Genomic DNA, 72,089 nt, shown 5'->3' with positions numbered 1-72,089 from the left:
CTCTTATGGAACTCACACCACTTTCTCATGTCTTTCTTCGTCTTACTTTTTTTATTATTCACTTGTGGCTTTGATGGGTTGTCTTCAGTTGTTGCACCTTGTATCTGTCCTTTGTTTTGCAATTTGGGGGTGCCCTTCCCCTACTTCAGATTCACAGATCCAATGTCTTGCTTCTTCAATTTATTTTGCACAATTCCGATAGCATATCAGTATGTGTTTCCAAGTGAGGACATGTTCAAGAAGCCCATATTTTTCTTGATGTATTTGTGAAATTAGCCACGATAATTAAGCACAAGATGTCGCTCATAGACCTTGATACCCAACTTCTTGCGCAAGGTATAGAAGATATTTGTGAACTCTGACACTTCTCGGTCCAACAAGGTAATATTATTCCTTAACAAAATCCTTAAAAGAGTTCCAAGAGGGTGCGACTGAAAAAAGTACAGACTCCTTTGTGGCCCTTTTCTCACAGTAAGTTCCCAATCAATCCTTGATGTGGGGGGTGGCTTTAAGCAGTGAAAAAGTAATATTTTCTCTATCGGGAAAATTATCGATCAAAAAATATCCTTCTAGTAGATTTAACCATTTATCTAGGGCATATGCGTCTATCTAACCTTCGAATATAGGAATATCAAAATTAACTTGTACCTTAAAGGTGACAATGCCTATTGGATGAAGATGCATCGCCTATTGGTATCCGCCAAAGGATCTTGGAAAAGTTTTCCATCATTTTGTTCCTCTATCACTCGGGGGCTTCTTCAAGAAAAAATTTGATAGGATCTCCTACTCTCTCATCTTTCTTTTCTTCCATCATGGGAGGCCATCAAGGTTGGTGAGGACAGTCTTGCAAGGGCTGAAGCAATTTGAGTCCCAACTCATTATACCTCGACCTTATTGCGGATGTGCACAAAAAAGCAGAGAAAGAGTAGTTTGCTCTAACACCATCAATCGAGAAATATGAATGAACATAATAGAATACAGATTTAAAACAGAAACACATAGATACAGTGAAACTGAACTTCAATTAATAAATAACAATTATTGAAACTATTTACATGAAAAATGAAATCAAACTAGCTCAAGCAGTGGTAACTTATCTTTGAGAAGATATGTGACTACTACTCACCTTCCTGAACTATGTTACACTGAGGTTCAAAGGCATTTTTATCATCAAGAAACAATGAGAAAGCCTAAACATCCAAAACCAGAACCCTAGGAGATGAAGCACCAAAGGCTTATGGGCCTCGATGGGGTAAGTTGAAATGTCAACTTTCGACTTCGTAACTTTGGCATACGATATTTTTTTATCAAGTACAATATCTTGTTAGAAAGGTATATCCGAGCATAACAACGTTTGACTCCAAATGTAGTAAAAAACTTATGCTTGCTCATTTTCCTAAAAAAACATTGTTTAGGGTCTTAAAACACCTCCAAAAATTCATAGCCTGAAAATTGCCAAAATTGGAAAATCATGTTGTGAGTCAGTGGAATAGGTGGGTGGCCACCAATATCCACCTGGAAAAAAATTTCATCATATTCTCCCACAATGTAGTCCTAAATGCAATAATAAATTGTGTATCCTTGTCTAGAACAATGCTCCTTAGTATTGCAAAGGAAACCCAAACTTGTCCAAATAATAAGTTTATTAATTCTTGCTTGCTAATGGTGTTTTTATAGGGCATTAGGACACACATCTTATTGAATCTATCAAATACCATGATAGGTAGTCATGTCCCTTCCTGGTTTTTGGTAATCCTCCTGTAAAGTCCATGGGAATGCTTTCCCAAGGTCAAGTGAATACAAGCAAGGGATGATATAGACCCTATTTCATGTTACTAGTATTGTGGTACAACAAAGCATGCATCCTCTTATGAACCTAGCTACTTGTTCCTATATCTTAGTTCAATACACATAGCTATGTAAGTTGGCCATTGTCTTCCATACACCAAAGTTCCCTACAACCTTGGAGGTGAAAACCTCTCTAATGGGTCTCTCTATCTCACCTTTAGAAACAGGAAAATATCCAACCTTTAAGCTAATCCATCCTAAAGATGGTATTCAACTATGTTATCACCATGATGCACATGGATCTATCTCTGCAATTTCTAAAGCACCTCATTGAAGTCCCCATCTACTGAATATGCCTCTTTGTATGCATCATAGGTGAATTTATCCATGTGCATAGGAGTTCCCAAAGTTATTATCTTTGATGTGGGTGGCCTTGAAATCATGTCAGCCAAATTGTTTGTGCCACCCTTCCTGTACTTGATCACGAAATGAACCTGTTGTAGAAACCTCGTCCACTTCTAATGCCTAGTCTGTTGTAGCATACTATAGGCTTGCAGGTATTGTAGTCACTAGTGTATGCATGGATTACAATTTCCTTTCCCATCAGATAGTGTTTCCAATTCTTCACAACTTGCACTAATGCATAAAGCTCATTTTCATAGGTAGGGTAGTTGATAACTACCCCATGAAATAATTCAGAATGGTAGCATGCTTTTCTTCCTCCCTGCATTAAGACCACTCCCACAACATACCCACTTGCATCTATCCCCACTTCAAAGGGATGATGCAAGTGTGGTAATGCCAAACTTGATGCTTGACTGGTCTTTTTCTTTAGCTCCTAAATTTCCCTATGTTGGCCCTTTCCCCACTCAAAACTCTTGCCAATTGTTGTTATGGTGTGAAGTGGTGTGCTATTGCTAAAAACTAGGATGTGAATTTTATTAGGTACTGTGTTGCCCCAATGAAACTCCTAACCTTAAAAAAATTAGTAGGAATCTACCACTTCATGATGGCATCCATCTTGGAAATATATATCTTCAACTCTCCTCCACCTATCACATACCCCAAATATACCAAAGAATATTTTGCAAACTCACACTTCTTGAGATTTTCCAGTAGTTAGTATTTCTTTAATGTCTCTAGCACCTCCATCAAATGGGAGATGTGCTCCTCTAAAGTAGCATTATGGACCAATATATCATCCAAATAGATAACAACAAATGAACCTATAAAAAGGTGTATTATATCATTCATTAACCTCATGAACATAGTTGGTGCATTGCATAGGCCAAACGACTTCATTAACTACTCATACAAACTTTTCCTACTTTTGAAGGCAATCTTCCAAGTATCTTATTATTTGAACCGAAGCTAGTGATATCTAGACTTTAAGTCCAGCTTGGTGAAGTATTTAGCTTGTTGCAATTGATCCATCAGATCATCTATCCTGGGGAGGGGGTACCTTTTCTTGAGTGAAATTTTATTTAACACCTCATAATCGATACACATTTTCCAAGCCTCATCCTTTTTTCGCATAATGATGATCGGTGACCCACATGGAGAGGTACTTGGTCGAATGACACCTTGTCCAATATTTGTTACAACTACTTATTCACCTCACAAGCTTCCTATGTAGGCCACTGTTTGGCAATGGGGAGTCCAGTAACAATGGAATCTCATGCTCCACTTCGCTCTTAGGTGTTATCCATTTAGGCTCCTGGAACACACCCTTGTAAACCTATAACAACTCTTTTAATGAGGTGGACTAGTTGGATCTATACATGAATATTACATCATCCATGTACATAGGGGATTCCAAACACCACTTCACATGGATCAAGGGAAACAAAATCTAGTTCTAGTTCATCAATAAAATCAACACTAATAAAAAAACTAATTTTTCAATGTTTGGTTAACTTTATTTCTACGTACATATTTACGCATCCTAATGGATATGGGTTTGGACAATCATGAACTTCCAATCTCAATTTATTGACCAACTCTACTACAATGAAATTTTCCTCTGAACCTGAGCCAAACATAGCATCAATCTTTGTCTTCTTGACCTATATCCTTATATGGAAGACTCTAGTCTTTTTCTTTTATTCATGTTGTTGAAAGCTACTCATATTCACCTATTTATGCACTAAAGTACATATAATATTCTCATCCACATCCAAGTTGCTTTCTACCTAGTTGCTCAAATCAATGGACATGAGATTATTCTTCTTAATTGTAACACTCTCCTCCCACATCTACCCAAGTAACTAGCCAACTCGGGTAAACATGTGACGAAGAGTTACTATGATATGATTCAAATCCCTATGTAACAGTTAAGGAAGTAGAACCAACATAACACAAACAACCTGACCTTCTACACATGCAACAAAACCCCCAGGAGCTATCCAACCCATCTAGGTGACCAGCCCCTGAGACACATTGAAATTTTGTTGCCTTAAAGCCTCAAATGATCCCTTGACATGGGCATGCATGCAACTGGGACCCTCCAGTCTCTGCCACAGCAAGGCATGCTTGCAATTGGGGACTTTTCCAGGTATTTTTGTTCGAGCGACTTTGGTTTTTGTGTCACTTTTTCAAGGCCAGGACTCAGGCCACTACCCAGAACTCCATGAAACTTCCAGAAATGAAAATTAACATCAAAACAATGGTACAAATGTAAATACTTGAAGGAATTGACTAGACCCCTACTAGCCATGACAAGAATTTTGTCAAACATGTCACAAATATGCATTATACAGGTTTAAACAACATATAACAATGTAAACTTTGAAACGGGAACTCATATTGTTATCTGTTTTGTAGAGATAGCAAAAAAGTGACCCGATTTTGAAAATGGGTGATGCAGAACTTACGTTTTTTTTAGAGCATAGTTTTTGGCACTATAATTTTTTTTTATGTACATTGCATTTTAGAATTGTAGTGTTTTTTATGCTAATTTAAAAAAGTGGTAATTCTACACCAGGCCCTTTTTTTAGAAGGCTTTTATTTTTATTTTTTATTTTTTATTTTATATTTTATTTTCTAACGTATGAAATGTAAATAATTATTTTGTAAATTTAAGAATTTTTGAAGTGGTCTTTTTCTTCATATTTTCTTGTTTTTATTTTAATTTTAATTTTTTTGTAGTGAGGTTTTTATTGTTTTGCATATTTAAAGAACAAGGTCGATATTTTGAATTGTCGATATTCTACATATTTATACATCGTTAATTAATTTTTCAATCCACATGAAATAATTATTTCTAAAAAACAATATTTTTTAACAATTGACATAAAAATAACCATTTTTAACATACATATAACTAAAAAACTACACGTTTTAATAATTTTTTTGATAGAAATGACATGTCAAAATCACAATTTTTATACGAAAATTTTAACTGAAAATGGTTAAATAATAGTTTTTTTTTATGCGAAAATCACATATTACAAATATTTAACGCATAACAACCTTAATTGAGTGTATATTCTTCTCATAAAATGTCAAAGTCAAAACATTACAAGTATAACTAAAGTCCCCTTTCTTCAACCCAATTTCTTGCATTGCATCTGGAAGAAATTGAAGAGCATTAATTCTTTGCTGAATGAAATTGCACTGTATTGGATATTTTTCAATTGCAATGCAATTTCTTCCCTTTTGAAGACAACATGCTAGTGTTGTACCTAATTATCAAGCGCAAAAGAAATAATGAAGTAAATTAGTACAATGACATATTAATTAAAAAATAACATATTAAAATTCAATTTCATATAATAAAACTTACCTGAGCCAGAAAATAAATCCAGAACCCAATCTCCTTCATTTGAACATATGTCTATAAAATAGTTAATCAATAATTGTGGTGTTTGATAAATGTTAACTATCTCTCCTTTTGCTTCTTTGCCTTCATATGTTAGTTTTCTCACAATAGCATCATAAGTCAGTATTTGGCTATGACTCTTTCCGTCTATCCGATTAAAAATCATAGACATATAGCTATCATCTTTTGCCCAAATATCAATATGAATGAACTCACAATCATTTATAAATAGTTGATCTTCATGGTTAAGAAGATTTGACTTTTTCCTGTAACATGAAATAGTAAAAGTTCAATTAACTTGTACATAAATGAATTTTTCAACATGAATCAAATATACATTTTAAATGTCTTACCATGTAAGCTGCATCCTTGAATTTTTTCCCCTTGAAGCTTGACAATACCATTTCCAATTGTGTGTATAAATGAAATGTCACAAATCTCCATAATGGTGATGATGTGACTTCTAGAAATCACGCAACCATTTTACTAAGAGCTTGATAAGTATAATGGTCACTATCATAGTCAATGTTTGGAATATTGAAACCATGGGGAATATCTGCAATAACTAGGGCATAATCCCTTTTAGGTATGAGTTTAGCAATGTCTTCACAGTGGCCTTGTATTACTTGATATCGAATAGTGTCTAGCCCATTTCAAATGAAATGAGTAAGAGTTGGATCAAGTTCAACATTCTTAATACGTTTCTTCCTCAGTCTTTCGATTTTTATTTTTTCAATAAAGGTTCTGAAACTATCTGGTGCTCCATTATCATCCTTCTTCATATTTTATAAAATAAACAAATATATGTGTAATTTATAAATTAAAAATAATACATAGATGAATAAAAATGAATGTATAAATCAAGATACCTTTTTAAATGCAAGATAAAAAACTTTTAATGTTGATGTAGAACTTGAATCTGGATAGTTGCGTACAACATCATCCCAACTATCTTCATTCAACAATTTAACCATTTGTTCTTGAATCTTCATGTAAACTTTGTGACTGCATAGATAAAGTAACAAAAAGTTAATATAATGATATGTATAACAAATACTACCAAGAACAATATGTTTTATTTAAAAGAAAATTATAATTTAGAAATAAATAAAAATAATTCAACAAACTTACTTTTGAAATTCCTCAGACATTTCCTCCAATGATAATTCCCCTGACCTCACACGAGATAATATTGTTTTGACAATTTTTTCATCTTTCACTCCTTGCATTGCTCTACAAGGTATGATAGTCATATCTTCTGGAAGCTGCTTCATTTCAGGACCTGATTTACTGCTGCTACATATCAATGGCTTAGACTTTTTGACCTTCTAGTTTTTAATGCCAATGTTTTCCCACATGCTAAAAATCTCATTAATCAACTCCCATACATCTCCAGTTCTAAATGCCAACTGGAAAATGTTATCAACACCTCTGAATAAATCACTAATTTTGCCGCCTTTTCCACCTTTTGAATTAATTTTCTCTTCAATTTGATAGCCTATTTCCATACAACATTCCTTTTGGAAATCTACAGTAACATTTATCCTATCCCCACCACATTTTTATTGAAATTCACTATGAATAAATCTAACCCTTTGGATGAAAGTCATAGACATCCTATATTCATTATCTGAATTATGATCCCATGCCACTAACATTGCTTCTGTATATGATAAACCAGCATAAATGATACATTTCATTGTTTCAAAATGTAGGTTATTAGGATATTCTTCTAGCAGTTGTCTTTGAGCTTCTACAGAATGGTTCCCCCAAGCACATAATAATTGTATTCAAAACATTTTGACTTATCAAATGCTTCTTTGTTGGGAACTTGAACTGGATCAACAAGAAGCACATAACTAACCACATGAGCATATGGATTTTACCTCATCAATGTCTTCAAGTTGTGAACAAGCAGATGATGTGGCATTCTGACTTGATATTGACATTGTCCTTCACTTGCCTTATAGGTTTGTCTGACATTAAGCTGAAATGTACGACCACCATCGATTAAGTTTCTCTTTGTCAAATTCTGTGGAATGGCAATTTTGTTTTGTTTTGATAATGCCATCCTCTAAATCAGCTCCTGGTGTAATGATTTCTCTGCTTTCTTTTGAAATTTCACTAGGTTCTTGACTGTTGGTAATGATTACTTCAAAATCTTCAACTTTACTTTTCTTCTTCATAACATTCTCATCATTAACTGTAACAGATTTATTCTTGGGCATTGTTACTTTTGGTCTTTTACAGCTCTTCTCAGTTCCAATGTCATCTTCAGTAACGGCAACATATGCTTCACTGTCAGTTTCAACTTCATCATCTTCAAAAGTAACTTGTCTACCCTTGCTAGATTTATCCACTAGAGGCCTTTTTTTTCTGATCCCTTAGATGTAGTTTTGTAGCATCATCAATTACTACATTTTGCTTGTTTTCCATATCTTCTTCTGACACTGAGTAGAAACTGCTGACAACTTTCATAATATCATGCTCTATGAAATGAATGCCTCCCAACCTAATTGAAAAACTTTCAACAAAATTCTGTCAAACAAAATATCATATGTCAATAAAAACAAAGTTAAAAAAAATATAGTGAGACAGTTACAAGAACACAAAATACAAATATAAATAACAATACTTACGATATTTTGTTTCATCTCATTTACGATTTGTTTACACAACTTTTAGATACCTCTCTCGTGTCATACAATGAATATGATAGCCAGTATCTAATCCTTTCATGTGACTTGGGAGGTTTTGTAAGTATGTAAACAACTTCACTGTCTGGTACCGAACACATATCTATGAATCTTCCCATCACGTCATAAATTTCATTATCATTCGGTATATCAATATATAGATATATATTCACATTTTGGCTTTCTCTATCTTTCACATACTAGATTCTTGATGGAAATTTCACTTCTTTTGAATTCTTCCAGTATGAAATCATCTTCTTATCATTTGAGGCACTTGAAAGATTTGTAGCCATGAGCTCAGGTGGAGTTCGTTCACCAATGTTTTTTGAAGATCCACCTTTAAGAGTCTTTGGTCCAGAAAGATACACAGAAATCTTCTTTGATGTCATTTTCCTAAAAAAATGAAACACATAAATCAGTAAATAACGAAAACATATTAACTTAAATTAACAATGAAAATATATCATAAGTTTTTAATTTGTATAAGAAAATCATTGAAATTAAAAATATATTAATACTAAGAGAATCGCCCACCACCCTGCGGCGGGCAAGCCACCAGGGTGGCGCGGGGGGAGGTTGTGGCAACAACTTCTACCATTTCTCGCCACATTGATCTCCTTCTCCGTCTTCAATCCCTGAGGGGTAGATTGAAGACAAAAAAGGAGATCAATGTGGCGAGAAATGGTAGAAGTTGTTGCCACAGCCTCCCCCCGCGCCATCCCTGCGGCCCGCCCGTCTGCCCGCGGGGTGGCCGCCAGGGTGGCATAGGGGGCTTCCCCCTGAGCCACCTGCGGTGCGGTCCCGGGCGAGGTGGCACGAGGGGGCTGCGGCAACAACTTCTACCATTTCTCCCCACATTGATCTCCATCTCCGTCTTCAATCTACCCCTCAGCCTCCCCCTTGAGGGGTAGATTGAAGACGGAGAACGAAATCAATATGGAGAGAAATGGTAGAAGCCCCCCGGCGCCACCCCATTGGCCCGCCTGCCACCCCGCGGGCGGGCGAACTGCCAAGGTGGCGCGGGGGGACTGCCACAGCCCACCCTGCGCCACCCCGGTGGCCCGCCCGCCTGCCCATGGGGTGGCGGGCGATTCCGAGCAACCTACCCCGCGCCACCCCAACGGCCCACCCTCCCGCCCGGGGGCTATTGGGCGATTCCTAGAATCACCCAAGACCCCGCGAGCGGGCGGGCCAGCCATGCTCATTGCCCCTAACCTATGGACCCGTTTGGCTGTCGTGAGCTTTACCGGGCCCACCATGCTCACGACGGACGTATCGGTTAATTTGGCTCGCAAAAAGTATTAATTAAAAATAATAATAATAATAATAATAATAAAATCTACTTCATTAAATTTATTTAATATTAAAATTTTCAAGAAAAAAATTTAACTAACATTTCAATTGCGAGAATTCTTCGTTGAATATGTTGTTGATAGCAATGTAGCTGCTCCACAAATTTGTTGTTGTTGATAGCAATGTAGTTGCTCCACAAATTTGCTCCAAGTCTTTCAACGAACCTCAGAAAACCTTGATGTGATGTGAGTAATAGTGATAATGGAATTTATTATATAAGTGAAATTACAGAGATGTTTTACCGTACGGTTAATGTGGGATTAATTTGTTTTAAAAAAAAATAACATGTTAATTTTTTTATGGCGACGAAGGAAAATATGATAAAGCGAATATTATGAAATTGTTTTATAGCGGGGTGAATGTGGGATTAATTTGTTTTAGAATGTATTATAAAAATTAAAAAAAACATTCAATTGTTTAGTAAATATAATATACTTTAACTATTAAAATAATTTAGGTAGAAGTTGTAGTTTACAATTTTAACTTTAATGATTTGTTTCATAAAAAAAATTATTTTACATTTTTCAATCAATTTTAGAATAAAATAATGAAGGGAAATAAATCTAACAAACTTTTTGGAGGGAAATATTTTCGTGAAACTTTTTGGAGGAAAAATTTCATTCTCTAAGCTATATAATATCTTTAGGAGACTCTCCATTTGTATCATTCAACATCTTCTATTTGAAAGGGATGGATTGTCCTGATAGTGAAGTTTCAATTTATACAACATCAACATCTTCATCACGTAACAACTCTATTCATATTGATGAATATAGCAGGAATTCTTCCACTTATTCCTGATCCTAAGGACTATCAGAGAAACACTGATGAAAGAGGGGATGGAGAATTTCAAATAAATAAAGAGTCACAAATTCCACTTAGTCCTAATTCTAAGGACTATGAAAGCAGTAGTGATGATGAGCATGATGACAAATTTCAAAAGAATGGAGTGTCACGGTGTCCACATAGTCCTAATTCTAAGGACTATGAGAGCAATAGTGATGAAGAGCATGATGGTGAAGTTCAAAAGAATGGAGTGTCATGGTATCCACTTACTCCTAAGTCTAAGGACTATGACAACAGCAGTGTTGAAGAGCATGATGACGAATTTCAAAAGAATGGAGTGTCACGGTGTCCACTTAGTCCTAATTCTAAGGACTATGAGAGCAGCAGTGATGAAGAGCGTGATAACAAATTTCAAAGGAATGGAGTGTCAAAGTTTCCACTTAGTCCTAATTCTAAGGACTACGAGAGCAGCAGTGATGAAGAGCATGATGATGAATTTCAAAAGTATGGAGTGTCACGGTGTCCACTTAGTCCTAATTCTAAGGACTATGAGAGTAACGGTGATGAAGAGCGGGATGATGAATTTCAAAAGAATGGAGTGTCACAGTGTCCACTTAGTCCTAATTCTAAGGACTATGAGAGCAGCAGTGATGAAGAGCGTGACGATGAATTTTAAAAGAATGGAGTGTCACAGTGTCCTCTTAGTCCTAATTCTATGTACTATGAGAGCAGCAGTGATGAAGAGCGCGATGATGAATTTCAAAAAAATGGAGTGTCACGGTGTTCTCTTAGTCCTAATTCTAATGACTATGAGAGCAGCAGTGATGAAGGACGGGATGATGCACTTAGTCCTAATTCTAATGGGTATAAAGGTAGCAGTGACAAAGGACAAGATGTAGCATTTTTAGTAAGTAAACAGTCACATTTTCGACATAGTCCTAATTCTATGGACTATGAGAGCAGCACTAACAATGCATATTAAGAAGAATATCCAATAAACATCGAGTCAAATTTTCCATTCAGTCCGAATTCTAAGGACTATGACAGTAGCACTGAAGAAGGAGAAGATGAAGAATATCGTCCAAGTCAGTATTTGAAAAGCACAGCTGATCATAGTGTGGATAACATTCCTCTTAATGATGATGAAAATCCTTATACAAATGATGATCCAATGATGGAGATGTTGCCAAGAAATATTGTATCGAGGAGTAGGAGCAGACCTTTTCGTATCAATGCAAGATGTTCTAGTTATACAAGGGGTAGAGAAGAATATCTAACGAAAAGAAGTTCTATCAGCGCTCTCATTTCAAGTGAATGTTGCCAAAAAGATTGCTTGAAACATATGGATTTAAAATTTGCATTAGAGAGCAAGAAGAGATATTTGTCAATGAATAAAAGCATGCAAAATTCATATTTAGTTGGGTGCATGCAATCTACATTGTCAGGTTATGATTATCATATTAGGACTTTATTTATCTGTAGAAAAGCTTTCAAAATGTTTCATTTGATTGGGAATTTTTGTCTCTCGAGAATTCAAGAAAATTTGGAAAAGTATCCCACATTTTATTCAGAAGTACATCATAAAAGACAGTTTGGGCCATTATCAAATACTGCAATGTCATGGATGAAAGATTTCTTTTCAAAGCATGGAGAGTGTATGGCAAATAGAAAGACAATTCATATTCCACATAATTTTTCAAGACGATAAATCTACAACTTATACAAAGAATATGCAGAAGGTGTTGAGGGACATGGCCGGTTTATTACATATCAATATTTTGTGAAGGTATGGAAGAAAGAATTCAACAATGTCCGTATTCCTAAGAAGACAAGGACGGGGATTTGCAGTACATGTGCTTCTCTTAAATCAAAAAGGGACAAATTTGAAGGGTCAGAAAGAGGTAAGCATTCATAACTTTAACTTTTAAAATTGTATAGTCATCAACTATGAAAACATATTTCTTAATGGCTTTATTTTATGTTGTGTAGATTCAATTGTCAAAGAACTTTTGGAGCATCGTGAACAACAAAAAAATGAAAGGAAAAAGTTGTACAAGCATCGAAAGAAGTGTTATGATAATTGGAATAAATATTTGGGTTTGGTAATTGATGGTATGGACCAGAAGAAAACACTTTTACCACATTTTGTTCGCACACCCAAAAATTTACAGGAGGAAAATTTTATTCAGTATCACTTGGTCGGTTGTATGGTCTTCAATGGGAAAATGTTGCCAAGGGTGTACTTCACAGCTCCAAATATTCATAATGATGCAAATTTTACAATAACCATAATTCATGATGTGCTTTCTCATTGGTCTGGTAATCTTCCTGAAGTTTTGTATCTACAATTGCACAACACTTGTTGTGAAAACAAAAATCAGATTGTTTTTGCAAATCTAAACATGCTTGTTGAATTGAGAATTTTTCAGAAGGTAAAGGTTCGTTTCCTTCTTATTGGGCACACTCATGACCATATTGATCATATGTTCAGTCGTTTTTCAGTCACATTGAGGAGGAAGGAAATTGGGAGCTTGCCATCATTAATTGAATGTATTAAGAAATAATACATGCCAGAGCCTACTTTTGATGTGTTGGAAGAAACTGTTGACATGCGAAGGTTTACTCTGGGATCATATGGTGAGGGGAAATGCATTGAACAACTTAATGACATTAGCTTCCAACATCAATTTCGTATCAAAAAAATTGATGGGAAAACACTAATATGGGGTAAGAAGTATTCAACTACTGCAGAATGGGCACCGTCATCAGGTTTGCAATTTTTGAAGTTCATTCCAGATCATCCAATATTTGCATCAAAAATATTGTTATTACAATCATTTGGTGAAGTTCATAATGCACGCAGACAAAATAGAGATATAAATTATTCTGATTGCCTAGAAGAAATTAAAAAATGTATTAGATATACATATGAGTATTTTGACATTGCTAATTCAATTTGCTGGGAGTCATTTTTCAATAATCAAAGTGATATCATTTCAACAACAACAAATGAAGATATACCTTTGAAAAATCCATTTATTTGACCACAAAATGTGTCGAATGAGCATGAGGAAATAAACATTATTGAACAACAACGATCTCAAGGTATTATTAATTATTCACAAGCAAAGGAAAGAGAGATGTGTATTGGTTCCAGAAGATCTTGTACACAACGTGAAGCCATGGAAGACCTTTACAGGGGTTCAGTACAGGATATTAAGGAGGGTTGCATGATCGTAGTGCTGGCAGATGGAGATCCCAATGGCTATCCATTATGGGTTGCTAAAGTTATAAAGGTCTTATAGAAAATGAGGATGTTATAAGTGTTGAAGTACATTAGTATGCTACAAATACACACCCATTCAATGGTGTGTATAAGCCAGAGATGGTAGTTGACAAAAAAAATGGCGGAAAGAGAAAAAGAAAGGGTACAAATATAAATCACCACCGCACAGACATATTAAAATTGGAGGATGTTGACATACTTGTTTATGACTTCAATTTAACAAAGAGAGGAACTCTTCGCTTCAAGACAATAGAGATTCTGAAAAGGTTGTTACCATAAGGAACAATGTTGAGATGGGAGTCTGCTGAAACCAGTCGTAGATCTAGAAGAATTTTGAAAGCTGAAATGGTGGGCATGTATGTGGACTCGGATGGGGCACTAGTTGATGAAAGAGAAGAATATGGAACATCTTCGTCAGCATCCAGTCGCTCATCTGAAGATGCGAATTCTGATGGTGTGCAAGAAAATATGAGTGATTTTGAATAATTGTTAAGACAGTTTATATAACTGATGTATGCATCGTATCTTGAAATAAAATTTTTGATTTCCATATGGTGTTAAATGAGAAGTTATAAGCCATTTTTATGTTGTTGGATTATATTTTTTAATTATGATCATTTTTATTGTTTAGAATATCTACAATGCAACATTAAATTAGAAATATAATGTATGTTTCATTCAATATACAAATATTGACTTTTGAATTCATTTAGTGATGTAATTTGTTCATAATGTCATGGTTTTTTAATTTTATGGTTGAAAATTTTCAATTTCTTTTGTATCTAGCATGTTATGGTTGAGAACATGTTGAATTTATACTTAGAAAAGAAAAATGTTATTCTACCAAAAACATTACTGTGTTTTTTCCTCATAAACAACTTTGTTTGGCACATAAAAATTCGGTTTTACTAGCATTTTTTTAAAATGTTGAAGATTGACCCTAAAAAAAATTCATCATTCCAGTATCATCACTTTTTCGTTTTCAAGTTGTATTTTGCACGAAAATTTTGTTTTCACTGCCATTTTTAAAACATGTTCAAAATTGACCCTAAAAAAAAAAACCCTCGTTCCAGTGTACACACTTTTCGTTTTTAACAGTGTTTTTGATGTGTTTTCAGGGTTTTTTTGCCAGAGTTCCCGTTTTGAGTTTATAGTTCCCGTTTCAAAGTTTACATTGTTATATCTAAGCATATGGGTATTGTACTTATCTAAGAATCACTAAGAAGCATTGATGCCTCATCACAATAACTACATTACCATATATTAAGCCATATATTCATTGTACATTCAATGATTAACCAAAAGATGATGAGAACCATATGTTATTACTATCATAAAACACATTCATAACCAACATGTAACCAAAAGAAATATCAAGGATTTAACAGTCATATAAGCCACATATAAATAAGTATATTTACCCATAAAATATCAAGGAGAAAGAGATATCTTATTGATGAATGCAAAGGCAAACCAGGTTTGGGAATTCCACGTTCCACCCGACCATAGATTGGATGAACCAAGTCTCTCTTCAACCAATCACCCCCATGTCATATTCCAAGCATGAATGTGGGTTCTCATCCAACAAATACATCAATATAAAAACCACAGATTCTAGAGGCCACACCACCTCAACCCTCAACTAGTGATTCCACCTCATAGTTGGACATTACTATCCATCACCAAATTGGTCTCTACCCAAGTTGTCTAGGGCTCTAGAGAATTTGTTTCAACCAAGGTTCCAGGACTAGTAACTCAACCCACAGCTGCTGCTGGGCTCCAGAGCGTTTGTCCAACCAAGACTCTAGGACTAGTAACTCAACCCACTAAGGGCTTTAAAGCGTTTTTCCAACCAAGGCTCCAGGATTAATAACTCAACCCAATTTTTTACAGGGCTCCAAAGTGTTTGTCCAACCAAGGCTCCAGGAACTAATAACTTAACCCACAGCCAAAGCAACATGAGAACCAACCAGAAAACAAGGGGAAAGACTCCCACAACACCATGGCTATCTAAGAAATGGCAAGGTTAGACAAAATCATTGTCAATCCAGGCAATCCTCCATGCTAATGAAATATCATGACTAAGAAACAACATGCATATGCATGCATGCCAGAACTAATAAGGAAATCATACATGCAACTCGGTACCTGCAAGCAAAACACATTGTAGTTGTTGATCTTGTTGTCCTCTTGCACTTTCCTACTCTTTCTTTGTCTTGTTTCTCCAAATCCCAAGTATGCCACACTCCTCCCTGAGTGCTCCAAGAAAACTCTAAGTGTCCAAGAGTATGAGAGAGAGAGAGAGAGAGAATAGAATGAGAGCTCCAAACTAAACTGATCAAAAGCCATGAACTAATCTGCATAAACCTTTTTATTAATGAGGCCACTATTTTCTTCATTTTCCATTATTTTCCTTCATTTTCCTCCTCACATGCAACATGTGACCTTTCACCTTCGTTTTCTCCTTATTTCCATTATTTTCATAAATAAATGCCACTTTTCCTTTCCAAATCCTCAGCCATAACCTTTTCCATTTTCCATATCCACAATAAACTAAATGAACATCCACACTAGGATTTTTTGCCCAACATTCTACTTGGAATATGTGTCTCGTGACCATGGTTATTATTTTGCCTTTATTAAGTTTTATTACATGGATTTTTTACCAGGGTTATTACAAACCCCTCCCCCTTGGGGGAACACCCTCCTTAGTGTTCAATGGAAACTACAACGAACGAGACCTCTGAAAGAAAAACATACTTCCCATGGAGCTTTATAACTTAGCTCATTGTAGTATTTAAAATGATCAACCCACTAAGAAGAAAACCAAGATAACAACATAACAACATGATAACCATAATGATATGACACCCATACCTCTTATTGGAGCTTTATAACACAACTTGTGGCGGTATTTACATCCATATGTACATAAACCAAAACATCGCATCAACACATTTACCAAAACATTTGCTCAGCTAGCGAATGAGAGAAGGATACATAGTCCGCATCTGATCCACCATCTCCCATGTAGCCTCATAAGGCCCAAAGTTTGTCCAATGCACTTTAAATTGCTCGATTGCTTAGTTTCAGAGCATGAGCATCTTTCTCTACAATATACATTGAGGTTGCAGCTAGAATTCTCCTTCTGGCTCCACCTAAAATACAGACTAGTTAATCACATGATCAACATCTTTAACCTACTTTTTAAGCAATGATACATGGAAAACTTCATGGAATTTCATTGTCGAAGGCAGTGCAAGTCGATAGGCTACTAGTCCAATCCTTTCAAGAATCTTGAAAGGTTGACAAAATCGAGGTGCCAACTTGGCTTATGATCCAATCCACAAGGATCTCTTCTTGGGCTTGATGCGCAAGTACACATGTTCCCCAACCTGAAACTTTTTAAACAACTTGTTCCAATCTGCATAGCTTTTTTTCCTATCCTATGTTGCCTTTAAATTATTCTTGATTACCTACATTTCCTATTCCATTTTTGTTAACATGTCCGGTCCAATCAATATCCTATTCACTAGGTCACACCAACTGATGGGAGTATTACAACTTCGCCCATTCAATTCCTCAAACAGGCTCATCCTCAATGATTCCTGGTAACCATTATTATAAGCAAAGTCAACCAACAGAAGGTATTCTTCCCACTTTTGTTGTTGATGCATTACATACATCCTCAACATATCCTGCAATATCATGTTGACCCTCTCTACATGTCCATCTATTTGTGGATGATAAGTTGTGTTGAAGGCAAACTCTGTACCTAAACCTGTAAATAAATCATTCCAAAACTTGGAAGTGAACTTTTCATCCCTCTCTGACACAATATTCTTCGGAACACCATGAAATATGTCCACATCTATGATGAATACCTGCACCAGATCACTAGCTAAATATGTAGATTTCACTGGAATGAAGTGTGCTACCTTAGTCAACCTCTCCACCACAACCATGATGGAATCATGTTGTCTAGATGTTCTCGGCAAACCTGTGATGAATTCCATGGAAATGACCTCCCATTTCCACTCTAGAATTGAGATTGGATGTATTAACCCACCCGGATGCTTACACTTTTCCTTTACCTATTGACAATCCAAGCATCTCGCCATGATCTCTACCACTTCTTTATTTAAGTTCATCCAATAGTATAATGTATTCACTATTTTCAATGTCTTCTGATATCCCAAGTGACATGAATATGATTTCACTTGAAACTCTCTCAAGACGAGCTTCTTGAGCTCATATCTAAAACATATATATTGTCCCTAAATTTGATCAAGCCATCTATTGTGAGATGATAGTCCACATCCTTTCCACCTATACATGTACTTGTACTTGTACTTGTACTCTACTATAACCTATGCCTAAGCTCCATGTACCTGTTATCCTGCTAACCCGCTTGTAAGATCCAAGCCTATAAATCTGTTCCATAAGAACTCATAGCTTCTATGTGGTTCACTTGTATCCACCTGCTAAGAGCTCTACAACCCTGTTCTCTTTGCCTTTAATATACCTTATCTCAAATTCGAACTCACTGATTATGGCCAACCATCTAGCTTTCCTGGAATTCAGATTCAGATGGTAAAATAGGTACCTCAATCCACTATGATCGATCATCAGTACGAACCACCTACCAAGAAGATAGTTCCTCCACATTTTTAATGCATGGATGATCGATGATAACTCAAGATCATGTGACGGATAATTTTGCTCATTCTCATTCAATTTCCATGACTCATAGCATACTACATGTCCCTCCTACATAAGAACTCCACTAAGTCCTATTTTGCAAACATTTGTGCATACCACAAATTGTCTATCCAGATCTGCAATCTTTATCACTAGAGAACTTGTCAACAATTGTTTCAACTGCTCAAAACTTGTTGCACATTCTTTTTTCCATTCAAACTTCTTACCTTTCCTTTGCAATTATGTGATGGGATATGCAATCTGTGAGAAGTTCCTGATGGACCTCCTGTAATAACCTGCTAACCCCATAAATGATCTTACCTCATCCACATTCCTAGGAGTTTCCCACTCCATGATAGCTCTCATCTTCTCTGGATCTACTGTTATGCCTTCCTTGGAAACCACACATCCTAGGTAATGTACCTCTGTTTGAAAGAAAATTCATTTTCTAGGCTTAGCATACAACTGCTACTAAGTGTTCGACATGCTCTTGATTTTTAGAATATGTCAAGATGTCATTAATGAATATAGTAGCAAACTTGTCCAAATAAGGATGCAACACACTATTCATCAAGCACATAAAAGTAGTTGGAGAATTAGTCAAACCAAAAGGAACTACAACGAACTCATAATGTCCATACCTGGTCTGGGAAGTTGCCTTGTAAATATCATCTTCCTTGATGCGTACCTGATGATATCCATATATCAGATCAATATTTGAGAACATTATTGTTCCCTTCAACTGATCGAACAAATTATCAATCCTTGGCAATGGATAAATGTTCTTGATGGTCACCTTGTTCAACTGCTTATAATCAATGCACAACCTGAGAGTATTATCCTTCTTCTTCACAAACAATACTGATGCACCCCATGGTGATACACTTGGCCTAATGTATACCTTGTCAAGAATTTCCTTCAACTGTAATTGCAACTTCAACTAGACTACCAACTCTGGAGTGCTCATCTTGTATGGTGCTTTTGATGATGGTGTTGCCCCTAGTACGAACTCAATAGAAAAATCCACTTCCCTGTGAGGTGGAAATTTTGAAATCTTTGTGGAAATACATCGTGAAACTATTGTAAAACCATGCACCTACTCAAAATGTCATATGCATCCTCAACTTCCTTACCTTTGTCACTATAAATATGCACTGCAAATAACACACCCTTTTCTGCGACTACGCTTTTCCTGCATAGTTAAAACCATCCTAACTAATGTTGCCTTATTCTTACCCTGTAAGAATCTATGTTATCCATTATCATCCAAACACTCAATGGATTTTTCATAACAGTCCACCTTGGTTTTATGAAGATACAACCAGTCCATGCCCAACAACATACTATATGATCCCAATGGCAATGCATTTAAATGTACTGATGTGGGCCTATCATTCAACTCAAATGTGAAAGCTCTTACCCAATGATGAACTTTCTTCTTTGTACATGTAGGCAACTGAACTAACCAAGAATCTACATGCACTTCTTTATTCAAACCACACTTATCCACCAGGTCAGGATTAATATTACTATAATTAGATCTAGGTTCAATCAAAATAGAAACAACTTGATCACAAAGCTAACCATCCATCTCAATAATAGACGCTTAGTGATCTTCCTTCTTGTTATCCAATGCTGCAAAGATCCTAGGAACATTCTTTCAAACATCCCCAACCATTTGTTCCTCCTAGGAACTGTAAGTCTACGGTCTACCACCTTGATGTTGTGGACAATCTCTCTAACGATGATCTTTACCACAAGTCCAACACTGTACGATCTTCATGTCATCACCCTTGTTCTTCTTAGACCGAAGTTCCTGTCCTCTGTCAAATACATTGAACTTCTTGTGCGACGTTGCATTCTCTTTGTTACTTATGTCACGAGGCCTTTCCCATTTCTTGTCCCATTTCCCTTTATTCTTATTATTACTTTTCTAGTCTAGTTTAGTCTCAAATCTGCGCTTTGATTGCTCATAACAATGCTTTAGGTTCCAGATGTCCTCCTCCAATGATCTAGGCTCAACAAACTCAATCTTGTATTTGAATGATATTGGAAATCCACTGATGAATCTATGAATCTTGGCGTTTCCTCCTTGAGGTAAGGCACATATCTCAATAACTCCAAAAATCTGCTAGTGTATTCATCATCAGTCATAGATCCAATCTTTAGCTCATAAAGCTCTTTTTCCATATTGTCATAGTACCTCTCCGATTGGTACTTCTTCCTGAATAGTCTCTCAAATTTACTCCTCCTCATAAATATCTCTAACATTATTCACATCTTCCCACCAAATATGTGCTTTACCTTTAAGACTGAATGTAGCTATTCTGGCCTTCATGTTCTCTGAGTAATCATGTATCAGGAAGAACTTATTCATTCCAAGCAACCATGCTTATGCATCCTATTATTTCTTCATTTTCCCATCAAAGTAGGTGTCTTTTATTTCTTGAACTCATCCAGAAAATATCCCCTATCACTCCTCTTGTAAGGATGATAACTATGATGACCATGATACCTGTTAGAACTAGGACTAGAATAATACCAGTGTCCATCACCTCTCTTGTCTGGTGTATCCAAGAACCTGCCATCCTTGATCATGTCATCTCTATCTGACCTATGCTCACTGCGAGATCTCCTACCATATGCCACATTAGTTCTATCCTCTTATCCATGGCTGATCCGAAGTGGTCCTTGCCTCTGCAATTCTGAAAGACTCTGAAGAATTACTACATTGACTTATGCTTATTTCTCATATGCCTGCATGATTCTATCATTTTCTACTTTACAACTCCTTATTTCTTCCTTCAAACTCCTCAATGTGTCTACTAAGTCAAAAGAGTGCCCAACACCACCCTACTCATCTGATTTGTAGGGAGAATATATGTAATCTACCATCTTACTAGTCATCTTTGATCTCTTCTTCCTGCATGGTATATTATGCCAACTAAACCAAATCATAAACAAACCAACGTACATTAGTATAGTTTGAGGAGGATATCTCATCTGCAAGACCAACCAGATTAGTGCAATATATATCATAATCGTATCAACGTTTATTCATCGTTTCAATCATTATCTAGTCATCAGTGCATGACCATACCCACCACATGTTAGGACCTCATGCATGACAACTACAACCACATCAATGTATGCATAATGATATATAATAAATGACACACATAACCAATACATGACTGACCTACACTCACAACAAATATATTCAACAACGACATCATCAACTTTCATATGTCAACACCACTGCAATCATGCCCAACACCATGCATATGCAACAAGCACATAGACCACAAGCATAAGGAACACATGTGCAACCGATATGTACATACGACAACACCTTCATCCAAGGGGAACGGAAACCAGAAATCACCCAAGGAGAACTAAACCATACTTTGATACCACTCTGTGGTATCAGATAACATCCAAAGAGAACATAAACCAAACATTCCCTAAAGAGAACGAAACCCACTCTAATACCTCCTCCCACATCTACCCACGTAACTGGCTAACAAGGGTAAAAATGTGACAAAGAGTTACTATGATATGATTCAACTCCCAATGTAACAGTTAAGGAAGTGGAATCGACGGAACACATACAACCTGACCTTCTACACATGCAACAAAATCCCCAGGGGCCATCCAACCCATCTAGGTGACCAGCCCTTGAGACAAACTGACATTTTGTTGCCTTAAAGCCTCAATTTCTCCCTTGACATGGGCATGCATGCGACTGGGACCCTCTAGTCTCTACCACAGCAAGGCATGTGTGCGACTAGGGACTTTTCCAGGTAGTTTTGTTCCAGCGACTCTCAATTTCGTGTCACTTTTTCAGGGCCAAGACTCAGGCCACTGCTCAAAACTCCATGAAACTTCTAGAAATGAAAAGTAATATCAATACAATGGTACAAATGCAAATAATTGAATAAGTACTTGACTATACCCCTACTATCCATGATATGAATTTTGTCAAACATGTCAAAAATATGCATTCTACAAGTTTAAACAACATATCTAAGCATAGGGGTCTCATACTTATATGAGAATCACTAAGAAGCATTGATGCCTCATCACAATAACTGCATTACCATATATTAAGCCATATATTCATTGTACATTCAATGATTAACCAAAACATGATGAGATCCATACATTATTACTGTCATAAAACTCATTCATAACCAACATATAACCAATATAAATATCAAGGATTTAACAACCATATAAGCCACATATAAACAAGTATATTTACCCATAAAATATCAAGGAGAAAGAGAGCTCTTATTGATGAATGCAAGGGCCAACCAGGTTCAGGACTTCCATGTTCGACCCGACCATAGATTGGCTTAACCAAGTCTCTCTTCATCCAATCGCCCCCATGCCATATTCCAAGCATGGATGTGGGTTCTCATCGGAACAAATCTGGCAAAATCAAACCAGGTCTTCCAAATGCCAGACCACCTCAACCCTCAACCAATGATTCCACCTCATAGTTGGACATCACTATCCATCACCATATTGGTCTCTACGCAATCTATACAGGGCTCCAGAGCATTTGTTCCAACCAAGGCTCCAGGACTAGTAACTCAACCCACAATTGTTGTCGGGCTCAAGAGAATTTGTCTGACCAAGGCTCTAGGACTAGTAACTCAACCCACCAAGGGTTCCAGAGCATTTGTCCAACCAAGGCTCTAGGACTAATAACTCAACCCAAGTTGTTACAGGGCTCTAGAGCGTTTGTCCAACCAAGGCTCCAGGAACTAATAACTCAACCCACATCCAAAGGAACATGAGAACCAACCAGAAAATAAGGGGAAAGACTCCCACAATACCATGGGTATCCAGTAAATGGAAAGGCTAGGAAAAAAACCTGTTAATCCAAGAAATCGTCCATGCCAATGACAGATCATGACCAAGAAACCACATGCATATGTCATGCATGCCAAAACTAGTATGGAAATCATGCATGCAACTCGGTACCTGCAAGCAAAACCCATTAGAGTTGTTGATCTTGATGTCCTCTTGTGCTTCCCTGATCTTTCTTTTCCTTATTGCTCCAAATACCAAGTATGCCACACTCCTCTGAGAGTGCTCCAAGAAAAAAACTAAGTGTCCAAGAGTATGAGAGAAAGAGAGAATAGAATGAGAGCTCTAAAACTGAACTTATCAAAATCCATGAACTAGTCCTCAAAAGCCTTTTTATTAATGATGCCTTTATTTTCTTCATTTTCCATTATTTTCCTTCATTTTCCTCCTCACATGCAACCTGTGACTTTTCACCTTCCTTTTCTCCTAATTTCCATTATTTTCATAAATAAATTCCAATAAATGCCACTTTGCCTTTCCAAAGCCTTAGCCATTGCCTTTGCTAATTTCCATAGCCATAATAAACCAAATGAACACCCACACTAGGATGTTTTTCCTAACATTCATCTTGGAATACGTGCCCCATGACCATGTTTATTATTTTTCCTTTATTAACTTTTATTACATGGATTTTTAACCAGGGTTGTTACATTAATATCTTTCTTTTTGTTCTTCGAGTTGATATTTGGATGCAACTTCCAGTACTTCTCCTCTTTATGACCATCAATTTTTACAGCGGTTGCAGTAGTTGTTGGGATATTTCCACTGGTGTGTTGTGGCTATTATCTTTTTAACTTCCCTATTTCGACATATTCTTCCCATCCTTAGAATCTTCTTGGTGCTCTTTATTCTTTACCCACTTTATTTCCCTTTCTTTTGGTTTATCTTCTCCAGGTATTGTGTTTGTATACAATTCTCAGTCCACTGATTTGGGTCAGAATAACATCACTTGCTTTAAAAAATGGTTGCGAATATCCCTTGGATATTTCAAGAATACATATATGTTCTTTGGGGATATACCTAACCTTATGGCCATATTTCTAAATTTGTGTACTTCGTACACTCTGCCCCTCCTTCTGCCTGAAGTAATGCTACCAGATCCACTGGCCCTCTACATACCCAATAGGGTAAAGATGTATGAGGGTTTTAAAATCATTCCACTTAGTCACTAGAGGATCTTCTTCCAATCTCAAGGTATTTGTTTGGCTTTCCCACCAGGTCTAGTTATGGACCTCTAATTTCAACTGAACAAACATTTTTTTTTGTCTTCCTCTATATGATGAACATTAAAATAAAATTATAATTGTTGCAACTTATAATTTAACTTCAAAGTGTCAATCTCACCTTTATATGGGTTGATCTCGACTTTTTCTTGCATTTTGAATAGGGACTATGAATGGTTCACGACACTCAAACTAGTTTGTTCATTTTCAGGTTCTTTCTTAGATTCCTAGTTCTCTAGTTCTTCCTAATCTATTAATTTCCCTCCTATTCAACGTCCACGGTAGAACCTACATCTTCTCCAAATAGCCTGAGCTTATTGATCAGGGCTTCCATGAGGAGGCTCACATAATAGTTTATATCTATGACTTAAGCTTCCTACTACGCAAATACCTCCTCTGTGGGATCATGAAGGTTATTCACAAACTCATTGGCTATGTTATGAATATAATTCATAACAATTAGATAAATAAAATAAATATAAATATTAAATAATTAAATATTATTTAGGTTAAATAGTCATTAAATTAAGTGAAAAGGCATGTCTAAAAAGACATGCCCATTCACGAAGGGTCACCTGCTGAGGTATAAAAGCAGGGCCTCATTGTAACATTCAAATCATCTTATATCATCTTATACAATTTATATAATAATAAATTATTATTGTTAAACACTGTGTGTATTTTTACATTCAAGTCTACAAACTATCAATGTTTTGTGCTTCAGCATAGTTTTTATGCTTCAATGGTATTAGAACCATGGCACACGATATAATCATGTGGGCCTTTGAACATAGTTCGCCACACAATGTGTTGTTACGTTCACGTCCTGATTACGTTGAATAGTTTAGTATTCAAGAAGAATTTCAGCGATCAAAAAAATCAATTGCAGAAGTTAATGAATGTCGAAAGGAAATCAATAATAAGAAATAGAATAGTGACAATGAAGAAATGAAACAAGGTGAAGTAGAAGAAGAAGTTTATGTAGATACCAAAAGTCAACTTAAAGCAGGAGTCACTGAAAAATGTTAGGATATTCTGACACATAGGAAATAGTTAAGTTCAACTTGGTCTAGTATTGAGTTAGGTAAAGTGTGTTTCTTTACTATGTACATTTTGTAACTTACAATCCGACGGTCACGATATGTAGTGATCCGACGGTTCATTCTCTCCTCGGTATTACCGACACTTGATCCGTGGCTTAACACCCGATTGGTCCATGATCTCTATTTAAAGAGCATGGAGGGTCATTTGTAGGTGAACCGTCCATGAGAGAAGCTTATGTAAATTTTCATTCTTTTATTAATAAATTTCCTGAAGTGGCCGCGTTGGCTCAGGCCGTGCACTGTTTCCCTCTTTGAGGGTTTTAACCACGTCAAAAGTACTGGTGTATTGATCTGTGATCTGTTTGTGAGTGGTGTCCTTTGGTGCTATGATACCATGTAGGAATTTACAGGGTAAGTTCCTCAGACAGAACCTACCTTATATCGTCAAATTGTAGGAAAACTTTTGTATCTAACCCATACTCGTCCTGACCTTTCCTTTGTTGTTGGCCTTGTTGCTCGGTTTATGCAAAACCCACGTGAAAGTCATTGGAAAGAAACTAAAAGAATACTTCGTTATATTCGAGGTACAGTTCAGTTTGGGATTCATTACAGTGCTGAAGCATCTCCTCTATTGGTTGGTTTCACTGATTCCAATTGGGCCGGTGACCCTGATGATCGGAAGTCTACTGCAGGTTATGTGTTCACTCTTGGTTCAGGACCTATTACATGGGCTTGCAAGAAACAAGGTGCCATTTCTCTTTCTTCAGCAGAAGCAGAGTATCGTGGTGCCGTAGAAGCTAGTAAGGAAGCCTTGTGGCTTCGTCAGATCCTATCAGAGTTTGGCTTTCAGCAACAGCATCCGACTACACTTTTGTGTGATAATCAAAGTGCCATTCAACTATGCAAAGATCCAGTCCAACATCAGCGTAGCAAACACATTGAACTGCACATGCACTTCATCAGAAAGCTCATTCATGACCATGTTCTTGAAGTGCAATATTGTTCAACAGATGATCAAGTTGCAGACATCTTTACAAAGGCTCTCACAGAGGTGAAGTTCACTAAACTTGGATTTATGGTTGGAGTTCAAGAAGTTGTCACTAAGGGGGGATAGGCTCTAGTGCCTCCTTCCTTCTCCTATTGTGTCATATTTGTAAATCCTTCAATCCTATCCCAAGTTGTTCTTAAGGGGGGATGTTAGGATATTCCGACACATAGGAAATAGTTAAGTATAACTTGGTATAGTATAGAGTTAGGTAAAGTGTGTTTCTTTAATATGTACATTTTGTAACTTACAATCCGACGGTCACGATATGTAGTGATCCGACAGTTCATTCTCTCCTTGGTATTACCGACACTTGATCTGTGGCTTAACACCCGATTGGTCGATGATCTCTATTTAAAGAGCATGGAGGGTCATTTGTAGGTTAACCGTCCATGAGAGAAGCTTATGTAAATTTTCATTCTTTTATTAATGAATTGCCTGAAGTGGCCGCGTTGGCTCAAGCCGTGGACTGTTTCCCTCTTTGAGGGTTTTAACCACGTCAAAAGTACTGGTGTATTGATCTGTGATCTGTTTGTGAGCGGTGTCCTTTGGTGCTCTGATACCATGTAGGAATTTACAGGGTAAGTTCCTCAGACAGAACCTACCTTATATCGTCAAATTGTAGGAAAACTTTTGTATCTAACCCATACTCGTCCTGACCTTTCCTTTGTTGTTGGCCTTGTTGCTCGGTTTATGCAAAACCCACGTGAAATTCATTGGAAAGCAGCTAAAAGAATACTTCGTTATGTTCGAGGTACAATTCAGTTTGGGATTCATTACAGTGCCGAAGCATCTCCTCTATTGGTTGGTTTCACTGATTCTGATTGGGTTGGTGACCCTGATGATCGGAAGTCTACTACAGGTTATATGTTCACTCTTGGTTCAGGACCTATTACATGGGCTTGCAAGAAACAAGGTGCCATTTCTCTTTCTTCAGCAAAAGCAGAGTATCGTGGTGCCATAGAAGCTAGTAAGGAAGCCTTGTGGCTTCGTCAGATCCTATCAGAGTTTGGCTTTCAGCAGCAGCATCCGACTACACTTTGGTGTGATAATCAAAGTGCCATTCAACTATGCAAAGATCCAGTCCAACATCGGCGTAGCAAACACATTGAACTGCACATGCACTTCATCAGAAAGCTCATTCATGACCATGTTCTTGAAGTGCAATATTGTTCAACAGATGATCAAGTTGCAGACATCTTTACAAAGGCTCTCACAGAGGCGAAGTTCACTAAAATTCGATTTATGGTTGGAGTTCAGGAAGTTGTCACTAAGGGGGGATAGGCTCTAGTGCCTCCTTCCTTCTCCTATTGTGTCATATTTGTAAATCCTTCAATCCTATCCCAAGTTGTTCTTAAGGGGGGATGTTAGGATATTCCAACACATAGGAAATAGTTAAGTATAACTTGGTCTAGTATAGAATTAGGTAAAGTGTGTTTCTTTACTATGTACATTTTGTAACTTACAATCCGACGGTCACGATATGTAGTGATCTGACGGTTCATTCTCTCCTCGGTATTACCGACACTTGATCCGTGGCTTAACACCCGATTGGTCGATGATCTCTATTTAAAGAGCATGGAGGGTCATTTGTAGGTTAACCGTCCATGAGAGAAGCTTATGTAAATTTTCATTCTTTTATTAATAAATTGTCTGAAGTGGCCGCGTTGGCTCAGGCCGTGGACTGTTTCCCTCTTTGAGGGTTTTAACCACGTAAAAAGCACTGGTGTATTGATCTCTGTTTGTGAGCGGTGTCCTTTGGTGTTCTGTCTGAGGAACTTACCCTGTAAATTCCTACAAAAAATGTTTCGATTCAGAACTCCCCACTGTGGAGATTGCTGAAGTTAATTTGGAATTTGCAACAGATGAAGTGAGGAAATGCAGTGGTTGCGATGCCACACAACCCACACTTTCAATCGATGATTTGAAAATACAAGTGGAGTATAAACCTTCCAAGAAGAACAATAACGAAGGCAAAGTTGTAGCACTGCGAAAAATGGAAAACAATGATAGTAAAAACAATACCGAGGTGAAAATCAAGAACAACAGCAAGGGGAATATTATAACGCTAAAGGAAGGATGGTCTATTGTGTACGAGGGCATCGTAAAGCTGAAAAACTTCCTGGAAGGAGTTGAGGGGTATGGTGAGTTAACTGCAGAGGAGCACATGAATCTTTACACAACCATATGTGACATGTGCAGGCAAAGTTCCCCTCATAACTATGCATATGAGTTGTTTGACTTATACAAGAAATTCATTGAAGAGTATCTCACAGGTATTGTTTTACCGGCTTTAAGGACACAGCATGATGATTTGTTGATGTTAAGAGAACTTGTGAGACGTTGGGAAATTTATAAGGTGATGTTTAGACGGTTGTTTAGCATTTTTTATTTTTCGAATCGTTATTTTTTATCCGAACTATAACTATGGGATGAGAGCAAGTTATAAATATAATATCTCCGGAGCTACAGTGAAGTGTTTCCGAAAACTCGTCTTTGAAGAATTACGAGACAATGCGATGAAGACTGTTATTATTCTTGTTGATAAAGAGAGGGACGGAGAACAAATTGACTGTGCTATATTGGGGAACGCTGCTCATTGTATTGTGGAGATTGAAAATAATGAAATGGAGACCCCAACATACTTTTGGGAAAAAAATGATAATGAAGGAAAGTTGTTGAAAGCTGCTGCAGATTACTATTCACGAAAGGTTGCTTCGTGGTCTATGGAGTATTCTTGTCCAGATTATATGCTTAAGGTGGAGCAATGTTTGAAACATGAAATGGAAGTCGTTGCCCCGTTATATTTGTACCCATTCCCAGATAATTATGTTGAATATCATTGGAAAAGGTTAATAAGTAATGTAAAAGATGTACTCCTTTCCACTGAGTATGGGATCAATGTTCTGCAAAAAGAGTGTTCAGGTTGCCATGCCTTGTTGAAGGAAGAGAAGATAGATGATCTTTCCAGGATGTACAGGCTGTTCTGTGAAATACCTCAAGCTTTGGAGCTCATAGAAAATAGCTTTGGTGAACATTTATATAGAGAAGGGACAACATTAGTTAAACATCAAGATAAAGCCTTAAGCCTGCAAGATTCACAGGAAAGAGAAAATATAAGTGGCCAGGAAGAAGTACAGTTGGCATTTGTTCAGAAAATTATTGAATTGCAAGACAAATACTCCAAATTTGTGAAGAATGTATTTCAGAACAATGAGCGTTTCGATGAGGTTTTACATAATGCACTTTGGTCAACCTGCAACATTGGAGTTGCAGGAAGCAGAAGCGGCGCAGAATTGCTGGTTGCATATTGCCATAATCTTCTTCAGAAGGGTGGGGCTAAAAATTTAAGCCATGATGATATAGAGGGTAATCTCGAAAAGGTGGTGAAAATTTTGGCGTGTGCGAGCAATAAATTTCTTGTGGCTGAAATTTATAGTAAGAAACTAACTCTTAGACTTCTGTTTGACACGAGTGCAAATGAAGATATCAAACGGAGTACAGTGTCGAAGCTAAAACAGCACTGTGGTCAAGAATATACATCAAATTTAGAGGCCATTCTAAAAGATTTAAGCCGAGCAAGGGAGGACCAAAATAAGTTTAAGGCATACCTTGATAATAACCCAAATATACATTTCGAAATTGATTTCAGTGTTAAAGTGTTTTCTCGTAGAATTTTGCCGAGCGACAGATTATCTGAAATCAATCTTCCTTTAGAGCTGCTCAAATGTGTAGAGGTATTCCAAGAGTTTTATTCTACACAAACTGAAAAGTGGAAACTTACTTGGATATATCCTTTGGGCATGTGTGAAATTGTAGGTTGGTTTGAAGCGAACACGCCAACAGAAATGATAGTTACAACTAATCAAGCAGCGGTGTTGCTGTTGTTTAATGACTCTGCAAAGTTGAGTTATTCAGACATCAAACATCAATTGAATTTGCCAAATGCAGATCTAGTTGCAGTCTTAAACTCACTTGCATGTGGAAAATATAAAATTCTTCTCAAACAGCCCAACAATAGAACATTTAGTGTAGCTGACAATTTTGAATTCAACCACAAATTTAGATCCAAAGAAAGGAGGATTCGGGTTCCATTCCCAGAGGTTGTTGAAGAGATAAAAGTCTCTCAGCGTGTTCATGAGAAGAATCAACGCTTTGTAATTGATTGCTACATAGTTCGCATCATGAAGCACCGAAAAGTTTTACTTCAAGAACAACTGGTGAGTGAATGCATTGAATGAGTTAGAACGATAATAAATCTAGTGAAGAAAGCGATAAATGAAAGGATTGAAAAATTGATAAAAGGCGATTACAACCAAAGGATGTTTTTATGAATATCTCAATGTTATGTGATCTGTGGAAGCAGAAGCCAAGCACCAACTTCGCAGGGAGGAAAATTTGGGGCAACTGCGTTCTGGAACAGCAAAATCATGCTGTGTGGGAAATCACGTTCTGGAACAGCAAAACCGTGTTGGTATTAACCGTAGCCTCACTAACCTGTACAATACAGTATCTGTGGAGATACGGGTCAAAAAAAGGGTCAACGGACGTAACCTGCACGAAGGGTGACGTCTGGTCATTTTTTTTCCAGTCATATGTCATTAGGATTTATAAAATAAGCTAAGCTAAGTTAAAAATATATGTAATAATAATTATTATTATATTATATATATAACTTATAATTATATAATATATATATATATATATATATAATTTATAACTAAAAAAAATAAAAAAAAATAAAAATATATATATATATATATATATATATAGATAATTATTATATTAAAAAAATAATAATAAAAATAAAAATAAAAATAAAAATAAAATAAAATAAAATAAATTTGAAGTTAACCAAAAAAAATATTATAGAGTTATAAAAATAAAATAAAAAAATATAGAGCTAAAAAAAAAAAACCCAAGGAAATAGTATTGATAAGTTACATGACGAATCAATGACCAGATTGTACACATCGAGACAACAGACACTAAGTGAAGAAAACCCCAGCATTAAATCTTTGAGGACAAAGCTTCCGAAGGGAGAGGCTATGTTATGAATATAATTCATAACAATTAGATAAATAAAATAAATATAAATATTAAATAATTAAATATTATTTAGGTTAAATAGGCATTAATTTAAGTGAAAAGTCATGTCTAAAAAGACATGCCCATTCACGAAGGGTCACCTGCTGAGATATAAAAGCAGGGCCTCATTGTAACATTCAAATCATCTTATATCATCTTATACAATTTATATAATAATAAATTATTATTATTATTAAATATTGTGTGTATTTTTACATTCAAGTCTACAAACTATCAGTGTTTTGTGCTTTAGCATAGTTTTTATGCTTCAGGCTATGGTTGGGGTTTTGTGATTTTTGGCTTAATAGATCATGATCCGCTGCAACTCCCCACAATATATCCAAAGAAACCTATTTTGATTGGATCACTCTCATTAGCATTGGATCCTAGTTGACCATATAAATTTTAAAGGTAAACATATTCTTGAAAGTCACTACTAGGATGAGGATGAGAAAAGATGCTTCCAACAATTTCAAATATCTCCTATTATGTTCAATAGAGTGAATTTTAATCCATCATCTAGATCAAACAAAATCTATTCGAATGTTATTAACTTCCAACAATGGATATCATATTAACACTCTCATTTTATGTTCTTCAAGGAGAATCCAAAGGGAATATAGGGGTGGACACTCACTAATATCAAAGGAAAAATATAATTTCCCTATGCTTTCGAATTGGGGACCTCATCCAACAACTAGGTAAAAATATGTGCATTATTCCAATTGTTGAGGTTAGCAATGATAGCATAAATCATGTAGAACACCCAACCCCCTAATTCCATATTACGGTTGTAGGGTGTAATTAGATCTGACCTTCAAGGTACATTATGAAGATGGGTTTATCTAAAAAAATATTTTTTTCGTCACCTCAAATCTCAATTTTGATACCATCATTATCTTTTGCTCATCGAAATATTTCCAACAATATAAATTTGGTCTTGTCTCGAGCTATGAGCAAAAAGTTATGCCCCTTTAAATTTTTTCCTCCTAAAGGCCATATCAATATTTGTATGCCCATGTGGTTTCATTGAAATTTGTCAGTTTGCATTGGTCCACGTCTCTAAGCCTATGTGGCATATCAGGCCTTGCCATATCAATGAATTTTATAATTTTCATAGTTCAAAACTCTTGAGGTTTAGATAATGGATATCGCAAATATGGTTGCTCGTCAGTATAGCCAGTGTAACCAATAGGCCAATAAACCATGGCTTGGACCACCGATATGTTAATATATGATATGGCTTGGTATGATTAAACATTTATATGCCAGTATAGTATTGGTCCTCCAATCGTCGATAAGTCGATATCATACCCTAGTTCGACGTGGAATTCTAGGACCCCAATAAAAATGTTATAATGGGAAACCCTTGCAAAACACCAAAAGGCCAATATGATGGTGGCATATTTAGCTTGTTATATCATCACTCTTCCAACTAATCACAACCCGCCATGTGGCATTGGATGATGTGTTTGATGCATGACCACTTGACACATGGCACATGCTTATGTGTGCCACATCTCACTCATTTTCATATTGTTGGCATGTCCAAAAATACTATATATGGGTCACACATTTTTTCCACATGGTATTTCCACATCATCGCTTATGACATCATGATGACATCATCCTTCAAAGCCACTGCCTAATACCTCAATCTTGAGGCATTAACCGACGACTTTGGTAGATGAGAATAGGGTCATCAAGTGACCGTTCATCACCTAGGTCATGACACCTCAAATTTTTTGACATACATCGTTTAACACATTCATCTAGGGGTAAATAAGTCAGTAATCCCTGTTTTGATTGACTCTGGGTCATGACCCATAGCCCCCATATAAGCCATATGACTATGGGTTGGGGATAAGGTCTCCAAACCCCAAATTTCTTTTCAATTGAAGCACCAAAATTAAAACCTCGACTTTCCTCTCTCCCAAACCAAGTACCTTGAAACTAATTTGTGGCCCAAACTAGTAATATAATGGTTTTTTCAAAACTTTAGCTAGCCAAAGCCTCTAGTCTACCTAATTACAAACCATGGATACTGGACATGAGTAGGACTAGAAGTCCTTCAATACCAAACTTAATATGTCATTTCCTCCCTATCCATGACATGAAAGTCATAACATAAAAAGACATTACAGAATGATTATGGGGCATATGAGTATTATACATCTATTTTAGCTATATATTTTATTTCACATCACAAATAAACATCATACATACCATATTACTCATTAATACTATAAATACATAAACATGATACAATTTAGCATTGATAATTTCTCTCTTATTAACATAATTTACATTACAGAGATGAATTCCACAAGGGAAATTGTTTAATCAAGATCCCATGTGGTCTACAACTGATGAAGGGTGAGCCACATTCCACCCCACCATTTTCTCAGTTGCATTGCAATTTTTCTTGTAGTTAGCCACTCTCGAGCTAAAGTAAGAAGCCAAGAGGGAAGTTCTCACACAACAATACAAGGTGGAGTTTTGAAGCCAATATCCTTCAACAAGTTAACTCATCGGTTTCCTTTAAGATCACACAATGCCCAAAGTCATTGCCTACTTGTTATGGGTGATTTCTTAGTTGCTCTACACAACAACCACCCCAAGGGGCAACATCTCTCATGCTACTAGTGGTGTAACGATGAAGGCCACTCTCCTTCATCCCAATTAGAGGTCAGTTTAGAGTCTTTTAGTTGTAGAGGCAGGACCTTATCTCATTCCCAATGCAATCATAATGGAACTTGCATAGAAAAAAGAGAGTATTTCGCTTAACCAATATTTCTTCGATGCCTCTCCCAGGTGCTCAAAGACATGGATTTCAACATTCCACTCAGTATATGGCCCTTCTGGGCTAATAGTGTATGAAAGAATCCCTTCACTCAGTCATGAGCCCCTTGGCACCTCCCTCAAACATATTCATTCATAACAAAGACAATCCTCAACAAATCATTCAGTCCTCTACTTAACTAGGACTCGCCCCCCCAACCTAGCTCACCAAAATCAAGTGAACCTGATCATGCATGAGGTTCTCTTCTCTTTCACATGAGAGCCATCCTCTCATCTTTGGTTTTCTCTTCTCACTTGTGGTATGCTCTCCTCCTCTTATGGTCTTCTCTTCTCCTCCTCTTACACTCTTCTCTTCCTCAACCTCACGCCTCTACTAGTGCTCGTCCCCTCAACTTTGATTTTTTATCTCTTCTTGTCTTCCACAATTAAATTACTTGGGATATTTCCCTTGATGGGTTTACATGTCATATATATCTATGCTTGGTTAGATCATAACTTCTGGTGAAGTCTTTTAGTGTTACGTGATGGGCCTTGGAATTGACATATATTTACGTCCTCTTTTCTCTATTCTTAATTCCTTTTCATTTTCTTATGACCCGTATTAATCCATTCTATTTCTTATATGTGGGATTTAAACATAAAGTGTTTCCCATTTCATTTCCATAATATTTTACATGAATTTATGGTTAAACACTAGAAAATATCATATTTGTATTTATATTTTGAGTTAACATTAAAGGAAAAAGTATGAGAAAGGTTGTTGTGCATGTTGTAATATCATCATAGGATGTCCCTTATTCAAATTTGTTGTTACTTAGTTGCCACAACTCATTTTTGCAACTCTGGTGCTGCAACTCCTTCTTTCAACTATGATGTTGCAACTTGCAAATGCAAACCTGGTACTGCAGTTAGTTGCACTGCAAAATTGATGTCGAACTTTGATGTCGCAACTCGTTGCTACAACTTTGGCACCAAAACTCGCTACAACTCTCTATAGCAACTCTTGGAGCTGTGAGTCAATACTGAAACCATGAGCATGAAAACTCATTGCTATAATTCTAGTGCTACAACTCATTATTGCAACCCTTGTGATGAGATCCTCGAAACCAAAAGTTGACACTAAAACCATGAGTCATCAGAACCTTGAGTTGATTGAAAAATCGAGTTGACATTGTTATACAATTGTTGTTCCATTATTTCAATTTGGCTCAATATTAAACATGATTAATTGAGTTTTCAATAAGTATTTTGGGATTATGTGTGAGTCGTTCATTGTCTACTAATTGTTAAAAAACCACATGATAAACTCGTGGATCTCCTTTATTGGTTGTTACTTTATTTTTAAACAAAAGTTATGTATAAAAGAAATCTTATTTTATTCCACATGGAGGATTGAACATTGTGTGAATCATAATGAACTAATTTAATTATTAAGCTTTATTTTAATTGTAGTTTATAATTTCTATAATCAGATTTGATTAATTAATCTAATTTATCTTTTTTACATATTTATGAGATATTAATTTTTCTTAATTAGCCGAGTTAATTAAATTAATTTATGTTGTGTAACAAGTGTTGATAATATCAACACTCTATTCTATTGGAGTGGGTCGTGCCTCCATAAAACAAAGTGTTGTGTAATTTAAGTAGTTCTCTTTTCAAGTTGTGTAATTTAACTCAGTTATTTATTCACATAGAATTTATTTTATCTGCCTATGTAATTTATTTCTAGTTGTGTGATTTTGTTTATTTATACAATTAATTATTCCTACATCAATTTATTTACACAAATGATTATTCATTTGACAAGCTTGCATTTCATATTGGTTTCCATTAATCGATGTTGTTGAATAAATGTGTTCAACGCAATGAAAACATTTTTTGATCTCAGTAAAAACATGGCCATCTTGGCAAGGATTAGTCCTTTCATTCATTTATGTATGTGTGATTTATTTCCTACCCATGTGATTTCTTCTACTTATTTCAGGGGTTACAATGATATGCTTCCTAAGCACACTAGGTAGAACTGCTCTATTTCAATTATGCAAGTGTGTTTCTTTTATTTCCAACATGTGTATTTCTACCTTCGTTAATGATTAAAAGTTGCATGAGTTTCCCATCCCTTTTTGCAAGTGTGTTTACTTTCCTACAAGTGTGTTTACTTTACTGCAAATGTGTTTAATTTATTACAAGTGTGTTTACTTTCCTACAAGTAGCTTTAATCATTTTACTTTTGAAGTGTAGAACCTTTCCAAGCATGTGAATTGTCTATACTCTATCTATAAACATAGTTATTGACACTACAACCAGTATAGGTCCATCTTAACCACAAATCTAGTAAGCGTAGAGAGAGATCAAATCGCTTAAGGTGCAAACCTATTTTAGGACGCTAAACTTAGAAAAAGGTTTGCACATCGGATTCATATTGGTTCCACATACACACACACACACCATGTGTAATTTTCATTATTTAAATTGCATTTTTAAATGCATAAACAGATTCAACGATTTGCAAATTTCCTTGGGCACTTGGATTGTGTAGACTACATAGCTTAAACTTGTAATCCCAACAAATGTTTGTTGGATTAAAAACAAAATTGACCAAAAAATATAATTGAAAAGGGTCCAAAACGTGGAATGGTGAGACTACTTTAAATGTTCTAACAATACGATATTTTTTTCAATTGCTATATATAATATATACATTTTTTTAACCATATATAATATATACATAATCGTCATTAAAAGGTTTTACATAATATGTACACTGAAATATCTCATCTATGGACCATATTGTCCACATTAAAATTTTTATAATTTTTTTGTTTAAAGTTCAATCATTCATTACTTCAAAAAGGCATTATAGAAGAGGTTACCTTGTGCTACTAGTCTTCCCGAAGGGAAGCCATCCCAGTAGCATAAGTTTAAAATTTTGAGATTACATTGACCCCACTTAACCATGGCTTTTGGCAGTATAAAAACATGCCAAAAGCTTAAAAAGGAAGTCAAGAGGAAGCAGGCACACAACCATTGTTCTTTAAAATAAGAACTTATGAACCCAGCAATGAATAGGTAAGTCGTGGGCTGCAAACACTTAAAGTAGAGACACAAGCCATGAACCAGGGTACCACGAGTAGTGAGCCATGAACATTGGAGCAAGGAGCCACAAGAAGTTTCCTATGAACTATCACGAACCGCCACCCATCCAAGTGGAACTATGAATGTTCATTAAGATATGGTATGTAGAAATTCCTTGTAGATTCAAACTGCATATTGTAATATACTAAAACAATAGATTTGAATCTACTCTACTCATCGACGAAAACAATAAACAATTGATGAAATAATTAAGCATATAAGAGAAACAATTCAATCACACATAACACAACGATTTTCTGGGGAAAGTAGCTAAAAAAATTTGTTATCTGTATATTGCATTGATCAGAAAATATGAGAAGATTACAATGCTTTGCTCAAGCCCGAGCAACCTCTTCACTATCTCTATCTATCTCTTTTCTTCCCAGACAATCTCAAGCCAATTCTATTACCCGCCAAGCTCTTATTTCCTTGTGTTGTTCCCTTGGGCATTATCCCATATTTAATTGGGAAATTCCACAATTATTAATTGCACAATCCTCATAGGCCTTCCTCTGACTGCATGCACCATCGGTTTAGTTTAGATGGTTTTACAAATGATAGTACAATGTCCCTAAACTCCAATCTCAACTGGGTCTTTCTCTAATCTGACATGCATGAGTTAATTATGACTGAATCTTTAGTTTACTAATCACTACAAGTTACACCCCACTAATGTAGGTTACACCCCACTATAGTAAGTTACAGCCCCCTACATTAAGTTACACCCCGCTGTTGTAGGTCGCACCCCACCATAGTAAGTTACACCCCACTACAGTAAGTTACACCCCACAACTATAGGTTACACCTTACTACTGCAAGTTACACCTCACTGCTAGATCTCCAACTAATTCTTCCATAATTTGGAACTAGTTTAACTAAATTTAACTCAATTAGATTGAATTAAATAATTACAACACAAAATAAACCCAAATAGTGCTCCTAATTGTAGGAGACGATCTGCATGACTCTAGTTGGACCCTCAACTCAAATTAACTGAGCTAACTAATTCAAATTAACTTAGTTAACTTTAAAAGTTGTCATGAGATGTGGAATTACAATTTAATTACCAATTTAATGATAAATTAAATTAGGATTTTCTTTCTTGATTCTATTTTTAACATTTCTTGTTTATATTTTCAACATGGTAAAGGGCGAACCATGAGCTAGCTTCCCTTGCCTACATTACACCAATTTTTTTGAAACTTGAGCCAAATAACTAACGGATTATGGAACGAGACTGAGGACCATATGAATGTTGCCAACTCAAGACTATGAAATGCCTCAGTATCATGGTTGTTGATAGTGAAACTTGGGACATGGCCAAAAAGACACAGATGTGAAGAGGACCCATTAAAGTAGTCTGTGGAATGAGAGAATGCAGGAGACAAGATGAGAGAGACAGATTATCACTATAAGGTGAGGTGGCCAGCCTGATTCCTAGAGAATCTAAGTGAATTTTGGTGAGTACCGAGGACCCAATGACAAGTTCAACACAACACCTATTCTCCATGCCAGAGAGAACCAATATATACCCATAGAAGGGTCGACCATAGAGCGCATATAAGCAATGAAAATGACTGGAATGGATGCTTGGTAGTTTCATATCTAGGCTCAGAGAGGTATTAACAGTACTTCTACCTACAAACAGAGACATATCTAGGGGATAAAATCACCTCCAAGTGACATTGGGCATTTCCAACCACGCGAGGAGGGCTTCCATATCATAATTCACAACAATCATTATTCCGCAAGGTGAATAGTACAACCACCCTAGGTCTATAAATACCCATATCACTCAAGAATTTAATGACTTGTATGCTTGCTCAGAGGAAGAGGTATGGCAGGTCAGATGGCTTGTGATTCCCAATTGTTCCATCATGTTAATGACATCAAGTTGGAATCACCACCCATCGTGGGGATTAAAATGTTTCTTATTATTATTATTATTATATTTTTAAATACACGCCAATATTACTTAACCCTACATATTGAAATAATTTATTTAGATCCATATTTAATTATATTATTATTACTAATATTTTTCAAATGACACATTAATTTTAAATATAAAATTAAATGAATTATACATATACCTATTATTACTCTTACTACAAAGTAAAGTAATTGAATTTTTTTTACTTTCATTTACTTCTTCTCTTTTGGCATTGAAATATTTTATTATTATCAACATTAAAATATTTTTTTTTTCCTTAATTAAGTCACTTTGTATTACTATTGCAAAAATTTACATGATCAGTGGTTGTCTGTGTCTAGTCTGCCTAGTGGGAAACTTGACCAGAGGTTTAGCTTCAAAGTCTTGAGGTTATAAATACCTCTCTTGACTATAGCATTTGTTAAACAAAAATGATAATGCATAGACTGACTAAACTTGCTTCTAACATACCAAAGTTTGACTAAACATACAATATTACGAGAATTAAAGACACAAAATTGAGATTTGAATAAAATATATTGTCCTGAGTTTTTTGGTTTGGGGGTTTGTTAGGGAACAACCTCATTCCCATGGAAGGGGTTGTTGTTGCACCTACTAAGGAAGATGTTTATTTTGTGATCAATTCTATCCTATTTATCCTCCAATTCAACCAACTTGTAAGCATTATCTTGTTGATCGTTGTAGTTATCTATGAAAATGTACCCCAAAACAATTTTTATATGCCAATAAACGTTGATTTCTTGTATGTGGCCTAAAAATATGAAGCACATGGTGGTACCTAGATGAGGAATCAAGTCCCTGGTCTCAACTTGAACATGGTGGTCAGGAGCACAATGTTGTTTCCGATGCACAATAGCAAGTTTGTTATTTCAATTTCTTGGTGAAAAAGATCAAGGATGTAATGCTCATAATGAGCCATAGATTTCCTTGCTTGCGCATGAGCTCGCAATTGAGAGGTTGATGCCATATGGTTTGGGGTCCGAGAGGAGACAAATGGATGACCTCTTCCCCTTCCTGTATAAGAAACTACAGATATTCCACAAGTCATAATGATTAGGGAAGTCTTTGTTGATAAATCTAGAGGTGTATATATTAGGTGATTTCTCTTCTTTTGATAGATGCTTCTAATGTATTTTTACTTAACTAGATTAACTTCTTATTTCAACTTGATTATTAATGTGTTTTATTTCATCAAACAACTACCAAAAAATGAAGAACAATAACACAAGAGGACATAAGATATAGGCTATTATCCAGGGTCAAAACCTCTCCTCTTGAGAGTAAAACCCACAAGAACTCTTATCTTCTTATAGAACTTCAAATGACGAATTCCAAGGCCTATGACTCTTGAAAAAGACCCCTCCAAGACCAAGTCAAACTCCTCCTTGAAGAAATTATTTTTCATGAATTCAACCCAATTCAAACTTCCGTTTTGACAACAACAACTTCCCCCTTGACCAAGATTTTGGACCTGCAACTTTTGACTGCAATGTTTTCGCTTGCAACTTCTGCCCTTGCTACAGAAACCGCAGGTGGAATGTGTGAGAGAATTATGGTGACTTTAACATCTTTTCTTCTTTGCTAGGGTAACCTTCTCTTCTTTGATTACTCGACCTTACAAACTTGACTTCTTGTCACAAAAAATTGGCTTCTTTTGTAACTCGTCCTTAATACAACAAGGTGATGCTCTAGATCTCACACATGTGAAGAGATTTAACCCAAAACATATCAAAATTTCATTTTTCTTCTACTTGTTTCTCCTCCTCTTTCTCACTCTTCTTTTGGCATTCTTATATTGTTGATCAAACTTCTTGTGTAATGGATGGATATCCTTTGAATGAGGTTGAGTGCTTCTATTTATAGTCTTCTTGGAGTGTCATAATTGGTCGACTTATTCCTCTTTGTAGGCCGACTTGTCATCCTATGAATTTCAACTTGTTTTAGTACTATTACAAGGTCTTGGATGGTCTTTGACTCTAAGTTTTACTCAATTAAATTTTATTTACAATATACAACATGCCCAAAAGGGTCTTCCATACATGACAATGACTCAATTGACTTTGTCGATTTAATGACTAGATCTAGAAGCACTCAATGGGTGCTTGACCTAAAAATAAAAATTCGTTGAGCATGAAACACATGCCTCAAGAATGACAATAATAAATTAATTTTTCTCTTTACATAAAATCATGATTGCACATGTGATTATGAATATCGAACCTAGTTACATATTTCAACACTCCCTCTTAACTAGGGAGGTATTCATAATCCATATATGGTACTTGGACATTCTCAAACTAAATAATTCTCGTAAGAAGATTCAGATTGGTAAGCTAACTCATAAGCTATTATTCCAACTTATCTTATTGCATCTCATCGTACCAACCAGCATTGTCACAGAGCAAGACCTTGACTAACCATTGTATCTCTCCAAAGGATTAGAGCACAATGATTGCGAGACCAATGGCTGATAGACACCATAATCATTGTCTCTCAAGGCACATATCCCACCCGCGTGTTCAAAGGGTATGTCCTTTTAGGACAATTATTGTCTTGGAATTAACACATCCTCAAGGAATTTCCTCTTCGACTACTCTTACCTATTGGGTGCCCTATCACATCCTCAAAGAGTATCATAATCAATCTTAAATTTGTACCCAATCCTCCATTCTTTCTTCATAACATGAATACAAGAATTATGTGTCTATATCTCCCTCTCAACTAGGGAAGATATACTCATTCCTATAAAAGGAATATACCTAATATCCCTCTTACCTAGGGACTTTCCCAAGCTCCCTCTTAACTAGGGACTTGTCATCAACAACAGTCATCTGCACTTTAGTGGAGATCATGGTACTATTAGTTGCTTGTAGGGCTCCTCGTTTTCATGTCATGAACTTGATTTTCTCCATTATGGAGCCTTCATCTTATATATCTTCTTCGTAGGGTATCAACCATCCATCACTTTCCTTCAACGAACCATAAGGTTGAACCAATAGTCATGTCATCATTTTCTTCATCGGAAAGTGACTTCTAGTCCACATCTGGATTTTCTTCATACAACTACTTCTTCCAAGTCATGTTTCTTTCAGGATCTTCCATCCAATCTCATGAGTAGTAGTTTTAGGTGACATCTACAACTCTTTTTCGGTAGCATTGTTTCAACCCAACTAGATGATTTCAAAAATAAAAATGAACATCAAATCAAAATTGCTTTTTTATGATGACCTTTTGTCATGACACCAACTTCATGCAACATCAACATCCTGCATATACATGACTCCATCTCCAAGACATTCGATGTCAATGGTCTCCTTATTTTACAGACTTTATCAGTGTCTTCATACTTTCTCCATGGAGATGTCATAGCTAACCCTTTTAGTCAATATCAGATGTTGATTCCTTATCTGATCTTACATAACTATAGTTGCAACTTTCACAAACTCTTCTTCCTTTCTTCATATTGCTTTCCTAGGAACTTCTATACATATTTCCTTCATCATAGGAACCATAGTTTCCAACCACCTCTTAATCCATATGAGGTAATATTAGGTTGATTTCATCTTACCAATATGTAAAAGAGTTCAAGGCTCTTTGTCTATATGCCTTTATGCATTATTCTAATGGAAGAGATCCTTCCCCTTCGATCATACTCATGATATTGAAAATTTGACCATGCTATCAACAACTATATGATTACATGACTTTATCTATCAAATATATACATACCTTTTCCTTATTTTGGTCATCTAGACTTCCTTCTAGAAGCTTCCTTCCCTTGCTTGAAGATGAAAGTACTTCAAACAACTCAACATGTTTCATAAATTTGTCATCATACCTTACTAGTGAATCCCACACAAGGTGTAAAATAGACTATTAGCGAGACATTTTCTTCTTCCAAGTAGAGGTGAACCTTCTCATAAATATTCTAGTAGAGGATATTGATGATCGTCATTATAGAAATGCTCCTTTCTATTAATGATGATGTATGATGACCTTTCTTTATCTTCTATCATGCTATATGACTTTCTTCCAACCATATATACTGCTACTATGGTTGTCCTTATATGCTTTTAATGGAGATGCCATGAACTACTTTCTTTCTATCATGATGACTGTTACAGCCATGTAGACTTCTACTTCAGCTATCCTTTCAAGCTTATATGACAATGTCATCTCTATTTCAATTCTTAATGCATCTTAATGTTAGAGATGATTCCTATCATGACTGTTATCTTCTACAGAACTGAAAACAACTAAGTGAAGGAGATTATCTCAGTCATAATAGAGATCTTTCTCTTCCCCCTTCTTTGATTTCTTCTTTTCGGGTTCTTCTACTTCTTTGGTGGCATGGGCCTCATTTCTTTCTTTTCTCTTCTTGTTGTCCTTCTTAAATTTATGACAATTTCATTTAAAGTGCCCATATTCATTACATTCATAGCATTGGATCTTTGACATGTCTATCTTCTTCCTTTTTTGAGGACCAAACGTTCCAAACTTTCCTTTTCTCTTGAACATGGAAGCATATTCTTGGACTTGTTTGTTTGATCCAACGTCGCTCTTTTCCTTCAACCTAGTTTCTTCAATCTTACATAATGACCAAATTTCACTTAATGGAGTGGCTTCCTTCTTCCCATAAATACTTGACACAAAGTTGCCCCATTCATCAGGTAGTTCATTGAGCACAACAATGGTCATTTCTTTATCAAACATTATTTCCCCTAACTGTTGAAGTTGGTCTCTTATTTGTGATACCCTCATAAAGTATGAGGCTATCCCTTCTTCCTTTGATATCTTCATCTTGTATAGATCGGTTCTCAAAGATATAACTTCTCTTGCAGTGCTTACAGGAAACAATTCTACCGACTTATCATAGATTTCTTTTGATTTCTCCAACTTTTCTACATAAGGGATGAGGGAATCCTTGATTGATTCGATAAGGATTCTTTGAGCCCTTATTTCCCCTTTCATATACTTTGTTATTGCTTGAGATTGTTCTTAACATGGTTTGGAGACATTACCCTTGACATATTCAATGACTTCATTTTCTATGAGGATCAGATCTATCCTCTTCTTCCATGGAAGGATGTTTGATGATCCAACCAATTTGTTGCTCTCCGTGAAGAATGAAGTCATGTTGATAGTAGATTTAGACATAGATGTAAAGATACTTACTTGTCAAGCGAATATGCTCCTTGAAGATGATATCTTCAACTTGATGCCTTCTTAATGAAGACGTCTTCCTTCAAGTATGCTTTGAAAAATGATCCTTTCTTCAATGAGAAGGATATCAACTTGATTTATTTGATGATGATGGCAATGCTTCTCCTTGCTTCCTTTGGATGTAGAAATGTAAAATATGGAAACTTCAAGAAGCTTCAAATGTGTAGTTATTCTTCCTTTGAGTAGAGGTAGGGTCCTTGAGGTCTTATTCTCTTGAGATGAATACCTTTCCTTAGTGCTTCTTAGTCTTCCTTAATTATTTCCTTGTGCTCGGTCCTTATGTATCCTTCTTCAATGATTATCTTCAAGTTTCCTCTTTCAGTCTTGTCACCTGATTTTTTATACCATGTTGAGAAATCTAGAGGAAAATAAATTAGGTGATTTCTCTTCTTTTTATAACTACTTGTGATGTATTTTTACTTAACTAGATTAGCTTCTTCTTTCAACTTGATTATTAATGTGTGTTATTTCATCAAACAACTACCAAATAATGAAGAACAATAACACAAGAGGACACAAGATATAGGCTATCGGCCAGGGCCAAAACCTATCCTTTTGAGAGGAAAACCCACAAGAACTTTTATCTTCTTATAGAACTTTAAATGACAAATTCCAAGACCTGTGACTCTTGACCAAGACCCCTCCAAGACCAAGTCAAACTCATCCTTGAATAACTTATTTCTCATGAAGTCAAAGGCAATAACAACATCTCCCTTGACCAAGATTTCAGACCTACAACTTTTGACTGCAATTTTTTGGCACGTAACTTTCGACCCTTGCTGCAGAAACCCTAGGTGGCATGTGTGAGGGAATTATGGTTACTTAAGCATCTTTTCTTCTTCACTAGGGAAACCTTCTCTTATTTGATTACTCAGTCTTGCAAACTTGACTTCTTGTCACAAAAAATCATCTTCTTCTACAACTCGTCCTTACTACAACAAGTTGATGCCCTAGATCTCGCAAGTGTGAAGAGATGTAACCCAAAATAGATCAAAATTCCATTTTTATTCTACATGTTTCTCCTCCTCTTTCTCACTCTTCTTTTGGTATTTTTATCTTGTTGACAAAACTTCTTGTGTACTGGATAGATATCCTTTGAATGAGGTTGAGTGCTTCTTTTTTATAAGCTTCTTGGAGTGTCCTAATATGCCGACTTGTTCCTCTTGGTAGGTCGACTTGTCATCCTATGAAGGTAGACTTGGTGTAGTACTATGACAAGGTCTTGGAGGATCTTTGACTCTAATTTTGACTCAATTAAATTTTCCTTACTATATACAACATGCCCAAAAGGGTTTTCCATAAATGACAATGAATCAATTGACTTTGTCGACTTAATGACAAGCTCTAGAAGCACTCAATGGGTGCTTGACCTAATAATATATTTTCCTTGAGCATGAAACCTATACTTCAAGAATGAAAATAATAAATTTATTTCTTTACATCAAATACATAAATCATGATTACATATGCCATTATGAAGACCGAACTTAGTTACATATTTCAATAGTTTTGAGGTTCAAGATTGACGATGAGGGGAATGATTGAGGAAGGGAGAGATGTCAGTCTAATAATTTGGTAATTCAAGATAGATAAGTAGAGGTGGAAGAGTAAGAGAGAGGCTAGCATGGGAGGAGGCAAATTAGAGGATGTTGGAAGTTAATGCAAGAGTTCACGGAGGGAAATTGAGAGGGCTAGGAGTGAGATATGAGGGGGGCATTACAGAGGACAATGGATGACGAGGAGGCCAATATGAATTGAATTTTTTTCTAAAGAAATATAAATCCACATACCATAGAAACCAAAGAATGGCCCAACCAGACATAAGTAAATGCAAAGGAAGCGAAATTGGATTGAGAATAGGCTTACCCAAAATGCTAAGGATCTTATAACCAAGTCAGAAACAAGAATAGTTAAGAACATAGAACATAATTTGCCAACAAGAAGGCAAACAACTCTCAGGTAATTCACGTTCTTGATATAGATACAGACGTTCCTTGGTTCACTCAATATTTCCAATACCAAGGGTGTTTTCATATCTAATAATTTGAGCACACTAGTCATTATATGGGAATGTAACGTGTTACTTTGATTGTGCAACATGTTATCTATCTTGTAGCAAAGGACTCCCATGATCACCACTTCCTAGGAAGATTGACTTGAAGTGTTTCAGTTGTAAGTGAAATGCATCATTCTGTTATAAATATTTGATTCCTTCACCATCCACCATGAAGCTGACTTATGTGACATGCTTCCTACATGGTACTCTATATGATGCTAAAGCCTGAATTTCATATCTTAGCGAGCCTTCAAGGCGGCCCATGAGCCAGCTTCTTTCCAGGTGGTTTGCATGTTGTGGCGTCTGATTTTATGAGTGATCGTGATATTAGGGAAGGAGGGGAGGGCCCACGTTAAAGCACCCTCCATGGGGGGTACTAATTTGTCTTTTTACATTATCTTTATATATACATATATGTAAAGTTGAGATTGAAATATATTAGTTAACATGGACCTTTCAATACTTTACTTAAGTCCTCTATTGAGATATTTTTTTAAAGTATAAAAATTATACATCTTCCTCACACTCAAAAGTGAAAAAACAATATTTTTTGTTTTTACTTTTAATTACTTTAACTCTCTTAAATGTGATATAATATTGTTATTTTACATGCGCAGGAAAATATGTTATTTATGATTGAGAGTGGGAGAGAAATATTTTTACCACATCTACTTCATACTGGGCTATAATATTAACCATGGATCGAGCAAGTCGGAAAGAGTGGAATTATTGTTGTTGTATAATGATTTTGATTAATAATGACCAAATAAAATTGAGGAAGGAGAGTGAGAAAGAGTGGGATTGTTGTTGTTTTATAATGATTTTAATTAAAACTCTATTATAGCTGACATTGTTTTTTTATTTAAAGAACACTTTATTTTTATTTTAAAAGGGACACATGTCAAATTGAGGTCGAGCATGGAAGAAATTATATATCTTCATCATACTATGTTGTATAATGTTCCTCATGATGCAACAGTAAAACAAACTAGTGGAACTAGAGAGTGTAGTTTGCATATACAATGCACGATAACTTGCAAGTTCCATATGAGCCCCGGGTTGAAAATTAAATGCATAGTCTTTTGGTTGTCTTTATGAGCAATTAGAAGGTAATTAAAAATCTCATCAGTTTGTTGTCCATACCTCTTGAGAATTCCTAGTACTACTACCCACTCTTCCCATAACTGTTGGAATTTATTGTTGTGCCTTTCAATAAAATATTTTCTTGTGAAACTTGACAATCTTGGTCCTTATAAAATTTGGCTCAAACAATAATCCATTGAAAATTATTAACCTTCAATTCCCTTTTGTTGGCTTCCCTCACCTCATGGCTTCACTTGCTCTGTAACATATTAAGGCTTCACCATTCCATCAACTAGTATTTAAATTATAAGTACCATTAGTCTAGGTATTTTGCCCACTTGCATTTACATGACCATATAGTGATCAATAACATAATTAAGTATAACTATAGTATCTACAAAATTAAGTTTTGGGGATGCTACAATCCCCTTCACTTTAAAAGAACAGCGTCCTCAGTATTCACACCCTTTGAAGTGTCATTTTAAATAACATTGGACTATTTCGAGTGGTTTTTGTTCATTTTAGTAGTTTATGGACCACGACCTTCTATTTTCACCGACATCCTTACTCCTTCGTATTAACATCATTCTTAATGTTATTTATCCATTCCAATGTCTAAATAGTGATATTTTATTCATAGTTGGGTCACTTTCAAACCTTTGACATTCCTACAACACTTTTTAGCGAACATGGGTATAAAAATGTTTTTCTAAGCATAAGCATTTGCTTGAATTTTCACAAATATGGATAAAAATATTTACTTAACCATAATACCTATCTGCATGGTCATTCTTCACTTAATCAAGCTTCCACGGGTAGTTCAACATACTATTTACATCAGACATACCTATTTTAGTGTCCATGTAATCCCCTTCCTCGGGTGATCTACCAGACCAGGATTCCTCTTGTGTCGGGTCCAATATCACTTTAATGACCTTGTTCCTAGGCTCTCTATTTCTCAACCTTTACTTGTTCCAACCAAATAATTTATTGTATCCCTCTAAGGAGGCATTACATAGAATAATCTCAAGTCTTCTGCTAAGCTACTATGATTTGCAACCATTATCTATCCTCCCTAGATATTTACATCAACTCAAAGTCCATGCCATACCCAAGGAATTTTTTTGCAATCTGCATTTTCACTTACCCAAACAATGATATTTTCTCTAGCATAACATCCTTTCAAATTATCATTTACAACAAGTATTGAATTGGTTTCAAAACCATGACATTATAAGTCATTAATTCATGTTCATGCATACTAAGAAAATAAAAAGGGAAATTCGTAATACTGTGAAATTCATTTCAATATAATGTTGTAGTGATTCCATAAAACCTATGACACTCAAATTTTAATGCCAATAGTTCAGATTAACTCAAGGTCCAAAGTTTCATTATCACACTCTCCTTCACATAAGGGTCTATTAACACAATTTAACATGGCCACTCAAGGTCGGCATAGCACAAAAGGGATTCCTTCATTGTGTTGAAATGGGTTGCTTCGGTCAATATTTTAATTGGAAAAAAAGAAGAAGAATATATGTAGTTTATGTTGACCAAGTCAACCTAATTTGCACAATTCAGCCCCACCACATGAAGGGGTTTGATCATATGGTCAAAACCCACATCCTAGCATACATATATATTGGGAATTTTTTGACCTCATTTGGCATCTCATCTCACTCATCCATTCGATCTAAAATAAGAAGACATGTTCACACATGCAAGGAGGAGAAGAAGAAGAAGAATTTTTGTGTTGACCGAAGTTTGGCCTCTATTTGACTAGTGTTGACTTGATTATTTTCTCTCTAATTTGACCGAGTTTTGATTAAGGTTTGAAGGTTGAATTTTCTATGATTCGTTGACAATGGTTGACCAAAGTTTTTTCTCCTATTTTGGTTCGTTGATCGAGAGTTAACCACAAGTCAATTGTCACACTTTGACTGAACTTTTCTATGTATATTGTACATTGAATTTTGGCCCTTTGACCAGCTACCTCATACTCAAATTCAACCCTTTCTTGCAGACTTTCACTTGGATAGTGCATTGAATTTTCTCTCTAATTTGACCGATTTACTTGGCATTAATTGAGGTCGGAGATTGGCATTTTGACTAGAATATTCTGATGTACATTTTGATGAATTTAACTCTCTCTCATAAGGAAATATCACTAGGTTTTTCCCTTGTCATTGACCAAAACTTTGGAGTCTCTTATCTCATTGTATATTGTGATCTGTATTGCTCTATTGAATAAGTTAATGGTCGAAATTTTTCATGTGTAACTACTTAATGATTGGAATCCTCTAAAGAAGTCTAATTGTATCATCGGAAGTAGTTATCAGTTTGAAAAATCGCACTAGTCTTTATTGCACTAGAAAATAAACATATTGATCTCATAATCCCTCAATGCCTCTTCTTCTTCTAGTGATTTGTGTGCCTTAGTCAAACCAAAATTTCAAAGCTACTTTCAGCCACTTGACCAGGTTGAAGGATTCTTCACTTATCTCCCTAGTCAAAGAAGGTTAAATCACAATCCCACTTGAGCTACTGTGACTCAATGGGTTCTCAACCATCCCCTTTTTAGAGTCACATTTACAGCCTCACAATCTTGACAGTTTTCACAAGCCCACATTTTTCACTACATAATCCATCATTGCTTTCCTTGATTGGTGAGTGTACTACTCACCTATCTAACTATTTTCCATCTTTCCTTGATTGGTGAGTGTAGATGTCTAAGATTTTTATCAAATCTTATGTGATGGAAGCTCTCTGCCTTAACCATACCCTTCTTTGGCTTTCATAACTCATTTGAATTTATTCATATCATTAAAGATGCAACTTAATCCTAAAGGAATTCTTACCCATTCCTTCAATTTACTAATTATTGTAGTATGGTTGATTTCCATACTTTCATGGTTGTCAATACTATTCATATTCAACCCAAAATTCTTCAAGTCTCTTTTGATGATTGGAAGCACTTCCTTGCCTTCAGTTGCATTTCTAATAAGGGAAATTTTAATTTCAATTTCCTGAGAGCAATCTCCATCCTTTCTTGACGCACAATGTCGTTCATACACCAACTTTTAGTCAAATTAATTCCACACATGTTCTTTGGCACTTCTAATTAGCAACCAAATTAAATCTATAAACATGTACAAACATTCAACAACAACTTAACATATATAAACAATATTGAACATTCTCAAGCTAAAGGTACTTCACCCTTCAATCTCCTTTAGAAGAAGGTCATAACAACTAGACTTCTTCTTATAATGTGCCAATAGTCCCTCCCCCTTGCATTCCTATGCATACAAGTGATTTCAATATTAGGCATATCGAGATCATTATCCCTTTTAATATTGCTTATGCAAGCACTTTTACGCCTTTATAATTTTGTACATTTCAATACTTTTCATTCTCAATAAAATATCAAGAGGAAGAAATTCAAGCGTTCTCACATTTTAATTTTATTTGCATAGCTTGAATTTCATAGCACTTGACTCTACATCCCAATCAGAGGTTAGTGTTGAAAATGCAGTAAGAAATTCCTAATTTAATTTTCCCTTAAATTAAATTAGGAGAAAATCGAAATTCCACATCACAAGACAACTTGAATGAGTTAACTGAGTTGTTATCACTCAGTTAGCTTAGTTAATTTGATTTGAGGGCTTAACTTGAGTTGTGTACATTGATTCCTAAATTTTAGGAGCCTAAGTTGAGTTAATTTCAGTTGTAACAATTTAATTCAGTTAAATTGAGTTAATGTTAATTAAACTAATTCCAACTATTGGAGGAACTAGTGGGAGGTCTAGCAGTGGGGTGCAACTTCAATGTTCAACTAGTTAACTAATCAATCAACCTTAATTAACTCATGCATGCATGAAATTGGAGTTACCCAGTTGAGATTTGAGTTCAAGGGTATTGTACTATCGGTTGTATAATTATCGAAGTTGTATAGGTGGTGCATGCAGTCAAATAAAGGGCCTACACAGATTGCACAATTCTAATTGGGAATTTCTTAATTAATAGGGGGCTAATTCCTTGAGGAACAACGTAAGGAAATAGGTAATTGGGAAGGCTTTTATTTGGTTAAGTATTGACCAGAGCTTGTCTAGAAGCAGTGAGATAGATTATACTTGTGCAAAGGTTGCTGGAGCTTGAGCAAGCATTGTATTTCTTCTCCATTTTTTGACTAATGCAATACATATAAGAAGGGGTTTTGAGCAGTTGTTTTCCCCTTAGATAAATCTCTCAACATATGTGATTGAATCTTGTCTCATGTTTATGTTGTGATTTCTCAATCATTTAATTATTTCTGCTAATGAGTAGAGTATATTCAAGTCTTTTGTTTTATCAAAATACATAAGCAGATTGAATCTACAAGGAATTTCTACAGTTAGTTTAGAGTTTTTTAGCCTATAGAGCTAGGGCCTAACCTCATTCCCAATGAAATCACAATATAACTTACACACACAAGGCGATCCCTTCACTCAGCCATGAGTCCCTTGGTGCCTTCCTCTAGTGTCTCTGTGCATAACACATATAATTATCAACAATTCATTCGTTCCTTTAGCTCAGGTTAAGACTTACCCCGTAACCTTTCTCACCAAAATCAAGAAAACTCAATCATACATGAGGTTCCCTTCTCCTTCACACAAGATCCCTCCTTTCATCTCTAGTTTTCTCTATACCCCTAAGTTATGATATCCTCCTCTTGCACTCCATTATTCCTCGTCCTTGTGCATTTGTTCCTCTACTAGCACTCGTCCCCTCTTTTTTGTTTCATTTTCTCTTCTTGTCTTCCACATTCAACTTCCTTAGTTGCTTCGCTTAAAGGGATTACATGTCAGGCATGTCCATGCTTGGTCAGATCATAACTTCTAGTGATGTATTCTAGTGGTATGTTTTCCATACCTCTTGAGTAGTCCTAGTACTATTGTCCACTCCTCTCATAATTGTTGTCACTTATTGTTGCACATTCCCATTAAAAATTTTCCTAGGAAAAATTGAAAATAATCCATCGGAAACTACTAACCTCCAATTCCATTTTCCTGGCCTCCCTCACCTCATGGCTTCACATGGTCCATATTGTATCAAGGCTTACCTGCTTCATCAACTAGTATTTAAATTATAACTACATTTGTCCCGGGTCTTTTTCCCACTTACATTTACATGCTCATGTAGGGATCAATAAAATAATTAAGTATAATTCTAATATCAATAGGATTAAGTGCTAGGGATGTTATAAATCCAATCTTTAACAATAGTGGAAGACTCCGACATAATTATCAAGTTAATGAAAAAATCATTCCTTCTAGTTGATTACAAACATTCCTCTATATTGGTTAAAGCTTAACATGAGTTTAGATGAATCCAAAAAAACTCCTTCCACCAAGTCTTATATGGATATAAGTATTAAGTTGATTTGTTAGACAATGAGGCAATAAGGTTAAAATTAGGGGAGCTTTGGGTTAATGGTCAATTAACCATGGAAGTCATGCCTTAATCGCCCCTTAGTAACTAATTAAAAGTACCATGGATTTACTATGCTACACGTCTCTCATGCACCAATCCATCCCTCAAGGGAAGATGGTAAACTCAATGTGACCTAAGGCTCCCGCACACATGTTTAAGTTCTCAAGGATGTAAAAATTTGAATCCAAAGATTTAATTTACCCTAGAAAATATGGGATATTGGAGTGTCGACCATCTACATGGTTGAATGATTGTAGGAATTTTTATTTGGTTGGCCTTACTTGGAAATCACTTTGGTTTTCATGTTGGTGATAAGTCTTATTTTATCTATGCTTGCTCTATGTTTGTTAAGTTTAGTTATGGTTTCTACTAAGTAAATTTTTTTAATAGTAACAATTTTTTTCTTGGTTGGTGTGGAATTGTTATTATCGATTTTGGGAAATGTGCATTAGGTTCTCAATTCTTAAGTCCTAAGCTTCAGAATCTAGCTGCATTTCATATGTGGTTGTCTAGTTGTGGGTGTTGTTATTATTAACAACATTTGTATGGGCACTAAGGGATTTTCTTTGAGTTGTGTGTCAACTTTCATAAGTACTTTAGGTTTAAGATTGTGGGCTTATCAAATTGCAAATATTGAGATTTGTTTTCATTCTTTTGGGTTTGGTCTCTACACCATGTATGATCATGATTTGCAAGAACTTAAGAGGATTCTCAAGAAACACGAAGAAATGATTCAAAGAAATAAAACATCCATCTTCTTTCTCACTTTTAAATTTCATAATTATGGACAACAATGTATCTCTAAAAATTGCAACTATTATGACTACCCTAGTTCATGTTAAGCACCAAATTTCCATTTGAGAGGTAGGATGCAATATGATAATGAACCCAATCAAGAATTTGCATAAAGATGCTCAGTTTAAGGTGTTTAATGAGTGATTGTCTAATCAATAGGAAAAAGGGGAGGAGCATACAATGCACCAACTCATTGAAGATATGGGTATCATAGAACAAGAACCAATGTCTTCTAACATAGACCTAAAAATGGCCCCAAGATGCCATATTTTTACTAGTTTATGTTTTTTAAGACTATCAATATTTTAAGTATCTTTGATGCTCTTTGGGTCCATATCCTAGTGGTAGAGTCGACTGGGCGGGTGTTATTAGACCCGTATCATAGCATTCGTAGGGAAAAAAAGTATCTTTGATAGAATATATTGCAACAACAAAAATTGGAAATTTTCAAAATATATATAAATTTTATGCTTTGTTTTGGATCTACATGGAACCTTTCAAACTTGCAAACATTATATATGTTTATTTAATGTTGTTTAGTTTATTTTTCAAAAAAACTAATAAATAATTTGTATTAAAAACAAAACTAAAATCAAACCCAGAGTCTTTACAACATTGCTATTGTTTTGAAATTTGACCGATGAAACATGTCCATAACACACGCTTCCTGCTTCTAACTAAACTTTGATCCATTATTCTAAACATACTTCTATTATAAACCCCACAAAAAACCTCCTAAGAGCAATTCAAATCTACAACACATTCACAGGATGAGAGAGACAAGACGACGTTATCCCTGAGTTGAGGCTCCAATTCCTACCACTACTTCCAACACCTTGGACCCATCCTTATTTACCTACAATTCCTCCTGTTCACACCAAACCCACTTGCTCAAAGGTCCCATGTCACATTCCATCTTTCCCAATATAACAATGCTCTCCCTCCAATTTTCCTCTTCCAGTTTACCCATTCTCCTTTCCTATGTCAGCCAAATCATGCTCCATGACAAGTAGGAACTCATACTTCTTGTCCAAAGATGTTGAGTGGACCTTTTTCTCTCATTCCTATAGTACATTATGTTGCTTCATGGCTTCTAGCATATTCTCAATCAATTCTTCCAACCTCTCCAACAAACAATTAATGTTATTATAGGCCTCCTCCAGTGATTTGTGGTAGCTTTCTGCCATTATAGCACATGCCAGATTCAAATTGTGTTTGCAAATCTAGATTTCTTGCCAGAGGCGCACCACTTTGCCAATTAGTTGCAAGCCATAATCCACTCCTCTCCCTTCCTGGTTGTGAATCCCCCGCTCCTTTTTATAACGACTGCCATTAGCATTAACTCCCGCCTCCTCCAAATCCATGGCATCATCTTGATCAATCTACTAAAGATTTTCACACAAGCAAGGCCTTGTGCATCATAAATTGGTTAATGGTCTAGCTCTCCAGTGACATAACATCATTTTGTTTTGCAGTGAAAAAAAAATAACAACATTCTCAGTGCTTTTAATGTCTTGTCAACAGGATATTTGTTCCTCCCATTCAGGGCAATGGTGAATGAAATATAGGGCCATGGTCTTTCTCTATTCTTCTTGGGTCCAAAGTTGCTCCTTTATTTGCTAATGCATCGGCCAGTTTGTTCAAATGTCAATATATATTGTAGAATTTAATCTCCTCAAATTGCCTAATTTGGAACATTATTCTTTGCGGTACATACTAGGGGGTTTTGGGTAGAGTCCTCTTGCTCGTTTTACCTGCCTGATCACAAACATTGGATCACCAATGGCCAAGAGATTGTGAATTCTCTATCTTTGTTATTTCAAGACCTTGCCATAAAGCCAATTACTCTACTTATTTGTTTGTTAAATTGCCCAAACCTCAAGTAAATTGAGACCTAAAACCATTATAATAATATGGTTTCTATTTAAAAAAAACAACCAGCAATAATAACCATCTTTTTTCTTACCTCTAAAAAGCTATTTATATATTTTCAATTTCTAATCATTTATGATCATTTCAAAATTTTAAAAGCATATTCTACTTATATAAATACGATCTATTATGTATTAATAAAAATTAATGAATATATATAATAATAAAAAACTAAATATTTATCTTTACAATTTTTGGGCTTAAAGGTGCTTTCCAATGTAGTGTTGAAGAGATGTTGTAATGTAAACATAATAATTTAAATTTTGGCTTCAATTTTTGACAAACCAATGCAGCGAAAGCGCGAAAAAAATCCATTAAAAAATGAAAAAATACCAACTTAAATCCATCTTATCTCAATTAATCCTTAACACTTGGTAAATCCAAATTTAAAATAAATCTACAATAATCTATACAATTAACTTAATTATATTTTTTATTTATCTTTTATTCTACATAAAATAAAATTACTATAATTGTCCACTAACTCTATTCCCCATGCCATGCTCTCAATATGGAGCTATAGAGCTAACATTAAAAATAGAGATAAAAATGGCAACCAAGTTATCATAATTGGTATCAATCTAATTGTGATGCGATTGTCTTCTACCATTCTTTATTTTTAAACGTTTAGATACTTCGTTTAGGGGTGGTATGTTTTCACAATGATATTTGTTAAGGGGTATACTGATTATTGAGATAGATTAATTTAAAAATAGATAAAAATGGCAACCAAGTTATCATAATTGGTATCAATCTAATTGTGATGCGATTGTCTTATACCATTCTTTATTTTTAAACGTTTAGATATTTCGTTTAGGGGGTATGTTTTCACAATGATATCATTGTTAAGGGGTATATTGATTATTGAGATAACTTAATATATTAGTAAATGGATTTTTTGGAATTTTTGGTGCGGATTTTGTCAGAAAAAATTCAGGGGAAATCTTGATTTGTGTTATTTTAACTTGTTTTTTTTGTTTCTCTATATGGATTCAATACTCTAAAAAACCCCTAGGGCACTTGGATTGTGTAGGGTTACCCATCAAACTTGTGATTTCAATAAATTCCAGCTGGATTTTAGAGAAATTAAACCGGAAAAACCCACCGGAAAAGCTTCCAAAAAGTCGCATTAAAGACAACTCGTTAGTAAATTTGTTACTTAATAAAGTGTGTTTATTTTGAAATAAGATTTTCAAATTTTAATTTGATTATTAAATAGATGGTAGGAATTTATTTTTCTTGGAATATTTTATAATATTTATTTTAGTATATGCAAATCAATGCTTGAGATTTATTTTCAAAGTAGTTATGTTCTTTTTACATTTTTAATTAAATTGATTAAAAGCCCCAAGGGTTAGCTCTATTGGTGGAGTCCCAGTTGTTATTGTTAAGTACCTCACCGGATCAATTCCTCTGGAGACCCTTGGAGTTAGGTGGTAAAATGTCAATATAATGATAAATCTTCATGATTAAGAATCTTATATATATATATATATATTCTTTTTAATAATAATAATATTTTAAAATAAAGTTACAATTTAGTTAGTATTTATGATTTCTTAATTTTAACAATATGAGATGTATCATAAAGTAAGTGTTTTGATGTTTATTCTGGATTGATACCTTTCAACGTTTACCAACTATTTAAGTTATATAACTGCCCTAGCATTTTTACACATAAAAAAAAATATTATCGCGTCTAAGAATTTTTAGAAATCTTGAAACACATCAAAATTTTACAATCAACCTAGATCCATCTTAACTACTAAGAGGGATCAAATTTCTTGAGGTGCAAACTTTTTACAGAGTAAAAATAGATTTAATCCCTCTTTGTACTTGGTAAATCGAAAGTTATGAATCTAAAGTAGCTTTTCTTAGTTTAATTAACCTATATTCCACATGAATACTATGGATCAATACTTTATTTTTATTATTTTATTTTTTAAATAACAAAACAAACATTATAACATTTCTTAATACTCCACCCTTCTACCCAATTAACTTCATCCTAAAAATATGAAATAAAATAATAACTACATTTTAAACAAATTCAATAATATTTTTATTATATATGCATTATCAAGTTTTACCCTTGCCCTCATACCTTTAAATATCAATTATTTATACACCTATTGTATGCATCTTCTGAATTTCTTTGACCCTCGATTTCTTTGACCTCAAAGATCAATTATCTATACACATAATTAATTTGACCCCCAAAGATCAATGATTTATACACATGTTGTACCCATCCTCTAGATGTATTTCACTTAGGAAATTACCTCCTGTGTATCATAGAAGAATTATTATTTAAAGGTAGAGAGTTATTAGCATATGAACAGAGGGATTGGCTCCTCTGCGGATCATACAGGAACTATGATTCAGAACTTCAGAGTTGTTAACATATGAATGGAAAGTCACTAATATAGGCTATGGATCCATTGAAATTTCAATTTTACATGTAACTTCTGATGTGAAGAGAGGCAATGTCTACTGTAGAAGCAGTGATTTCAGATCTTTTTTTGCGTTTTCTTTTTGGCTGTCTTACCATCATACGGGGAGGAAGCGAAGAGAATTGTTTTACTGAAAAATTAAATGTTTGTTGAACTTGAAATTCACACAGGATTTGGAGATTAGTCACATCCTTCTCCTCGAGATGTTCATTAATCAAGATCTTCATTTAATAGTCCCAAAGAGGATACTTTTCTTTTGAACTCTTTTTTGGTTGATTTTGATTAAAATATGCAAAAAGATGGGGAGAAATATATTTTTAAATGATGTTTATTAATCAAGATCTTCATTTAATAGTCATCCAAAGAGGATATTTTTCTTTTGCACTCTTTTTTGGTTGATTTTGATTAAAATATGCAAAAAGATGCGGAGAAATATATTTTTAAAGGATTGAGTTAATAAAATTTAAATATTAAAAAAAAAAAAAAATCAAAATTTCTAAATTCAAAAATATAATTTAAATTATAATTTCATAAAAAAAAAATCATTAAATCTATTAAAAAATCAAAAAAATTCATTTATTCATAAAAAAATAATCATTAAATCTATTAAAAAACCAAAAAAATTCATTTATTCAACTAAGACATTAACTGTGATAAAATTTTGATATGGTATCTATTCAAAAAGCCAAAAAAATTCATTTATTCAACTAAGACATTAACTGTGAAAGAATTTTGATACGGTAAGATTTTGAGAAAAGTCATCTTATTCAACTAAGACATTGACTATGAAAGAATTTTGATATACGAAGATGTTGATCTTTCTCATATATTTTTATTTTTATGGAATTATTTAAAAATATATGTAGGTAAAATAAAATAAATTTATCATTAATTTTTTTAAATAATAATGATTAAAAAAATTGTCAAAATAAATAATAATTTCGAGGCAGTTGAAATTTGTCTTGATTTATTTAACTTTATTTGAAGGTTATTCAACTTCATGATAACCTTAAAAAAAAAAAAAATTAGAGATAGTTTTCCATTATTCTTTTTTATTTTCAAATTAAAAAGTAATGCTACTCATAATGATATATTAATAATGATATTTTCTTACTTGTTAAGTCTAGAAATTTATTTTACAAATTTAGTATGAGGGAATGTGTAAGTTGTCTATTTATCTGTGCCCATTAAAATTAAAAATTATGTTCTAAATAGAAAAATAATGTTGACTATATATATATGCTCTAAAGTAATTAGAAGTAAACAAAATGGTGTGAATTAGATGTTTAAACCTTATACTTTTCAAAAATATTTCAACAAGATATTTAAATAAACTATTTGAAGATCTATGCTAACTAATTTATGTCGATATCAACTTCATATATATTTATATAACAAGAAAAAAATTATGGTTAAAATTTTTATTTGGTCCTACATATACTATATTTAGCATTCAAATATACAATTTAAACAACGAAAAACAACACATTGTATTTTGCACTCTAAAAAAGTTTGCACATAAAGAAGTTTGATCCCTTTTAAAAAAATTATTTGGTCTTATATATACTATATTTAGCATTCAAATATACAATTTAAACAATAAAAAAAACCAAATTGTATTTTGCATTCTACAAAAGTTTGCACCTCAAGAGGTTTAATCTCTCTCGGCTCATGTTAGATCCGTAGTTAAGATGGATCTATGCTAGTTAAAATTAAAATCTTTTGTAATTATGAGTTATAATATTGTTAACAAATGTTTTAAATCAACTCTCAAATAAAAAAAGTAATATTATTAGTTACACCTTTTTTTAGATTTAGAATTATAATTTAAATAGGTTATAGTTATAACATCCATATAATTACAATTAAAATCTTAAAATCAAAATTAATGCTACCCATAAGCACATTTTTTTTCAATATTATATTCACAACTTGTTTAAAACCATAACCTTAACAACCAATATCTTGTGCCTAGGATTGAGTGATTGATGTTTAAATTTTTCAATCATATGCAAGGATTGCCCTAAGGCTCTATCACTAAATAACTCAAAATGGGATTTCTTTAATGGTGAAAAAATAAATCTCTAAACAATGTGTCAAATCGCTAATAGCTAAAAAAAATGAACAACGAAATAAATAAAATGCATGCATGCATAGGGATTTCCCCTAGTAATTTCTTGTTCATTCCTTTAATCAAAGTTTATATGGTAACCTTTGGAACTTACTTGAACCAATAACTATACATTCAATAAAAATCACTTCAAATATAAGTGTACCACTATGTAAGAGAAGTACACTGATCACAATTTGAACTACTCTATTTCTATCATTCTTAGATACCAAATCGCTATCTTTCCTCTCAACACTTAAATGGCATAATTTACAACCAAATACGAAGGTGTATGGCTAAATTTGAAAGAGGATGGTTATAACAATGATATGGCCTATACAATCTACTAGTATCTTCAAAAATCTACTCCCTTCCTCCTAATGTTCTCTTCCTTCTTCTAGCTCTCTTTGCTTTATTCTTATATGAGTTTGACCTCTCTTATAGTGTCTTTTTAATATTTTGAGAGGAAATAATTAATCTCTTCAATCCTAGCAATTGATCTCCTCAATATTAGGTGCCACTTATCTCAATCATAAGATGTACATCTATGATTAAATCCTAATCTAAATCACTAATGTTCTAGAACTTCTAAAACATTTCATTTAAACTAAGTTGACTTCAAGACATTAGACTTTCACTTTTCATTTAGTTTTTAAGTGAAATTACAAGATAGAATTATTTCTCACTTTTCCAAAATTGTCACTAATAAAATGTATTGAACCACCTCTTGCACATTTATATTGAATATGTGAGAGAAGTTCTTATTCAAACTACATTTCTCCATGATGGGATAGATGGCAATAAAATGGTTGACATCAATGGCATGCTTAAGGTGGTAGCAGACAATGATGGCAGTATCAGGTAGGTGCCACAATGCACTAATGAAGAAACATGTGCTGTCTTTTCAATAATATAAGCATTCATGACTCTAACACTCTCCAAATATAGATCATTTCACTATTGTAAAAACATAATGGCAAGCTCATAAGAAATCATATCTCAAACAAACTTAAAGACCATCATGGTGGATAGTAAACTCCATATTCATCATGGTTTGAATAGGCCCCTTGTGATTAAATGATCCTTCATTATGCATTCAGGCTCAACATAGACATTGGGTAAGTTGCTCTTCTATGTTTGCACACATTTATGTTATGTGGGCTATAGTTTCATCTTTTCAGTTTGTTGGGTATTTGTTGTTCATTTCTTTTTCTCTCCATCAATGGATCATTATTGTTGCTTAGTTCACCCTAGTCATGGGTTTGAGCTTCTCCCTTATTGAAATTTGGATTCATTCTCCTACATCCATTGATGAGGGCATCCTAATCCTAATCTAGTAGATCTAAAGCTTCAAGGAATGGAGAAAAAAGAGAATTTTGTGTCTACACTCCATGATGAAAGGTATGAGGTTCACAAACCTATGGATTACCCTAGAAAAAGAAAAGTTACAAGTTAGTGCCAAACAATGATGAAAGTATTGATGAAGACGTTGAGGAGGTGGCATTTGTGAAAGATATTCCTCATTATTTCAAAGCAATAGGCACATTCCTTAATCCTTCAACTATAATCATTTAGAGAAATCCTCTAGGGAGGTGGGTAAGTTAAATGAATAGGCCTAGATAGAATATGCAAGCAAGACATTGGAATGCATCTCTCCCTCTCATTTTCCACTAGATAACCCTAAAAGCACTAGAGGTAGATGCACCCTTTACCAAATCACTTAATTCGACATGATGTGGCAGATGATATCTTTCGTGAACTCTAGTCTTGATGCACAAAAGAATTTGAGGCTAAGTTACCAGCATACAAATACGGATATGGATCCAGATGCAAATATAGATTTGTTGGATTTTTGAAAAGCCAAGATTCGGATATAGTGAGGATACGACAAGTACAAAAATATATAATATTATTTTTAAATTTTAGAAAATATATTTGATATTCAAAATCAAAACCATTCATGAACCACTACATAGAACTAATATCAATAGATAAGTTATGAATCTGAACATTTTTTTTGTAAGCTTGGTAGGACTCTCCAATTTTCATGTCCATTACATACCCCGCTACGGGGGAAGGGTAGCCCAATATTTGAACCCAAGACTTCCGGTTCGGTGAGACTTCATTTCCACGGCCACTACCACTTGGGCTACCCCATGCGGACGAATCTGAACATTAAAATGATGCATCTTGCCTCATTCAAAAATGAGTGTTTCATCAATGATCACTCTATTAATATGATAATATTAAGTAGGGTTGTCTACAAATCTTGAAATGGGTCTACATCATCATCATCTGCATATTACAACTCTACATCATGAATAGACGATAGTGCGCCAAGAATGTCAAAAGTTGTGGCAGAAATAGGAATTGGTTGTGTAGCATCCTCAAGTAGATTAAGGTGATTCATGGCATTTAATGTCATGTTGAGTTCAGATATCACAGGTTCCACATCCCACATCCTACTTGGACCTTTCTTATACTTTGGACTAGAAATTTATAAAAGGCGGAGGTTGGAATGAATTTATACAATATCATTAGCCTTCTTTTCTTCGAGTATGTTTTGCTTCATCGAATGGATGAATCCATATATACGCCATTTCTTCTCACCTGATGAGGAGTTGGAAACCTATGATAACAACCTCGTGGCTAGAGTTGAGAGATAAGTGTTTAATCCACCATGAAATCTCCTCTAAGTAATCAGATCCATATGCCCTCGATCATCCATGGCTAGTGGATCTAAAAAGTTCCCAGTGTATTGTATAAATGTTTCAAATTCTTCATGTACTTCCTTTGCAATTCCCACTTCCCTATATATTTTCCTCAAATTTGCCTTATATCCTTATAGCACTTTAGAATCTTTGTTTGGAGTTGTTCTACCATGTAAAGTCAATATTTTGGAATGATAATATTTCGGGTGTAGTGCATATGCTAAAAGGTGTAGCGACGTGGTCATTTGGTTCCACCTTTTGTAGCTATATCTTTCACCTCAATGTAAAGTGCTTCAAAGGGGTCACTTTCATTTGCCTTGATAATTTCTTGTATCCTCTCCAACATATTATCTATGTTTTCGTAGACTCCCCCTAGGCAAGCATATATGTGTCAAATGCCTTGATAATGGCTAGGATTGGTTCTATGAACTACAAAAGGTATTGGATCTTGTCCCACAATGCATCATAAAGAATTATAGACTTTATTTTTGGTCCTATATCAAAAGTTGAAGTCGTTCATGATTCCCAAAGATGGTCAATGACCATTGCCTATAATGCTTGTCTGACCTCCACAAGCCTCCTTATGACTAAAGTGTGGGAAGAAAAACAAGTTTCAACAACCTACATTTGCTTTGAGAAGTCAAATCTCAAATCAAAAATAAAATAAACTAAACATTAAAATTAATAATTCATAATGCATAACATTGATTAAAAATCGAGTACCTTTAGTAGCTCCAACTTTGCAAAATCAGGATATATGGCTTGGGACATCGAATGGTTGGTGATAAATATTTAGACCTCCCTTGATGCTACATATATTTCATTCATCCACTCAATCTCACCAATCTTGGCAAGCATAAGGTTCAATGGATACACTGCACATGGAGTCCAAAAGATGTGATCATATTGACCCTCCACAATCAAGCTCGCAACTCTACAAACCTTTGCATTATGTGTGGTAACTTAGACAACATTTTGTTGCCCCACACTTTCTATTGCATTAAGAATTGTGGAGATGAATGTTGCATCTTTTTCCACTCCACTGCAATAAATGGCCTTCAAAAACATTGCTCCTTGGGGGCATATTGCGATAACATTATTTAAATGGTGATTTATTTTCTCTCTCCATCCATCAGAAATGATAGACACCCCTATTTATGCCCATGTATCATGGATTGATTGTAATTGTTTATCCACAAATTATTTTTCTAATGTTAACAAAGTGGTGCATACCTTTTCATAGTTAAGGCTCTTGTATCCTTTTGGCGCTTCATTAACAACTTTAATCATTTTTTTCCAACAAGGATAACACGCCAAATTGAATGTTAGCCCATTTGCATAGATGCAATGAGCAACGTGCTCATCCACAAATTCTCTGCCTTGGTTATTGACTGTTGCTTCAAGAGGTCCTAGAGTAGGTCTTTTATTAATTGTGACAGTTGGTGAAGATGACAATGGAGACTTGGTTGTGGAGGCTTGCATAGGGAGTTTTCCCTTAGTGAATCTCCTATGAGTGACATCTTGCAAAGATGCATAAAACTTAAGTTTTGCAGGACTCAAACTTGCCCCGGGTTGGCCATTTAGACTAGTGCATACCAACATGCTTGTTTTAGTTTGCCCAATGAGATGTACCTTCACCCTAGTGTATGAGCCATTTCGAATGTTGTTGCATTCACTACATCTACATTTGTACGAACCACTCCTAAAGCTTTTGCCAAGAATTTCCACATATTTCCATGAAGGAAATATTGGATCTTTATTGACATTTGTCCCCTCACTCAGTTCATGTTGTGATGGTTACATGTTTATCACACTAATATTACAATCAAATATAAATTAATAAAATTATCACTATCAAAACAAAATTCTAAATTGTCATTTTATAATTAATATGTGTGTGTGGGGGGGAAATAAAATTGGAATAAAAACTAAGATTTTAAATTGTTATTTTATATATATATATATATATATATATATATATATATATAGCTATAGATATAGATATAGATAAAGTTTTCTTACGTCGTAATTTTATTTCAACTTTTCAAAAAATGAGCTATCCACATTCAATAAGAGCAGCCTCTCTACTTATATGCATAAGAAAATTTGGAAAAATAAAAGAAACCTGAGAAGTTAAGTATGGTAGTAATCACTTAACTTCTCTTTATTTCCGTCACCTCCTACAGAGCATCCACCAATGCTTTCTACATCAGGGTGGGCCCCTTCTGCTCGGGTTGTTCTCCTCCAATTCTTATGACAACAACTCTGAACTAAGGTCGAGTAAACAATTCCCCACTTCTCGTCGCATCATTCTCCTCCGGGCCATGGGGAGGAATTCATCGATGTGAATGTTGTCATGGGGAAGAAAGAAGGGGATGAAGGGTCGATGTGAAGGAAACCTAGCAAGGGATTGCATCATCTAGGCCATGGCTTTGTCTTCTTTTGCACCATGATTTCCATTCTCGAGTTCTTCCACGAAGCCACCATAACAGTGAGGGTAAAATGACTTATTTGCGTTGTAGGGTTCCCTAATTGCCATGCTGCACGAATGGCACCACCAATTCTTGGCAGACGACATTGCTTCAAATCCTCGCCTCATCGATCTAGGGTTTTCTCCAAGACAATGCCCACCAAAACCACTCTTAACCTGCCTTCACATGTAATGTATTTCTGTACAAAATAAACAACATTTGACCAGGGGGTTATGAAAGTTTTTGTATGCACCTTTGCTATTAAGAGTTCACGAGTTCAATTCTCCGGACACTCTCAGAGTTAGTCTTCATAGTTGAGCCCACAGGAAGTGATCTCTTTGCGCAGATCTTCCTAATACAAATATTTCATAGACCTAGTAATCATTGATCTTTGAGATCCCTAAACCACATAGAAAAACAAAAAAAAAAACATAACTAAATTTCATTTTTAATAAAATTATAAATTTTTAGTAACCTTCCCCATGACCACGACTTCACACAGTCGGTGAATCGGACTGTGACATGTTGACTAACAGTTTCGACCCTCAACCAGCATGAGAAAAAAACCACGATTTTGACCGCTTACCAATGCTGAGCAATTTTGTTTTGATTTACCAATGGCACACACCCCAAAATAATCGCACTATCGCCCTTCTGATCCTCTATTGAGCACTTGCTAACTCTCATTGCCTATTTCTTGACCCATTTCTCTCTTGAACAACTTACAAATCATTACTATCAAGTTTTATAATGGAGGAAGATGTGTGGGATCTGGAAACTACCAAATAACGACTGCCAAAATTCCATAAATCTTGCGCTAAACAAAGCCACGATAAGGAAGTCGAACTATTAATTGGGGTGATTTGAACTGTTAACTGAGGATCCACGTGCATCATGGGGTTTTTTGGCTAGAGCCACCTCCAAAACCACCGGATCTGCTGTCGAAAAGAATAAAATGCATAGAATTGTTGCCCTAGGCGGATTCAAATCTGTATTCGGTTTGGATTCAGGGATCCGTGGTTCCATCTCTTGTCGTCCCCTAAAGATCTGGTAACATAGTTTTAGGAGCCTCATGACAAATCCATTATTATACCTAAAGTTAATCCTTGCAACTTTTTCAAGGGATCTCTCCAAGTAGAACCATGATCCCTTCCAAGTGAAAGCACTATTTTCTTAGCTGTTACACGTCATGGGATGAAAATGCAAAGATGACAAAGACGAAGTTGAAGAACATATGATTTAGCATTAAGGTAGTGTTTGCATGCCCTTGATATTCTTCGGCTAGTATTTTGTTGTGTTATAACAAGCTAAATTATGATGAGGGAAAATTTTAAGAACCACCCTAAATTTATATTTATAATAAATGGGCTAATCCCCATGATACATAGGAAAAATGGGAGGAGATTTTATCAATAATATAATATGTATATATAATTTTTTTGGCGAATCTCTCACCAGATTATATTATCTTGTATAGTGATGGAGAATCTTTCACTGAACTATAAAATCATATTATATTATCTTGTACAGTGATGGAGAATCTTTCACTGAATCATAAAATCTTGTAAGATCTTGGCAAATATTTTACTGAATAATAAAACATTGTGAAGTCTTGGCGAATGTTTTGTTAAAGTATGAAACCATATATGATAATAAGAAAACATATTCATTAAACTGTAATATACTAACATACATGTTTGGAAAAAGAAACATAAATTTCTCTTCCTACAAACAATGTTCCAAGTTTCAGTGGTCGTGTTTGTAAAGGTTCTTACAACACACTCTTTCATATCCTTCTATTAGTTTTGATAATATTCCACAACAAAGTTCTTGTGGGTGTTGATATTGACAAAAAGTTCTGTCAAGGTAGGAGAGATTAATCTTTTCTCTACAACTTTTGTCAAGCCACCACTTTTTTCAAGTTAAAAAATTTCTTTCTTATTCCATAGACTCCAACTGTGAGATAAAAAAAAAACACATCAAGTTTGTTTACCCCAACACACCAACAAGTAGCAAGCCCCAACTATATTATATAAGAAAGTATTAGGTATCCCAAGGGCTTGAAGGGGATCTAATTGAAAGAAGTGACCATTGTGAGAATCCTTCCAATCAATATATGAATATATAAATGTAGATTTATTATTATTTTAATTGGAAATCTTCAATTAAATAATAAAATTTAATTACGTATCTCCCAATCTAAATTGTTTATTAGCATAATTCACTACCCTCATACGTCTCACATTTTTTAATAGTTTTGTAACATGTAGATTAATTTCCTTTTTGGTGAACAATCTCCACCTTTTAGGAAAATATGGTGTAGTGGCTCCAAACCCTACTGATAATTAAGACAAACTAAGAATAGCACATAAGATGAAAGGTTGTACAAACCAACTTATTATCAAACAACTAATCCAACATCAGTACCTAAACTTTTTCATGAAGATATCATATTGAGAATGTTTTAGAAATGATGAGAAATCTTCTGCGAGGGTGATGCGGAAATAGTGATAAGGTTTCATTGTTTTGAATTTTTTTTGTTCAATCAGAAAAAGTTAAAAACCAATATTAATGGAGATATTGGTATTTTTTACTAAATTTTGTGAAGTGACTAAATGTAGCTTTAACCATTCACCTTAAGATGTTTTTACAATATAATTTCCTAAGTCAACCAACCTATATCCATCTTAACTCCACATCTACCACTCTTAGGGGGATGAAATCTATTTATCCCTCTGAGCACTTGCTAGACCAGAATTAAGATGGATCTAAGATGATAGAATTTCCCCTTTAAATAGTCTATGCTCACATGAATACCATGGTATTACCATGGGTCAATACCATGGGTTATCATAAACCTGGAGCTTTAAAATAACTATTAGTAATTTATAAAAATTAATAAGATAAATAATTGATTTTTATTTTATTTTTTATTTTAACCAAGTTAAAATGTTTAACATACATTAAATTACAACATCCATTAAATTGGAACATCCATTTTTACTCTTGATCCACCCGAGAGGGAACAAATATTTTTTCACTCTATGCTAGTTTGCATATCACGATATTTGATAATAATGTTTTTTTGCATGGTATTAATAATAATCTAGCCCATGGTATTTGGCCCATAGTATTTTTCCCATAGGTTTCACCTAAATATAATGCATTTTTTTGAGTGTTCGTAAATATAAGGTGACTTATGGAGTAAATATAAAAAAACGTTTTATTTGTTTACCATACCTCTCGTTTATTTATATTTTTATTAATTTACCATACCTCTTTTACAAATATGGTATTTGGCCCATAGTATTCACTTAAATAAAACCTCTTTTTTGAGCCTTCATAAAAAAAGAGGGTTATGGACTAAATATAAAAAGAGGTTTTATTTATTTACCATACGTCTAGTTTATTTATATTTTTATTTATTTACCATAAATTTTGAGTAAGTATAAAAAGAGGTTTTATTTATTTACCGTACCTCCACTTTATTTATAATTTTATTTGTTTACACCCTTGCATGTTTATAAGGTGACTTATGGAGTAAATATAAAAAATATTTTTATTTATTTACCATACCTGTCATTTATTTATATTTTTATTAATTTACCATACCGCTTTTATAAATATGGTATTTGGCCCATAGGATTCACTTAAATAAAACCTATTCTTGAAGATTAGGGTGAATGGAAGGTTGTAACTCCTAATTTCAAGGCCTAAATTTACCCTTTTACCCTCTCCCTTAAAATAATGTGGGCTATTTGAGGCGATTTGTAAAAATGTACTATGATACAAAATATTCACCCACTAAAAATTTAAAACCCATTAATTTCCCCAAAGGGCGAACATTCGCCCCTAAAATTTTCCATGGTTATGATGTCATGGGCAAGCTAATAATAATGTAGTTTCTAATGATTCTTATGTTTGTAGTTTCAATGTCATGTTGTAGTTGACTATGTTTTATAGTTTTGTTTAAGTCTTTTGCCATATGGGTTTACGTTGCTCAATTATTCTCATACTTTTCCCTTTTGAGCATTTTGTATAATGTTTTCTTCTACCTTTTTTAATAGAAAATTACTTTTTACTTAAAATAAATTAAAAAATGTCTATGGGGTCTTGGATAGACGTGACCGAGTGTTCTGTTAAGGCACTCTTTGATATGAAGTCATTAGTTCAATTCCCCACACCGAACGAGGTGATATATTGGGCATAATGAAAATGTAGTCTTGCCAAGCTTACAAAAAATAAAATAAAATAAAACTAATATTGTGACTAAAGTCATGGTTTAAAATTTATTTCAATTTTATACGTAAGGGGAAAAAATCCAAATATTGATATTAAGATTTTGGTTAAAATAGTATCATTTCTCCCCCGATCGGGGTGTGACAGGCATTGCAGATTAGAGGAGGGATAGGATGGTCAGCGGCCATGGTGGGCCGAGGGTGGATCAAATGGCCAATTGGCACGGCGGGCAGAGGGAGAAGAGGTTGGCTAGCGGCCACGAGAGTTAGAAAATGGCAGTGGGGCAACAGGCAGTACAGGGCAAGGGCAGTCGCTCAAGCGGGTAGAGGTGAGAGAGGATGGCTAGGTGTCAAGAATGGCAGAGGGAAGAAGGCAACGACAGTCGACAAGTGGTGAGGTGGTTGGAGAAAACTCGCGGCAAGAGCAGTCGGCGGTAGGAGAGAATTAATGAAGTGCAATTATGCGAAAGTCAGTGGAACCCTATCCTGAGACTATCATGCGGGAGAAAGGGCGGCGGATGGAGGAGGAAATCACATGGCGAGTCCTTCGAGCGGCATGCAGGGCAGGTGAACAGAAAAACAAAATGGTAAGAAGGCTAGGTTGAGAGGCATTCACACGCATCAAGACAAGGTAGGACGTGTAGTTGAAGGTGGTGAAAGACAAGGGTTGGAGGACGTTGAGCAGCATTCGGCTATCGTTTGCAAGAACTGGTATGTCCTCTCAGTTCTCACTCACGATTGTCTAGAAAATATGAATCTAGAAGCAGATCACTAGTTAATGTTAATGGTGCCCCCGGTTGTGTTCTATGTTGAGGTCTCCCGTTCTTCTTGGGGTTTTGGCCTGTTATCCTGGGGAGAAATTGACGGGCTTGTCACCCGGGGAAGGGGGTTTGGGAACCCTGAACTTGGCCTCAGGGTAGATAGGTCCTAGGGTATGGGCAGAAAGTTGAGTCATTCTGTGGCCAGCTGGGTCATCCAAAGGGGTTTCCACAGCATTTGTAGGAACAATTTTTATAAGTTGTTTTGGTTGAGAATGTGGCTCGAGAAGGAAGGTGTCTCAGTGATGTGCAGAAGGTTAGAAGTGTCCCTTGACTTGTTGATAGGGTTGATATTCCTCAATCCAAATCTGAGTCTGAACCTAGATAAGGTTCGCAAGAATAGGTGCAGCAATTGGGGATGCAATTGGGGGAGGGAAATTTCTCTGAGAAGGCTTTTTCTTAGCTCCTTCAATGGGACCCAATGGCGAAGGATAGCTCTATTGTGGACCGAAATGAGAATTATAGTCAGGTGGGAGATTGAGAAGCAAGGCCTTGCTTGCTAGGGTGGTGATACCCAGGGCAGGGTTGCATTTACAGTAGGGTGGAGGTGTAGGGAAGCCTCGTGGGAGCTAGGTAGTTGGGCTCTTCAAATTCTTATGGGAAGCAACTGGGATGAAGGGGAGGTCACTATCCTTCAATTCTCTATGGAGGGAGGGGGTAATCATGTTGTAAATGGGGTTTATCATAATTCTCATGGCATAGAGCGGATGAAAACGGCTGTGCCAGAGAAGTCCCACCCGGAATGGGGGAAGCTTGTGGAGAATCCCAAAACGAGAGAGTCCAATTCTCAGGCCGAGTATCCAAATACGAACAGAAGGAAAGAAATCAATTACATTACTAATTCACAGAGAACAAATTTCTATGAGGCCACTATGGTTAATTTGATGATGACTTACAATGTTGTATTCCTAGTTTCTGTTATAGGTAGCCTAAAAATTAGAGTGCAGAGAACTTCGGAGACTCAGTGCTTAAACCGTTCTCCAGCCCGCACCGCTTGGAAAGGGAAGAAAAAAGCAGAAAGGAGAATTGGATGGCGAAGGAAGGTAACCAACCGGGAAAGAAAGGAAACAGAGGAACGGGAAAGGCTAGAAAAAAGATGAAAGGATTGGAACTGACTTCAAGC

General features: G+C 35.1%; 1 protein-coding gene across 1 annotated transcript; it reads left to right on the top strand.

Moving 5' to 3' along the window:
* Positions 1-28,615: 28,615 nt before the first annotated feature.
* LOC149204918 (cullin-1-like) lies at positions 28,616-70,545 on the top strand. The gene is made up of 4 exons (XM_089397245.1): positions 28,616-28,895; positions 29,092-30,839; positions 30,986-31,093; positions 70,297-70,545. Exons 1-4 carry the CDS (start codon positions 28,616-28,618, stop codon positions 70,543-70,545), a joined length of 2,385 nt encoding a protein of 794 aa, XP_089253371.1.
* The last annotated feature ends 1,544 nt before the right edge of the window (positions 70,546-72,089 follow it).

This window comes from Pinus tabuliformis, chromosome 1_2 (assembly GCF_031772625.1).
Source record: "Pinus tabuliformis cultivar Carrire ecotype Pingquan chromosome 1_2, CPIR1, whole genome shotgun sequence".
Classification (NCBI taxonomy): Eukaryota; Viridiplantae; Streptophyta; class Pinopsida; order Pinales; family Pinaceae; genus Pinus; species Pinus tabuliformis.
The sequence above is the reverse complement of the archived record's forward strand: the minus strand, read 5'-3'. Positions and strand labels throughout refer to the sequence as shown.

What these genes read in the sequence shown, in the direction of transcription:
- LOC149204918 (XM_089397245.1), top strand. Translation starts at nt 28,616, where the DNA reads ATGGAAAACAATGATAGTAAAAACAATACCGAGGTGAAAATCAAGAAC. An exon ending in CATTGAAGAGTATCTCACAG is followed by an intron (nt 28,896 to 29,091) that starts GTATTGTTTTAC and finishes CCGGAGCTACAG; the next exon opens with TGAAGTGTTTCCGAAAACTC. An exon ending in GGAACAGCAAAACCGTGTTG is followed by an intron (nt 31,094 to 70,296) that starts GTATTAACCGTA and finishes GGGGTGTGACAG; the next exon opens with GCATTGCAGATTAGAGGAGG.